The sequence below is a fragment of the Triticum urartu genome, chromosome 3, assembly GCF_003073215.2.
Source record: "Triticum urartu cultivar G1812 chromosome 3, Tu2.1, whole genome shotgun sequence".
Lineage (NCBI taxonomy): Eukaryota > Viridiplantae > Streptophyta > Magnoliopsida > Poales > Poaceae > Triticum > Triticum urartu.
This window is the reverse complement of record NC_053024.1, coordinates 416,803,047-416,875,135: the sequence shown is the minus strand read 5'-3', so window position 1 is coordinate 416,875,135 and position 72,089 is coordinate 416,803,047.

Sequence of the window (72,089 nt, the reverse complement as noted above, 5' to 3'; positions counted from 1 at the left end):
ACTCTTCCCCTCTCACTGAAGAATATCCCTACAGGGCTCCCTGCAGTCCGATTAGCGGGCTGTCGGACATAGAGAAGACATGTCGTGGGAGTGAAGATCCGCCGCGCCTGGCCGTACCTAGTTTTACCGTAGCCCGGTAAAGTTTATTGAAAAAATGTGTGAAATATAAATGTTTTCATCTGATTTGAATTAAAATCATCTTGTTTGCATGTAATTCGTCCATTTTATTGAAAGCCGGTTTGAAATGTATGCGGATAGCATTGGATGACCGGCTCCTGCATCCATGTCCGAGGACGGGTGTGGTGTCCGGTTTGTGGGTCAACGTTGGAGATGCCCTCACGCCACATCTTAGTTGTTAGTTAATTCCCACTTTTTCGGGCTTTTAGGGCCTGACCTTCATATTGTACATGGTATCATCCGCAGGATCGGTGGGGACCATGTTGGGGAACGTAGTAATTTCAAAATTTTCCTACGCACACGCAAGATCATGGTGATGCATAGCAACGAGAGGGGAGAGTGTTGTCCACGTACCCTCGTAGACCAAAAGCGGAAGCGTTAGCACAACGCGGTTGATGTAGTCGTACGTCTTCACGATCCGACCGATCCAAGTACCGAACGCACGACACCTCTGAGTTCAGCACACGTTCAGCTCGATGACGTCCCGCGAACTCCAATCCAGTAGAGCTTCACGGGAGAGTTCCGTCAGCACGACGGCATGGCGACGATGATGATGTTCTACCGTCGTAGGGCTTTGCCTAAGCACCGCTACGATATGATCGAGGTGGATTATGGTGGAAGGGGGAACCGCACACGGCTAAGAGATCAAGAGATCAATTGTTGTGTCTTTGGGGTGCCCCCTGCCCCCGTATATAAAGGAGTGGAGGAGGGGGAGGGCCGGCCCTATCTATGGCGCGCCCTAGGGGAGTTCTACTCCCACCGGGAGTAGGATTCCCCCTTTCCTAGTAGAACTAGGAGCCCTTCCAAGTAGTAGGAGTAGGATGGAAGGAAAGGGAAGGGAAAAGGAGAAGGAAGGAAGGGGGCGCCCCCCTCCCTAGTCCAATTCGGACCAGCCTATGGGGAGGGGTGCAACCACCCTTTGAGGCCTTTCTCTCCTTTCCCGTATGGCCCATTAAGGCCCAATACGAATTCCTGTAACTCCCGGGTACTCCCGAAAATACCCGAATCACTCGGAACCTTTCCGATGTCCGAATATAGTCGTCCAATATATCGATCTTTACGTCTCGACCATTTTGAGACTCCTCGTCATGTCCCGATCTCATCCGGGACTCCGAACTACCTTCGGTACATCAAAACACATAAACTCATAATATAACCGTCATCGAACTTTAAGCGTACGGACCCTACGGGTTCGAGAACTATGTAAACATGAACGAGACACATCTCCGGTCAATAACCAATAGCGGAACCTGGATGCTCATATTGGCTCCTACATATTCTACGAAGATGTTTATCGGTCAAACTGCACAACAACATACGTTGTTCCCTTTGTCATCGGTACGTTACTTGCCCGAGATTCGATCGTCGGTATCTCAATACCTAGTTCAATCTCGTTACCGGCAAGTCTCTTTACTCGTTCCGTAATACATCATCCCGCAACTAACTCATTAGTTGCCATGCTTGCAAGGCTTATAGTGATGTGCATTACTGAGTGGGCCCAGAGATACCTCTCCGACAATCGGAGAGACAAATCCTAATCTCGAAATACGCCAACCCAGCAAGTACCTTCGGAGACACCTGTAGAGCACCTTTATAATCACCCAGTTACGTTGTGACGTTTGGTGGCACACAAAGTGTTCCTCCGGTAAACGGGAGTTGCATAATCTCATAGTCATAGGAACATGTATAAGTCATGAAGAAAGCAATAGCAACAAACTAAACGATCAAGTGCTAAGCCTACGGAATGGGTCAAGTCAATCACATCATTCTCCTAATGATGTGATCCCGTTAATCAAATGACAACTCATGTCTATGGTTAGGAAACATAACCATCTTTGATCAACGAGCTAGTCAAGTAGAGGCATACTAGTGACACTTTGTTTGTCTATGTATTCACACATGTATTATGTTTCCGGTTAATACAATTCTAGCATGAATAATAAACATTTATCATGATATAAGGAAATAAATAATAACTTTATTATTACCTCTAGGGCATATTTCCTTCAGTCTCCCACTTGCACTAGAGTCAATAATCTAGTTCACATCGCCATGTGATTTAATACCAATAGTTCACATCACCATGTGATTAACACCCATAGTTCACATCGACATTTGACCAACACCCAATGGGTTTACTAGAGTCAATAATCTAGTTCACATCCCTATGTGATTAACACCCACAGAGTACTAAGGTGTGATCATGTTTTGCTTGTGAGAGAAGTTTAGTCAAAGGATCTGCCACATTCAGATCCGTAAGTATTTTGCAAATTTCTATGTCAACAATGCTCTACACGGAGCTACTCTAGCTAATTGCTCCCACTTTCAATATGTATCCAGATTGAGATTTAGAGTCATCTGGATCAGTGTCAAAATTTGCACCGACGTAACCCTTTATGACGAAACTTTTTGTCACCTCCATAATCGAGAAACATATCCTTATTCCACTAAGGATAATTTTTACCACTGTCCAGTGATCTACTCCTAGATCACTATTGTACTCCCTTGCCAAACTCAGGGCATGGTATACAATAGGTCTGGTACACAGCATGGTATACTTTATAGAACCTATGGTGAGGCATAGGGAATGACTTTCATTCTCTCTCTATCTTCTGCCGTGATCGGGTTTTGAGTCTTACTCAACTTCACACCTTGTAACACAGGCAAGAACTCCTTCTTTGACTGTTCCATTTTGAACTACTTCAAAATCTTGTCCAGGTATGTATTCATTGAAAAACTTATCAAGCGTCTTGATCTATCTCTATAGATCTTGATGCTCAATATGTAAGTAGCTTCACCGAGGTCTTTCTTTGAAAAAAAACTCCTTTCAAACATTCCTTTATGCTTTGCAGAATAATTCTACATTATCTCTGATCAACAGTATGTCATTCACATATACTTATCAGAAATGCTGTAGTGCTCCCACTCACTTTTCTTGTAAATACAGGCTTCACCGCAAGTCTGTATAAAACTATATGCTTTGATCAACTTATCAAAGCGTATATTCCAACTTCGAGATGCTTGCACTAGTCCATAGATGGATCGCTGGAGCTTGCATATTTTGTTAGCACTTTTAGGATTGACAAAACCTTCTGGTTGCATCATATACAAATGTTCTTTAATAAATCCATTAAGGAATGCAGTTTTGTTTATCCATTTACCAGATTTCATAAAATGCGGCAATTGCTAACATGATTCAGACAGACTTAAGCATAGATACGAGTGAGAAACTCTCATCGTAGTCAACACCTTGAACTTGTCAAAAACCTTTTTATGACAATTCTAGCTTTGTAGATAGTAACACTACTATCAGCGTCCGTCTTCCTCTTGAAGATCCATTTAATCTCGATGGCTCGCTGATCATTGGACAAGTCAATCAAAGTCCATACTTTGTTCTCATACATGGATCTCATCTCAGATTTCATGGCCCCTCATAGTTCATAGGTTCATCATGGTCAAGTAACATGACCTCCAGAATAGGATTACCGTACCACTCTTGTGCGGATCTCACTCTGGTTTACCTACGAGGTTCGGCAGTAACTTGATCTGAAGTTACATGATCATCATCATTAGCTTCCTCACTAATTGGTGTATTAGTCACACGAACAGATTTCTGTGATGAACTATTTTCCAATAAGGGAGCAGGTACAGTTACCTCATCAAGTTCTACTTTCCTCCCACTCACTTCTTTCAAGAGAAACTCCTTCTCTAGAAAGGATCCATTCTCAGCAATGAATATCTTGCCTTCGGATCTGTGATAGAAGGTGTACCCAACATTTTCTTTTTGGGTATCGTATGAAGACGCACTTCTCCTATTTGGGTTTGAGCTTATCAGGTTGAAACTTTTTCACATAAGCATTGCAACCTCAAACTTTAAGAAATGACAGCTTAGGTTTCTTGCCAAACCATAGTTCATACGGTGTCGTCTCAACGGATTTAGATGGTGCCCTATTTAACGTGAATGTAGCTGTCTCTAATGCATAACCCCAAAACGATAGTGGTAAATTGGTAAGAGACGCCATAGATCGCACCATATCTAATAAAGTACGGTTACGACATTCAGACACACCATTACACTGTGGTGTTCCAGGTGGCGTGAGTAGTGAAACTATTTCACATTGTTTTAACTGAAGGCCAAACTCGTAACTCAAATATTTTACTTCTGCGATCATATCGTAGAAACTTTTATTTTTTGTTACGATGATTCTCCACTTCACTCTGAAATTCTTTGAACTTTTCAAATGTTTCAGACTTGTGTTTTATCAAGTAGATATACTCATATCTGCTCAAATCATCTGTGAAGATCAGAAAATAATGATACCTGCCGCGAGCCTCAATATTCATCGGACCACATACATCAGTATGTATGATTTCCAACAAATCTTTTGCTCGCTCCATTGTTCTTGAGAACGGACTCTTAGTCATCTTGCCCATGAGGCATGGTTCGCAAGAATCAACTGATTCGTAATCAAGTGATTCCAAAAGCCGATCAGCATGGATTTTCTTCATGCGCTTTACACCAATATGACCTAAACGACATTGCCACAAATAAGTTGCACTATCATTATTAACTTTGCATCTTTTGGCTTCAATATTATGAAAATGTGTATCACCACGATCGAGATCCAACAAACCATTTTCATTGGGTGTATGACCATAGAAGGTTTTATTCATGTAAATAGAACAACAATTATTCTCTAACTTACATGAATAACCGTATTGTAATAAACATGATCCAATCATATTCATGCGCAACGCAAACACTAAATAACATTTATTTTAGGTTTAACACTAATCCCGAAAGTATAGAGAGTGTGCGATGATGATCATATCAATCTTGGAACCATTTCCAATACACATCGTCACTTCACCCTTAACTAGTCTCTGTTCATTCTGCAACCCCCGTTTCGAGTTACTATTCTTAGCAACTGAACTAGTATGAAATACTGAGGGGTTGCTATAAACACTAGTAAAGTACTCCCTCCGTTCTGAATTACTTGTCTTGGATTTGTCTAGATACGGATGTATCTAGACTCATTTTAGTGCTAGATACCTCCGTATCTAGACAAATCTAAGACAAGTAATTCGGAACGGAGGGAGTACACATCAATAACATGTATATCAAATATACCTATGTTCACTTTGCCATCCTTCTTATCCGCCAATTACTTGGGGTAATTCCGCTTCCAGTGACCAGTCCCTTTGCAGTAGAAGCACTCAGTTTCAGGCTTAGGTCCAGACTTGGGTTTTTCACTTGAGCAGCAACTTGCTTGCCGTTCTTCTTGAAGTTCCCCTTTCTTCCCTTTGTCCCTTTACTTGAAACTAGTGGTTTTTGTTTACCATCAACACTTGATGCTTTTCTTGATTTCTACCTTCGTCATTTTCAGCATCACGAAGAGCTTGGGAATCGTTTCCGTTATCCCTTGCATATTATAGTTCATCACGAAGTTCTACTAACTTGGTGATGGTGACTAGAGAATTCTGTCAATCACTATTTTATCTGGAAGATTAACTCCCACTTGATTCAAGCGATTGTAGTATCCAGAAAATCTGAGCACATGCTCACTGCTTGAGCTATTCGTCTCCATCTTTTAGCTATAGAACTTGTTGGAGACTTCATATCTCTCAACTCAGGTATTTGCTTGAAATATTATCTTCAACTCCTAGAACATCTCATATGTTCCATGACGTTCAAATCGTCTTTGAAGTCCCGATTCTAAGCCGTTAAGCATGGTGCACTAAACTATCAAGTAGTCATCATATTGAGCTAGCCAAACGTTCAGAACGTCTGCATCTGCTCCTGCAATAGGTCTGTCACCTAGCGGTGCATCAAGGACATAATCCTTCTGTGCAGCAATGAGGATAATCCTCAGATCACGGATCCAATCCGCATCATTGCTACTAACATTTTTCAACTTAGTTTTCTCTAGGAACATATAAAAATTAAATGGGGAGCAACATCACGAGCTATTGATCTACAACATAGATATGCTAATACTACCAGGACTAAGTTCATGATAAATTAAAGTTCAATTAGTCATATTACTTAAGAACTCCCACTTAGATAGACATCCCTCTAATCATCTAAGTGATCACGTGATCCAAATCAACTAAACTATAACCGATCATCACGTGAAATGGAGTAGCTTTCAATGGTGAACATCATTATGTTGATCATATCTACTATATGATTGACGCTCGACCTTTCCGTCTCAGTGTTCCGAGGCCATATCTGCATATGCTAGGCTCGTCAAGTTTAACCTGAGTATTCTGCGTGTGCAAAAACTGGCTTGCACCCGTTGTAGATGGACGTAGAGCTTATCACACCCGATCATCATGTGGTGTCTGGGCACGACGAACTTTGGCAACGGTGCATACTCAGGGAGAACACTTTTATCTCGAAATTTAGTGAGAGATCATCTTATAATGCCACCTTCAATCAAAGCAAGATAAGATGCATAAAAGATAAACATCACATGCAATCAATATAAGTGATATGATATGGCCATCATCATCTTGTGCTTGTGATCTCCATCTCCGAAGCACCTTCATGATCACCATCGTCACCGGCGCGACACCTTGATCTCCATCGTAGCATCGTTGTCGTCTCGCCAATCTTATGCTTCCACGACTATCACTACCGCTTAGTGATAAAGTAAAGCATACAATAAAGCGACAACCATATGGCTCCTGCCAGTTGCCGATAACTCGGTTACAAAACATGATCATCTCATACAATAAAATTTAGCATCATGTCTTGACCATATCACATCACAACATGCCCTGCAAAAACAAGTTAGACGTCCTCTACTTTGTTGTTGCAAGTTTTACGTGGCTGCTATGGGCTTAGCAAGAACCGTTCTTACCTACGCATCAAAACCACAATGATAGTTTGTCAAGTTGATGATGTTTTAACCTTCGCAAGGACCGGGCGTAGCCACACTTGGTTCAACTAAAGTTGGAGAAACTGACACCCGCTAGCCACCTGTGTGCAAAGCACGTTGGTAGAACCAGTCTCGCGTAAGCATATGCGTAATGTCGGTCTGGGCCGCTTCATCCAACAATACCGCCAAACCAAAGTATGACATGCTGGTAAGCAGTATGACTTATATCTCCCACAACTCACTTGTGTTCTACTCGTGCATATAACATCAACGCATAAAACCTGGCTCGGATGCCACTGTTGGGGAACGTAGTAATTTCAAAATTTTCCTACGCACACGCAAGATCATGGTGATGCATAGCAACGAGAGGGGAGAGTGTTGTCTACGTACCCTCGTAGACCGAAAGCGGAAGCGTTAGCACAACGCGGTTGATGTAGTCGTACGTCTTCACGATCCGACCGATCCAAGTACCGAACGCACGGCACCTCCGAGTTCAGCACACGTTCAGCTCGATGACGTCCCGTGGACTCCAATCCAGTAGAGCTTCACGGGAGAGTTCCGTCAGCACGATGGCGTGGTGACGATGATGATGTTCTACCATTGCAGGGCTTCGCCTAAGCACCGCTACGATATGATCGAGGTGGATTATGGTGGAAGGGGGCACCGCACATGGCTAAGAGATCAAGAGATCAATTGTTGTGTCTTTGGGGTGCCCCCTACCCCCGTATATAAAGGAGTGGAGGAGGGGGAGGGCCGACCCTTTCTATGGCGCGCCCTAGGGGAGTCCTACTCCCACCGGGAGTAGGATTCCCCCTTTCCTAGTAGAACTAGGAGCCCTTCCAAGTAGTAGGATTAGGAGGGAAGGAAAGGGAAGGGAAAAGGAGAAGGAAGGAAGGGGGCGCCCCCCTCCCTAGTCCAATTCGGACCAGACCATGGGGAGGGGTGCGGCCATCCTTTGAGGCCTTTCTCTCCTTTCCCGTATGGCCCATTAAGGCCCAATACGAATTCCCGTAACTCCTCGGTACTCCCGAAAATACCCGAATCACTCGGAACCTTTCCGATGTCCGAATATAGTCGTCCAATATATCGATATTTACGTCTCGACCATTTCGAGACTCCTCATCATGTCCCTGATCTCATCCGGGACTCCGAACTACCTTAGGTACATCAAAACACATAAACTCATAATATAACTGTCATCGAACTTCAAGCATGCAGACCCTACGGGTTTGAGAACTATGTAGACATGACCGAGACACGTCTCTGGTCAATAACCAATAGCAGAAGCTGGATGCTCATACTGGCTCCTACATATTCTATGAAGATCTTTATCGGTCAAACCACATAACAACATATGTTGTTCTCTTTGTCATCAGTATGTTACTTGCCCGAGATTCGATCGTCGGTATCTCAATACCTAGTTCAATATCGTTACTGGCAAGTCTCTTTACTCGTTTCGTAATACATCATCCCGCAACTAACTCATTAGTTGCAATGCTTGCAAGGCTTATAGTGATGTGCATTACTGAGTGGGCCCAGAGATACCTCTCCGACAATCGGAGTGACAAATCCTAATCTCGAAATACGCCAACCCAACAAGTACCTTCGGAGACACCTGTAGAGCACCTTTATAATCACCCAGTTATGTTGTGATGTTTGGTGGCACACAAAGTGTTCCTCCGGTAAATGGTAGTTGCATAATCTCATAGTCATAGGAACATGTATAAGTCATGAAGAAAGCAATAGCAACAAACTAAACGATCAAGTGCTAAGCTAACGGAATGGGTCAAGTCAATCACATCATTCTCCTAATGATGTGATCCCGTTAATCAAATGACAACTCATGTCTATGGTTAGGAAACATAACCATCTTTGATCAACGAGCTAGTCAAGTAGAGGCATACTAGTGACACTCTGTTTGTCTATGTATTCACACATGTATTATGTTTCCGGTTAATACAATTCTGGCATGAATAATAAACATTTATCATGATATAAGGAAATAAATAATAAATTTATTATTGCCTCTAGGGCATATTTCCTTCAGGCCAGTCCTCGGACAGTGATGCGGGAGTCATCCCTCCAACCATGCCCACATACATTTAGAACTGGATTTCAACAAACCGGATGAATTACATCAAATACGACGGAATTCAGAAAAGATTGGATATAATTTACATTAAAAGGAATTCAAATTCAATGAGGTAGCCGAATGTTCAACAAGTTCTTTGATTTCACTAATTTCAAATTCGACCATACTAGAATAATCAGAGCCGAAGCATGTCGTCCCACAAAGGTTGCCCCTTGAGATTCATCCAACAATGTATGTGCATGAATGGCCTGCCCTCGGTCCTATAGTACAGCACAACAGAGTGTGCAAGCTATACAATGCGTAGAGTAATATTAAGAAAATGAAGTAATTAACCAACACATAGAGCAACAAGAAGTAAAACGTATTATCTCCATGGTTGACGAGTCTGATGGCGACATTCTCTCTTCATGCAACTGCACCACGAAACATCATGGCAGAGTTGCAAATCGTGTACCATCGATGCGATATCAACTTCACGTTGCATTCACGAATGCCGGTCCATGTCGTCAGGCGCAAAGTTCTTTCGCGCATGAAATGAAGCAAGCACACGCTGCCGAAATATCGAGTCCCTAGAGTTACTGCCTACAAAGTCCGCAGATACGACCAACCACGCATCACACAATAACTCATTCTCGACCCCTGAGTCTCCACCATCGTGCTTGCTCTATAAAACAACAAGAAGTTCAACAAAAAGGCTCAATGGCATTTGATCGAACACCTATTGGGCGTGATGCCCACCATGGACGTCATCGGCAGGGGGTGGAGGTACCGAGTTGCATAGGGATCCTAGGTTTATGGCGGCGTAATCCACGGAGGGCAGGTGTGTTAGTGGTTGCTGTGGACGTCCTACCACTATTAGAAAATAGGGCTTTGGTCCAGGCCTGAAAAGCCCATTAATCTCGGTTCACTCATGAACCGGGACCAATGGGTGCATCGGTCCCGGCTCGTGAGTGGGCCATTGGTCCCGTTTCGTCTAACCCCTTTGGTCCTGATGACCCACAAGTATAGGGGATCTATCGTAGTCCTTTCGATAAGTAAGAGTGTCGAACCCAACGAGGAGCAAAAGGAAATGATAAGCAGTGTTCAGTAAGGTATTCTCTACAAGCACTTACATTATCGGTAACAGATTATTTTGTGATAAGGTAATTTGTAATGGGTAACAAGTAATGAAAGTAAATAAGGTGCAGCAAGATGGCCCAATCCTTTTTGTAGCAAAGGACAAGCTTGGAAAAACTCTTATACAAAGGAAAGCGCTCCCGAGGACACATGGCAATTATCGTCAAGCTAGTTTTCATCACGTTCATATGATTCACGTTTGGTACTTTGATAATTTGATATGTGGGTGGACCGGTGCTTGGGTACTGCCCTTCCTTGGACAAGCATCCCACTTATGATTATCCCCTCTTGCAAGCATCTGCAACTACAATAGAAGTATTAAGGTAAACCTAACCATAGCATGAAACATATGGATCCAAATCAACCCCTTACAAAGCAACTCATAAACTAGGGTTTAAGCTTCTGTCACTCTAGCAACCCATCATCTACTTATTACTTCCCAGTGCCTTCCTCTAGGCCCAAACAATGGTGAAGTGTCATGTAGTCGACGTTCACATGACACCACTAGAGGAAAGCATACATCTCATCAAAATATCGAACGAATACCAAATTGACATGACTACTTATAGCAAGACTTCTCCCATGTCCTCAGGAACAAACGTAACTACTCACAAATCATATTCATGTTCATAACCAGAGGGGTATTAATGTGCATAAAGGATCTAAACATATGATCTTCCACCGAGTAAACCAACTAGCATCAACTACAAAGAGTAATCAACACTACTAGCAACCCACAGGTACCAATCTGAAGTTTTGGGACAAAGATTGGATACAAGAGATGAACTAGGGTTTGAGATGAGATGGTGCTGGTGAAGATGTTGATGGAGATTGACCCCCTCCCGATGAGAGGATCGATGATGATGACGGTGGTGATGATTTCCCCCTCTCGGAGGGAAGTTTCCCCGGCAGAACAGCCCCACCTGAGCCCTAGATTGGTTCCGCCAAGGTTCCACCTCGTGCCGGCGGAGTTTCATCCCGTGATCTTGCTTATGGTTTTTTTCAGGGCAAAATACATCATATAGCAGAAGATGGGCACCGGAGGCCTGCCAGGGGGCCCACGAGGCAGGGGGGCGCTCCCCCACCCTCGTGGATGGTGGGTGGCCCCCCTCTGGTACTTCCTTCGCCCAATATGTTTTATATATTCTGAAACATGCTCCCGAAAGCTTGCTTATGATTTTTTCTCGACGAAAGACTCCATATAGCCAAAGATGGGCATCAGAGGGCCACCAGGGGGCTCACGAGGCAGGGGGCGCGCCCAGGGGGTAGGGCGCGCCCCCCACCCTTGTGGATGGTGGGTGGCCCCCCTCTGGTAATTTCTTCGCTTAGTATTTTTTTATATATTCTGAAAATAAATCCCATGGAGTTTCAGGACTTTTGGAGATGTGCAGAGTAGGTCTCTAATATTTGCTCCTTTTCCAGCCTAGAATTCCAGCTGCCGGCATTCCCCCTCTTCATGTAAACCTTGTAAAATAAGAGAGAATAGGCATAAGTATTGTGACATAATGTGTAATAACAGCCCATAATGCAATAAATGTCTATATAAAAGCATGATGCAAAATTGACGTATCAACTCCCCAAGCTTAGACCTCGCTTGTCCTCAAGCGGAAGCCGATATCGAAAAATATGACCACATGTTTAGAGATAGAGGTGTCGATAAAAATAAAATACGGACATGAGAGCATCATGATCATTCTTAGAATAGCAACATATATATATATATATATATATTGCCATATGATCTGTTATGCTAAAGTAACAATTCATTCACAGTTTCAAGGATGAATCATAAACTTCATTGAAAACTAACAAACTATAATCTCAGTCATTGAAGCAATTGCAATTTATCATAACATCGGAAAGAGTCAATATAAGAGCTTTTCAGCAAGTCCACATACTCAACTATCATTTAGTCTTTTACAATTGCCAACACTCACGCAATACTTATGGGTATGAAGTTTTAATTGGACACAGAGAAAGGTAGGGGATTATAGTTTTGCCTCCCAACCTTTTACCACAAGGGTAATCTCAACAATAATAGTTTATGAAAACTCACATCCAATTAGCTATATATATCAGGATCTTTCCAACACATTGTGCTTGCCAAATGATAAAATGTAAAAAAGGAAAGGTGAAGATCACCATGACTTTTGTATGAAGTATAAGACAAGAATAAAAGATAGGCCCTTCGCAGAGGGAAGCAGAGGTTGTCATGTGCTTTTATGGTTGGATGCACGAAATCTTAATGCAAAAGAATGTCACTTTATATTGCCACTTGTGATATGGACCTTTATTATGCAGTCCGTCGCTTTTATTTGTTCCACATCACAAGATCGTATAAATCTTATTTTGCCCACACTAATAAATCATACATATTTAGAGAGCAATTTTTATTGCTTCCAACAATGACAACTTACTTGAAGGATCTTACTCAATCAATAGGTAGATATGGTGGACTCTCATGGCAAAACTGGGTTTAAGGATATTTGGAAGCACAAGTAGTATCTCTACTTGGTAGAAAGAATTTGGCTAGCATGAGAGGGAAAGGCAAGCTCAACATGTTGGATGATACATGAAAATATAATTTGTTTCGGATGTAAGAAAACATAACCCATTATGTTGTCTTCCTTGTCCAACATCACCTCTTTAGCATGTCATATTTTAATGAGTGCTCACAATCATAAAAGATGTCCAGGATAGTATATTCATATGTGAAGACCTCTCTTTATTTATTACTTCCTATTAATTGCAACGATGACCAAAACTATGTTTGTCAACTCCCAACAACTTTTATTCATCATACTTTTTATATGTGAAGTCATTACTCTCCATAAGATCCATATGACCTCTTTAATTCTTTTTATTCTTTCTCTTCTCTTTTATTTTTATTCCCTCAAGATCATAGCAAGATGGCAAAGCCCTTGACTCAACACTAATCTTTATTATATAACTCACAGACTTGATTACATAGAAGGATCATAAAGCAAAACTCAAAACTAGATCATACTAAAACTTTATTCTACTAGATCAAGATATTACCAAAAGGATCGAACTAAGAAAAATGGTAAAGATAAAAGTGTGATGATGATACGATACCGGGGCACCTCCCCCAAACTTGGCAGTTGCCAAGGGGAGTGCCCATACCCATGTGTTTATGCCTCCTTCCTCGAAGGTGGTGATGGTAGAGTTGTTGATGATGTGGGCTTGTCGTCCATCTTCCAAGGCATAAGCTCACCATCATAGAAGGATGATCGAGTCTCTGGGATCCTCAAATCTGTAGCCAAACTCATCCTCTTGAATCTATATCCATACTCACAGTTTTGGTTTTGCAGGTCATAGATCCGGGCTTGGAGATGCTCGATTTTCTCGTGAAGCTTGAAGATGGTCTCCCCGATGTTCCTCGCATCTTGCTTGGTGTTGTTGGTGAACTCCGTGATCATTATGTGGTTGGCGTCGAGTCCACACTCCACCATCTCGTGGCACTTGAAAACTTGTTGCTCCGTTGCCTCGAGTCTTGCCTCCACGCTTCCGGTCCTCCTTGGTTCCTCAACATCACAGATGTGCCGCAACCCCTCACGCATCTCAATGGTTTGAGGGTGTTGCAACACCTCCGCGAGGTAGGGGTTGATGACCTTCTTGAAGAACTTGTCCTTGGGGGCACATGGAGACATCATGGCGATCTTGATCTGTCAGAAAAACAGCTCGAAACAAAGACAGAAGATATTTGCGTGATACGGTGGTCGAAACCTTCGGGAGATTATATAATGAATTTTTATTGACCAAAAGAAGTATCGTGCAAGAAAACGGAGTCCAGAGAGCACACGAGGTGCCCTCGAGGCAGGGGGCGCACCCAGGGGGGTAGGGCGCGCCCTCCATCCTCGTGGAAGCCTCGTGTCCTTCCCGTACTGCTTCTTATTCTCCTATTTTCTTAAATATTCCAAAATGGATAAAAATTGCTGTTAGAACTGTTTTGGAGTTGGTTTACTTACCGTACCTCATACCTCTTCCTTTTTGGGGTCTGGAACATTCTGGAAAGTGTCCCTTATGTATTCCTCCGGGGTTACAGTTTCAATAACATTAGTTTCAACATTTATGGGATTACCTGAGATATAATGTTTGATTCTTTGACCGTTCACCACCCTCGGATTTGTGCCTTTGAAGTTGTTGATTTTTATGGCACTGGAATGATAGACCTCCTCGTTGACATAAGGACCTTCCCATTTAGAGAGGAGTTTTCCTGCAAAAAATCATAAACACGAGTTGTATAGCGAAACATAATCACCTACATTAAACTCACGCTTTTGTATCCTTTTGTCATGCCATCTTTTAACCTTTTCTTTAAACAATTTGTCATTCTCATAAGCCTAGGTTCTCCATTCATCAAGTGAGCTAATGTCAAAAAGCCTCTTCTCACTGGCAAGTTTGAAATCATAATTGAGCTCTTTAATGGCCCAATATGCCATATGTTCTAGTTCGAGAGGTAACTGACAAGCTTTTCCATAAACCATTTTATACAGAGACATACCCATAGGATTTTTATATGCAGTTCTATAAGCCCATAATGCATCATCAAGTTTCTTTGACCAATTCTTTCTAGATCTATTAACAGTCTTTTGCAAAATTAATTTAAGCTCTCTATTACTTAATTCTACTTGACCACTAGACTGTGGATGATATGGGGATGCAATTCTATGATTAACATCATACTTAGCAAGCATTTTACGAAAAGCACCATGAATAAAATGTGAACCACCATCAGTCATTAAGTATCTAGGGACTCCAAACCTCAGAAAAATAACTTCTTTAGGCATCTTAATAGAGGTGTTATGATCAGCACTACTAGTTGGAACAGCTTCCACCCACTTAGTAACGTAATCAACAGCAACTAAAATATGTGTATACCCATTAGAGGAAGGAAACAGTCCCATATAATTAAAGCCCCAAACATCAAATGGTTCAATAACAAGTGAATAATTCATAGGCATTTCTGGACTTCTACTAATATTACCTATTCTTTGACATTCATCACAAGACAAGACAAACTTACGGGCATCCTTGAAGAGAGTAGGCCAATAAAAACCTGATTGCAATACCTTATGTGCAGTTCTATCTCCAGCATGGTGTCCTCCATATGCCCTGGAATGACACTTGCGTAGGATCTGTTCCTGTTCATGCTCAGGTACACAACGTCTAATAACACCATCTAATCCTTCTTTATAAAGGTGTGGGTCATCCCAGAAGTAATGCCTTAAATCATAGAAAAACGTTTTCTTTTGCTGGTATGTGAAACTAGGTGGTATAAATTTAGCAACAATGTAATTAGCATAATCAGCATACCATGGAGTAGTACGCGAAGCATTTATGACAGCTAATTGTTCATTAGGAAAACTATCATCAATAGGTAGTGGGTCATCAAGAACATTCTCTAACCTAGACAAGTTGTCTGCAACGGGGTTCTCATCTCCCTTTCTATCGATAATATGCAAGTCAAATTCTTGTAGCAAGAGAACCCATCTAATAAGTCTAGGTTTAGCATCTTTCTTTTCCATAAGATATTTAATAGCAACATGATCAGTGTGAACAGTTGTCGGCGTTCTGGGAACGGGGGTCCCCAGAGTTGCCTGCCTGCGGCCTGTGGCGTGTCTCAAAGGGGGGCCCAGCATGGCCCATCTTCACCAACACAAACTCAAGACCCTCGCGAGGAGCCAAGCCTCGCGGGGCGGACGACACGGAGCTTCCTCAGGCACGGCCTCGTCAGGCTGGCTCATGAGGAGGCGGAGAGATCAAGGCAGGGCACCTCGCGAGGTGCCCGTGACGCAAGCCATGACGACTCAGGGCGCCAGGCGGGTGCCAGCCCGCGCAGCGTCCTCCTTTCCTCTTTGGTGCAAAGGGGGCAGGCGCAGCCACGGAGTACCGAGGCATCAGGCAAAGGTTTCCGTTTCGGTGCAACGAGACCAAGACCAGGAGGACTACGAGATGGAGGTCATCGTGGAGCCCAAGACGGCGTCATCACCAGAGCTTTGCGCAGGCGATGACTACTTTTATCAGGATAGTTGATACTTGCTGTCCCCCTTCAAATTAGCCCGCCATTATTGGCTCCCTTCCCGCTCAATATTTGGGGAGAGGACCAGGGCCACTATAAATAGGACCGGCCACCCGCGTAGCAAGGGGTTCGGCTCAGTCTCCTCCAAGGGCTCGACAAGTAGAGAGGTGGTAAGCAGGGAGAGAGAGAGATAGAGAAAGGTGGCTGAACTCCCCCCAACAGTTCATCGCCCCAGCCAAGAACAGACCCTCGCGAGGCTGTTCTTCCTTGTACTGTTCATCATCATCAGCCCAAGAGGCAATCCACCACACCACACACTGGAGTAGGGTATTACACCACAACGGTGGCCCGAACCAGTATAAACCCTGTGTCCCTTGTGTTGTTCTTTTCATAGCTTTGATCCTAGCGTGGCGGAGGGGTGCAGGAAGGTAGGAGGCGAGATCTCCGCGTGCACCCCAGTGTTCGAACCTCAAGGGTCTGCCGGAACCCGAAATCCGACATTTGGCGCGCCAGGTAGGGGTGCACCAGAATTCGTCTTCCACCGCTCCGTGCCCCGTCACATCGTCATCACCATGCCCGACGACCAGGAGGGCAACCCAGACCCATGGGCTGCGTGGCTCGCGCGCGCAGAACCGCTCGCCTCAGGAGACCCCGTGCCCCAGGAAGCTCGCGGTCCGCAGGGCGCCGCGGGCCGCGGGCGACTCGGACAGGCTTCGACAACTCTTACACCGCGGTAGGCGCGGTCGGCAGCAAGGGCCTCCAATCACGCCACGACCACGACACCGTACATCCGCCGGGAGCAGGCGAACTCGAGAGCCGCACTCACGGTGGCCCGAGAGCTACTGTAGTGCAGACTGCTGGAGGGCGGCCACGACGTGCTGCTAGAGCGAGTGGCAGAGCTCCTGGGCTTCGCCGCCTCGGGGGCTCACCCCTTCTCCACCCAGCTCCCATCTCAAGCCCAGGGCGACCCACGCGGGGGCCCCGCGCGCGCCCGCAGGCTCCAGGGCTACTCCGACGCCAGCAAGGCTGTCAGCGCCGGACCGGCGGCGGCGCTGCCCCCGCCCCCGGTCCGCGAAGAAGAAGGACTCAACGCGACCCGTGGCCCCAGCGGGCGGCCGCGCTGCCACCCCACGGTGGGCGCGTCAGGCAAGACCGCGTGGCATGCGGGGCATTACGGCGTGGCATTCGGGATGACGGCGCCGGAGGAATACGTGCCCCTCATGATGGACCAAGGACACCCTCACAAGAACGGACAAGGCTCGCTCCTCAGCCCAAGCTGGGGGGACGAGGCACTAGAAGCTGAGCCTTTCCAGGAGCCCCGGTACGGTCCCACTGGCCACACTGGAGGCAACAATTATCGGGTACCGCTAATTCTTCAGGAGCAGGTATACGCTAACCATGGATTGCAAGAGGTGCAGGTCGCCGCAGCGAGCAGTTGCCCCGCTCCCACAGTCTCCTACCCCTCGGGAGGAGGGCGCAGGGGGCTGCAGGAGAGAGGCAGGGATCCGACATCGCCACCGCGGCGTTCGGAGCAAGGCGTTCTCAGGAGGTAGGCCCTCTGCTGGGGAGGTGCCCCAGGGCCTGCCCCCGGCGGAGGACCCGTGGTCATCGGGGGAACCGCTGGCGACCGCTCTACCCCATCGGGCGGCGTCCTGGTTTCCGGTCGTTGCTAATGGCACTAGAGTGTGGCGCAAGGCGGGGCCCTCATCTGGCGATATGAAGCAAGGCCAGTACCTATGAAGAAGGCCCAGTGCCTGTGAAGCTCGCCGCCCCATGACACTCTCACGTAATAATGAGTGGGGCTGTACACGCCCCGGAGTCTCAGGGGTGCCGGCCTCAGGCCCTGGGGCTCCCTCCCACGCCCAGTGGCAGCACTTAGCTCCGCGCTGGTGAGAAGACGTCCAAGACTAGACTAGGTGCCGGACACGGCCTTTTGTTTGCTTTTGTTGCTCTTCCCTTTGGTTGCCGCTTTCCCCCGCTGGATTCAAGTTGGATTCGAATTTGAGATTTGCGTGTGTTCGGGGAAGGGGTGCTTAGTCTCGTTCGAGCAATTTCTCACATTTCGGTTACCGCTTCGCCTCAGCTGCCTCCCCTCGTGAGCCCCTCGCGAGCCGGGTCAGGCCTAGCTCGCGTGCAGCCCAGACTGCCGCCACCGCGTCCTCTCAGGAGGGCGTCTTACTGCAGGCTCGACGGATTCAACCAGGAAACATTCCGGGCTCCACAGCCTCCTGCGGGCTGCCCCAGGGCCAGCACAGGACAAAGGTAAATTAGCCGACCAGCGCGTCGCTTAAGCCAACCACTTGGCGTGGGCGCATGGGCAATGTAGCTCCTACTGATACGATAAACACAAGTTTTACATGAGGGGCTCCCCCTCCAAAATGCTCTCACAGCTATCAGGCCAAAACCTGAGTCCTATTCGTACAGGGTAAGCAGGAACGATGCGCAATCAGTCGGATGAATCTCCCAATGCGTCCTCAGGAGCGCCATCGGGGCCGTTGCTGGCGTCGCTGAACTCACCCCCGCTGCCCGCGTTGCCACCAGCGGCGTCAGGGCTGCCCGTCATGCCACCCTCATCGGCCGCCACGATCACGTCATCGTCGTTCGAGGCGATGGCCCTGATAAGAGCCTCCACATGGTCTTCCACCCAGTGCGCCAGCTCACCTCGGACGGCCTGGCGGACTGGGGTGATGGCGGCGTCGAAATCGAAGTGGGGACCCATGCTCCGGAGATGGCTGAAGACATGAGAAAAGGCGCGCCTGAGCAGGGCGTGGCTCCTCTCCTCCACCAACCTGTCAGCCCTGATCGACCGTGCCTCCAGCTGCGTCACCACGTCAGTAAAGAATTGAAGATTGCCCACGTAGTTAACCACGTGCGGCTCGCCGACGGTCTCCTCGCAGATGTTGCCCAAGGCCGCGTTGGCCCTCTCCCGGAGCGTGGTCAGCATGGGGCCGTGCTCATGCTCCAGGAGCCGCCGCTGACGTATCTCGTCCGCGTTCTGGCGCGCGACGGCCTCAGCCTCCTCCACCCGCTGGCGAAGAAGGAGCACCTCAGCCTGGGAGGTGGTTAGCCCACCTTGCGCCACCTCAAGGGCGGCCCGGGAAGCATCGGCCCACCGCGTCACCTCCTCCAGCTTGGCCCTCAGTGCAGCAGTCCTGCCTTCGGCTTCGGCCCGGATCAACCCCAGCTTCTCCTTGAACTCGTGCTCGAGGTTCAAATGCGCCATCGCCACCCGACGTCCGACCTCCTCCAGGACACGGGCTTCCTGTGCAGCGACATCGTCCTCCGCCTGCGTCACCATGCGCTCCCTCGTCTCCAGACACTCGTACTCGCGGGTACGTTCGGCGGCTTCCAGCGTCAGCACCTCCTCACGCTTCTGGAGCTCCGTCGAGTCACCGGAGGCCACCCTCATCGACGCGAGGGCTGCCTCGCGCAGCTCCACCTGCTCCTCCAACGAGTGGCACCAGGCCAGGAGCTCCCGAGTCCGCTCCTCTGCAGCCGTTCGCTGCCGGTCAGCCTCCCGAGCTTCCTCAGCAACCCGAGAGGCCACCAACAACGCCTTGGCCTCTGCTTCATCAAGGTCGCGCTGACGGCGCGCAAGGGCGATGGCGCCCTCCAGCTTGCGCCTCTCTGCAGCCAGGCGCAGGCCCTCGGCCTCAAGGCGCGTGTCTTCATCAGCAAGCTCCTCACCAAGCAGGCTCACTGCGTCAGTCACCCTTCGAAGGAATCCTTGGTGGAGAGCGCGACGCTCCCGAGCGCGCTCAAGCACGTCTTCCACACCATCATCTACCCCAAGCAAGCGCCGAGGGCTGCAGGTCAGCGCTCCCCCTCCGGGCTGGGGGCTGGGGGCTGGCGCCCTCGTGACGGCCGGGCACGCTGCGTCAGAAGCCCGGCCTGGGGCCAGCCTGACCTCAGGAGAAGAGCGCAGGAAGTGCCTCAGCCAATCGCAGTCCACGACCAGGCGAGAAGCCCATGGCAGGTTGGTATGCCACGAGAAGGCTCGCGAAGGAGGATCGCGAGGTGCGCGGGGCCACGATACGCCTCGGGATGGTCCTCCTCCTCGATCGCCCTCACCACAAGGGCTCCGCTACTCGGGGCACTCGAGGACGGTGGAGGGGGCAAAGCCAAAGGGGACGGCTCCTCAGCCGTCTCAGCAAGCTCGGCTGGAAGGGGCCTGCGGGGCAAGGGTCAGTAAGAGCAACGGAAGGATCAGGAGCAGGGAAAGGAGAAGGCTTACTCATTAGTGGTGAAGTACTTTCTGCGCTTCAGCAGGCGACAAGGGTAACCGTCGCCCAGGGCCTCCCTTCTCTTCCTGAGAGCCCCAAAGTCCACGCGGAAGCGGCCTAAGAGTCGGGCGCAGGGACCGACCTGCGACGAAGATGGAGCGTCAAGACGATCAGCGTCAGGGGCGCCTGCCTGATGTGCACGGCCAATCGCCTCCCCGAGAGAAGCAGCTGGAGCCTCAAGGGCCTGAGTCGTAGGCGCAGAGGGCAGCTGTTTGTCACCCTTAGCCTCAGCAGTACGGGCCCCGATAACTGCTTCCTCATGAGCCTCGCCCGATGCCATCCCCACGCCGGGAGCCCCCTCGACCTCTGGCGCCTCGTACCTCCCTGCTCCGCCACTCGAGGACGAGTCGCCTTGGCCGACTGGAAGGGCAGTCACCACCACCGGATTCTCGCGAGACCCCTGAAGGCCGGCGGGGCGCAGCCCCCACTCATCAAAGGCAGACATCTGCTTCACAAAGTCGACCCTGCTCTGGCAGAGGTACAGCAAGGCCCCTCCCTGCCGGACGCTGCCGGGGTTGGGGTCCCCAGCTAGGGTCAAGAGCGCCGTCTTCAGCACCTCAGGAGCCAGGTCCTCTTCCTGGAGCCTCATACTACCCTCGCGCCCACGGAAGGCCCACATCCGGCGAGAGTGGCGTTGAAGAGGAGCAACGCGGCATAGCAGGAACTCCTTCACCACCTTGGGCGCTGTCACGCCAAGCGACCTTAAGAGCGCGAAGCGGCGCCAGACGAAGATGAGCCGGGGGCTCTCAAGCGCCACCTGGCCCCAGCCCGAATTGGGGATAGCAGGCGAGGTCGGCACCGTTAGCAGGGGGCTGGGCACCCCTGCGTCCACATACAGCCACCGCTCGCGGAACCCAACCGCGGGCAGGGGGAGCTTGAAGTCAATCCCAGAGGCGGTAGTCTCTGGCGTGGCAACGAAGCTTACACACACCCAGCATTGGGTAGGGTCGACAAGATGCAGTGAGAAGAAGTGACGCAGCAAGGCAACCGAAGGAGGGATGCCCACCATGGCTTCGCAGACGAAGGCGAAGACCGAAAGGAGGGTGATGGATTCAGGACTCAGATGCAGCATGTGGATCTGATAGTGGGAGAGCACGGCATTGAAGAAATCAAAAAAAGGGGGAACCAGACCTGCCCACAGGGCGTCGGCGAAATATGGTACCTCGGTAACTATCCTGCCGATGGAGAAGTGGGACGCGGGCCAGGCCGTTGTTCTCCCGCATTCATTGAAGATGGTGGCCAGAGCCAAGCTGACCTTACCCAAACCCTCGACGGGGGCCGCCAATGGCGGCGGGCGAGGCAGAGACGCGGGATTCTTCCCTCTTCCCTTCTTCGTCGGGGCCATGGCGATAGGAAAGGGGGGGGATGATTCGAGATTGAATTGAAAACAGAAACCAGGGTTCGAGCGGAGGAAGGACAGGAAGCGCTCGGGCGATAAAAGGGGAACGGCTGTGTACGACTATGGGTCTGCCTAGCAAGGCGCAAGATAAGGAGGGCGTGGGGGAACAGTGCCGCCCACGTCCAATCAACCGCCACGCGGCGCCCAAGGCCGCAGGCTGTTAGGGCCCGCGGCGCTTCGCTCTTGCCCTTTCGCCTCCCTACGCGGCCAAGTCTGGGCGCGCCTTGGGCCCGGGGGCTACTGTCGGCGTTTTGGGAACGGGGGTCCCCAGACTTGCCTGCCTGCGGCGTGTCTCAAAGGGGGGCCCAGCACGACCCATCTTCACCAACACAAACTCAAGACCCTCGCGAGGAGCCAAGCCTCGTGGGGTGGACGACACAGAGCTTCCTCAGGCACGGCCTCGTCAGGCTGGCTCACAAGGAGGCGGAGAGATCAAGGCGGGGTACCTCGCGAGGTGCCCGTGATGCAAGCCATGACGACTCGGGGCGCCAGGCGGGTGCCAGCCCGCGCAGCGTCCTCCTTTCCTCTTTGGTGCAAAGGGGGCAAGCGCAGCCGCGGAGTACCGAGGCATCAGGCAAAGGTTTCCGTTTCGGTGCAACGAGACCAAGACCAGGAGGACTACGAGATGGAGGTCATCATGGAGCCCAAGACGGCGTCATCACCAGAGCTTTGTGCAGGCGAAGACTACTTTTGTCAGGACAGTTGATACTTGCTGTCCCCCTTCAAATTAGCCCGCCATTGTTGGCTCCCTTCCCGCTCAATATTTAGGGAGAGGACCAGGGCCACTATAAATAGGACCAGCCACCCGCGTAGCAAGGGGTTCGGCTCAGTCTCCTCCAAGGGCTCGACAAGTAGAGAGGTGGTAAGCAGGGAGAGAGAGAGAGATAGAGAAAGGTGGCTGAACACCCCCAGCAGTTCATCGCCCCAGCCAAGAACAGACCCTCGCGAGGCTGTTCTTCCTTGTACTGTTCATCATCATCAGCCCAAGAGGCAATCCACCACACCACACACTGGAGTAGGGTATTACACCACAACGGTGGCCCGAACCAGTATAAACCCTGTGTCCCTTGTGTTATTCTTTTCATAGCTTTGATCCTAGCGTGGCGGAGGGGTGCAGGAAGGTAGGAGGCGAAATCTCCGTGCGCACCCCAGTGTTCGAACCTCAAGGGTCTGCCGGAACTCGAAATCCGACAACAGTTACTTTAGAATCAACAATATAAGGTCTGAACTTATCACAAGCCAACTCAACTGCTAAAAATTCTTTTTTAGTAGTAGGATAATTTCTCTGGGCACTGTCCAGAGTCTTACTAGCATATTGGATAACATTTAATTTCTTATCAACTCTTTGTCCTAGAACAGCCCCTACAGCATAATCACTAGCATCACACATAATTTCAAAGGGTAAATTCCAATCAGGTGGCTGAACAATAGGTGCAGAAATCAGGGCTTTCTTAATTATTTCAAATGCTTTTACACAATTATCATCAAAGACAAAAGGAACATCTTTTTGTAAGAGATTAGCCAGAGGCCTAGAAATTTTAGAGAAGTCCTTAATGAACCTCCTATAAAACCGCCATGACCAAGGAAACTTCTTATACCTTTAATGTCCTTAGGACACAACATCTTTTCAATAGCATAAAATTTAGCTTTATCAACTTCAATACCTCTTTCAAATTTTATGCCCCAAGACAATACCTTCATTAACCATAAAATGGCACTTCTCCCAATTCAAGACAAGCTTAGTTTCTTCACATCTCCGCAAAACTCGATCAAGGTTGCTTAAGCAATCATCAAAAGAAGTTCCATAAATGGAGGAATCATGCATGAAAACCTCAACAATCTTTTCACAAAAGTCAGAGAATATAGCAGTCATACATCTTTGAAAGGTAGCAGATGCGTTGCATAAACCAAAAGGCATACGTCTATAAGCAAAGGTACCGAAAGGGCAAGTAAAGGTTGTCTTTTCTTGATCGTCTTTTGACACAGGTATTTGAGAGAAACCAGAATAACTATATAGAAAGCAAAAATGTGTATGTTTGGATAATCTTTCTAGCATTTGATCAATAAAAGGTAATGGGTAATGATCCTTTTTAGTAGCTTTATTTAATTTGCGGAAATCAATTACCATTCTATAACCTGTAACAATTCTTTGTGGGAACAATTCATCTTTATCATTAGGAACAACAGTAACTCCTCCCTTCTTAGGGACACAATGGACAGGACTTACCCACTGACTATCAGCAACGGGATAAATTATACCTGCCTCCAGAAGCTTTAGTATTTGTTTTCTTACCACTTCTTTCATCTTAGGATTTAACCATCGTTGGTGATCAACAACCGGTTTCGCGTCTTTATCCAATTTTATTTTGTGCTGGCATAGAGTGGGGCTAATGCCCTTAAGATCATGAAGAGTATACCCAATAGCAGCACGGTGCTTCTTTAGAGTTTTCAGTAATTTATTTTCTTCATGCTTTGAAAGGTTAGCACTAATAATAACAGGATATATCTATTTCTCATCAAGATAAGCATATTTAAGAGTATCAGGTAAAGGTTTAAGCTCAAACACGGGATAACCCTTGGGTGGAGGAGGATCCCCTAGGATTTCAACAGGCAAGTTGTGTTTCAAAATAGGTCCCTGTTTAAAGAATACTTCATATATTTCCCTTCTTTCATTCATAAACATATCATTTTCATGGTCTAGCTAATATTGTTCTAAAGGATCACTAGGAGGCACGACAATAGAAGCAAGACCAATAATTTCATCTTTACTAGGCAATTCTTTATCATGGGTTTGTCTACAAAATTTAGCAAAATTAAACTCATGAGACATATCCCCCAAACCAATAGTAATAACATCCTTTTTGCAATCTATCGAAGAATTAACAGTATTCAAGAAGGGTCTACCAAATATAATGGGACAAAAGTTATCTTGTGGGGAACCAAGAACAAGAAAATCAGCAGGATATTTGACTTTCCCACACAAGACTTCAACATCTCTAACAATCCCAACTGGTGAAATAGTGTCTCTATTAGCAAGCTTAATTGTGACATCAATTTCCTCTATCTCAGTAGGTGGAATATCATTCATAATTTCTTTATATAAGGAATGAGGTATTGCACTTGCACTAGCACCCATATCACATAAGCCATGATAGCAATGATCTCCTATTTTAACTGAAATAGCATGCATGCCTACAACAGGTCAATGTTTATTTTTAGTATCGGGCCTAGCAATCCTAGCAGCTTCATCACAGAAGTAAATAACATGCCCATCAATATTATCGGCCTAGAGATCTTTAACCATAGCAACACTAGGTTCAACTTTAATTTGCTCACAGGGTGTAGGTGTTCTAGTATTACACTTACGAACCACAGTTGAATCTTTAGCATGATCCTTTATTCTAACAGGAAAAGGTGGTTTCTCAATATAAGCAGTAGGAACAACAGAATTTTTATAAGTGATAGTCTTTTCTTCAACTTTAATAGGTGCAACTACTTTTACTTCAATGGGAGGATTATATTTAAACCACTTCTCCTTAGGGAGATCAATATGAGTAGCAAAGGATTCACAGAAAGAAGCTACTGTCTCAGAGTCAAGTCCATATTTAGTGCTGAATTCACGGAAAGCATCGATATCCATAAAAGGTTTAACACAATCAAACTTAGGTGTTATACCTGACTCCTTACATTTGTCGAGATCCCAATCTTCAGATTTGCGTTTAATTATTTCCAATAAATCCCATTTGAATTCAATAGTCTTCATCATAAAAGAGCCAGTACAAGAAGTATCGAGCATGGAGCGATTATCGAGAGAAAGCCGAGCATAAATTTTTTGAATAATAATTTTTCTTGAGAGCTCATGATTGGGGCATGAATATAACATTGACTTAAGACTCCCCCAAGATTGAGAAATGCTTTCTCCTTCGCGAGGCCAAAAATTATATAATAATTACGATCACGATGAACAAGATGCATAGGATAAAACTTCTGATGAAATTCCAATTTCAATCGATAGGATAAAACTTCTGATGAAATTCCAATTTCAATCGTTGTTGTTCCATGATCCCATATCATCACATAGCCTAAACCATGTCAATGCCTTTCCCTTCAAAGATAAAGGGAAGACCTTCTTCTTGATAACATCCTCGGGCATACTTGCAAGCTTAAATAATCCACAGACTTCATCCACATAGATTAGGTGCAAATCGGGATGTAATGTTCCATCTCCTGTAAAAGGATTAGCCAGCAGTTTCTCTATCATACCCGAAGGAATTTCAAAGGAAAAAATTTCAGTAGGTTTAGTAGGTTGAGGAGCAACTCTTTTCTCAACTGGTTGGGGTGAAGATACCCCGAACAAGCCCCTCAAAGGATTATGTTCCATAGTAACAAGTGACAGTAAATTTCAGCACACTATATAATTTTTTCCTTACCAAATTCCACCTACCAAAGGCGCTTCACTCCCGGCAACGGCGCCAGAAAAGAGTCTTGATGACCCACAAGTATAGGGGATCTATCATAGTCCTTTCGATAAGTAAGAGTGTCGAACCCAACGAGGAGCAGAAGGAAATGATAAGCAGTTTTCAGTAAGGTATTCTCTACAAGCACTGAAATTATCGGTAACAGATAGTTTTGTGATAAGGTAATTTGTAACGGGTAACAAGTAATGAAAGTAAATTAGATGCAGCAAGATGGACCAATCCTTTTTGTAGCAAAGGACAAGTCTAGACAAACTCTTATATAAAGGAAAGCGCTCCCGAGGACACATGGGAATTATCGTCAAGCTATTTTTTCATCACGTTCATATGATTTGCGTTCAGTACTTTGATAATTTGATTTGTGGGTGGACCGGTGCTTGGGTACTGCCCTTCCTTGGAAAAGCATCCCACTTATGATTAACCCCTCTTGCAAGCATCCGCAACTACAAAAGAAGTATTAAGGTAAACCTAACCATAGCATGAAACATATGGATCCAAATCAGCCCCTTACGAAGCAACTCATAAACTAGGGTTTAAGCTTCTATCACTCTAGCAACCCATCATCTACTTATTACTTCCCAATGCCTTCCTCTAGGCCCAAACAATGGTGAAGTGTCATGTAGTCGATGTTCACATGACACCACTAGAGGAAAGACAACATACATCTCACCACAATATCGAACGAATACCAAATTCACATGACTACTTATAGCAGGACTTCTCCCATGTCCTCAGGAACAAACGTAACTACTCACAAATCATATTCATCTTCATAATCAGAGGCGTATTAATGTGCATAAAGTATCTGAACATATGATCTTCTAGAGAATAAACCAACTAGCATCAACTACAAAGAGTAATCAACACTACTAGCAACCCACATGTACCAATCTGAGGTTTTGGGACAAAGATTGGATACAAGAGATGAACTAGGGTTTGAGATGAGATGGTGATGGTGAAGATGTTGATGGAGATTGACCCCCTCCCGATGAGTGGATCGATGATGATGACGGTGGTGATGATTTCCCCCTCCTAGAGGGAAGTTTCCCCGGCAGAATAGCCCCGCCGGAGCTCTAGATTGGTTCCGCCAAGGTTCCGCCTCATGGCAGTGGAGTTTTGTCCCGTGAGCTAGCTTATTATTTTTTCAGGGCAAAATACCTCATATAGCAGAAGATGGGCACCGGAGGCCTGCCAGGGGGCCCACGAGGTAGGGGGGCGCGCCTAGGGGGTAGGGGCGTGCCCCCCACCATCGTGGATGGTGGGTGGCCCCCCTCTGGTACTTGCTTCGCCCAATATTTTTATATATTCTGAAACATGCTCCCATGAAGTTTCAGGACTTTTGGAGTTGTGCAGAATAGGTCTTTAATATTTGCTCCTTTTCCAGCCCAGAATTCCAGCTATCGGCATTCCCCCTCTTCATGTAAACCTTGTAAAATAAGAGAGAATAGACATTAGTATTGTGACATAATGTGTAATAACAGACCATAACGCAATAAATGTCGATATAAACGCAGGATGCAAAATGGACGTATCAGGTCCCAGTTCCACACAGGAACCGGGACCAATGGGCCTCGCTCCTGGCCCACAACCATTGGTTCCGGTTGGTGGATGGAACCGGGACCAAATGTGGTCCTTTAGTCCTGGTTCTAGCCACCAACTAGGACTAAAGAGTGGCATATATATACCCCCCACCCCTGCCCGCGAGCAGAGCCATGTCTCTCTTTTTGCCTGGCCATGGGAGAGCTTTGTGGTGCTCTAGCTCACCTCCTATGCACATGAGGTGTTCGATGAAATTTCCGAGCCACGCTTAAGCTTTCTCCTCTCGAAGCTCCTTTTCCAAGCTCTATTTTCCTCAAGATTTGTCTAGGTTTGGCGGTCCATCCTATCCCATCCCCGTCCTCACCGCCGTCGATCGACCGCGCCGAACTCGTCGCCGGCACCACCGTGGTGAGCCTCTTGTTATTATATTCTTTGTAAAAGAAAAAAGTTCTTACTAGTATGATTTAGATAGATACTTGTATAATTTTCCTACTTCTATTATTGTTTGTTATTATATAGTGCGATGGTTTTGGTATCCGCCTCCGTCAGCCCTCGTCCTATCTATGATTCGGATGTGGTATATATTGTCTATTATAACTATTTGTTTCATTTAGTGTTTATGACAATTATGCCGACCAACGTGACATAGATTTTTTATCTAGGAGGTATGTGAACCGGAAATTCCAACCGACCCTATTGTCGAGAGGTTAAATTTAGTTGAAGAAGAAAACAATTACTTGAAGAAAAAATTGAAAAAAACTGAGCAGGAGAAGATGATATTGGAGTTGCATGTTGTGGATGTCGTCAATGATCACAAGATCGAGATGGATGCAATGCGCTTGAAGATTAGAAAGATTTGAAAATATGCCATTCACACTGAGGCTTGGTATCATTATGTCATTGGATCAATTGTTACCTTAGTTGCGATTATGATCACATTTGTTGTTGCATTGAAATGTTTTACATAGTTTCAATGTATGGTTTAATTAGATGCTCTGGAGAGCTATATGTTTTTCAATGAGAACAATGTATGTACTTTGGTTTTAATGTGATGATGAACTTCTATAAATTTTCTCACTTGTATATTCATGATGTTTTGTAATGGTTTTTGACACACTTAATTATATATAATGCACGCAGATGAACCGGCAATGGATGTACGGCAACAGACGCACCTCCAAGTAAATTAAGGGCATGCATAATTTTCTCGAAGTGGCTGAGGCAAACAAGCAGAATGGTTTTATGTGTTGTCCATGCCCTATATGTGGGAATATGAAGTCTTACTATGACCAGAAAATCCTTCACACCCACCTGCTTCATAAAGGTTTCATGCCACACTATAATGTTTGGACCAAGCACGGAGAAAGAGGGGTTATGAAGGAAGACAACGAAGAAGAAGAGGATGATGACAACTATGTGCCCCCCTGAATACGGTGATGCTGCAACGTTGGAAGCTGAAGATCAAGAGGAACCAGACGATGTGACCGATGATGATCTTCGTTGGGTCATTGTTGATGCAAAGAGACAATGCGAAAGTGAAAAGGAGAAGTTGAAGTTCGATCACATGTTAGAGGATCACAAAAAAGGGTTGTACCCCAATTATTAAGATGGCAACACAAAGCTCGGTACCACACTGGAATTGCTGCAGTGGAAGGCTGACAATGGTGTATCTGACAAAGGATTTGAGAAGCTATTGAAAATATTGAAGAAGAAGCTTCCAAAGGATAATGAATTGGCCGACAGTACGTACGGAGCAAAGAAGGTTGTATGCCCTCTAGGGTTGGAGGTGTAGAAGATACATGCATGCCCTAATGACTACATCCTCTACCGCGGTGTGTACGAGGATTTGAACGCATGCCCGGTATGTGGTGCATTGCGGTATAAGATCAGACGAGATGACCCTGGTGATGTTGATGGAGAGCGCCCCAGGAAGAGGGTTCCTGCCAAGGCGATGTGGTATGCTCCTATAATACCACAGTTGAAACGTCTTTTCAGAAACAAAGAGCATGCCAAGTTGATGCGATGGCACAAAGAGGACCGTAAGAAAGATGGGAAGTTGAGATCACCCGCTGACAAAATCGAGAGAAAGTGGGGAGACTTTGCAGGTGACACAAGGAATGTATGGTTTGGTTTAAGCGCGAATGACATTAAACCTTTTGGGGAGTAGAGCAGCAATCATAGCACCTGGCTCGTGACTGTATGTATCTATAACCTTCCTCCTTGGTTGTGCATGAAGCGGAAGTTCATTATGATGCTAGTTCTCATCCAAGGCCCTAAGAAACCCGACAACGACATTGATGTGTACCTAAGGCCATTAGTTGAAGAAAATTTGTAGCTATGGAATGGAAACAGTGTACGTGTGTGTGATGAGCACAAACAGCAGGAATTTGACCTACATGCGTTGCTGTTTGTAACCATCAATGATTGGCCTGCTCTTAGTAAACTTTTAGGACAGACAAAAAAGGGATACCACGCATGCACACACTGTTTACATGACACCTAAAGTAAATATTTGGAAAAATGCAGGAAGAATATGTACCCGGGGCATCGTCGATTTCTTCTGACCAACCATTAATGTCGAAAGAAAGGCAAGCATTTCAAAGGCGAGGCAGATCACCGGAAGAAGCCTGCCGTCCGTACTGGTGATCACATACTTGCTATGGTCAATGATTTACATGTAATATTTGGAAAGGGTCCCGACGGACTATCTATTCCGAATGGCGCTGAGGGACGCACACCCATGTGGAAGAAGAAATCTATATTTTGGGACCTACCCTATTGGAAAGACCTAGAGGTCCGCTCTGCAATCAACGTGATGCACGTGAAGAAGAATCTTTGCGTGAACCTACTAGGCTTCTTGGGTGTGTATGGGAAGACAAAAGATACACCGGAGGCACGTGAGGACCATCAACGTGTGCACGAAAAAGACGGCATGCCTCCAAAGCAGTATGAAGGTCCTACTAGCTACACTCTTACCAAAGAAGAGAAGGAAATCTTCTTTGAATGCCTGCTCAGTATGAAGGTCCCGTCTGGCTTCTCATCTAATATAAAGCGAATAATAAATATGGCAGAGAAAAAGTTCCAGAACCTAAAGTCTCATGACTGCCACGTGATTATGACGCAACTACTTCCGGTTGCATTGAGGGGGCTTCTACCGAAAAATGTTCGACTAGCCATTGTGAAGCTATGTGCATTCCTCAATGCAATCTCTCAGAAGGTGATCGATCCAGAAATCCTACCAAGGTTAAGGAGTGATTTGGCGCAATGTCTTGTCAGTTTCGAGCTTGTGTTCCCACCATCCTTCTTCAATATCATGACACACGTCCTAGTTCATCTAGTCAACGAGATTGCCATTCCGGGCCCTGTATTTCTACACAATATGTTCCCCTTTGAGAGGTTCATGGGATTCTTAAAGAAATATGTTCGTAACCGTGCTAGGCCAGAAGGGTTTTGTGATGACTTCATTCCTGACCTTAAGAAGATTGGTCTCCCTCAATCGCGGTATGAGGGGAGACTGACTGGAAAAGGCATGCTAGGAGCGGACTCAATAATATGTAGGGACGGGCATTCTTGGTCTCAAGCACACTACACAGTTCTATAGAATTCTACCTTGGTGACCCCGTATGTCAATGAACACAAGAATATTCTGCGCTCCAAACACCCGGAGCAGTGTGACGACTGGATTACATGTGAACACATCAGGATTTTCGGCAGTTGGTTGCAAACATGTCTCATGGGTGACAACACTGTTTCTAATGAGCTATACTCGTTGGCCAAGGGACCATCTTCGACTGTATTGACTTACAAAGGGTACAAGATAAATCGGAATAAATTTTACACGATCACCTAAGATCAAAAGAGCACCAATGAAAGCAGTGGCGTCTGCTTTGATGCAGCAACCAAGAGGGGAAAGGACACATATTATGGTTAGATAGTGGACATATGGGAACTTGACTATGGACATGATTTTAAGGTCCCTTTGTTTCAGTGCATATGGGTCAATCTGTCAGGAGGCGGGGTACAGGTAGACCCACAGTATGGAATGACAACAACGGATTTGAACAATCTTGGGTACACAGATGAACCATTCGTCCTAGCCAATTATGTGGCGCAGGTTTCCTATGTGAAGGACATGTCTACCAAACCGAGATATAAGATAAGGAAGCGAATACATCGTACGATGAGCCAAAGCACCACATAGTTCTTTCAGGAAAAAGAGACATCATGGGAGTGGAGGACAAGACAAACATGTCTGAAGATTATGAAAAGTTTCATGAAATTCCTCCCTTCAAAGTCTAGGCTGACCCAAGCACCCTGTTAAACGATGAAGATTATCCTTGGTTACGGCGCAATAAGCAAAGGACACAAGCGAAGAAAAAGTCAAGACTTTCTCTCCACAACTATTATGATGATGCCTTTGATCTATAATATCACTAGAGTTACATGTGAAGAAATGAAATGCCTTTTGTAACAGATGAGTTTTCGTATGAAACCCTGATACTTCGAAAGAGATTGTCCGTTTTGTACACGAAGTGCATCCAGTTTTTGCCGGAACCCTCTCAAGTTTTTAGCACATGCTATGTGGGTGAAATGATGATACATTGCCAACTTTCAACCTTTTTAGAGTTCATTTGAAGTGCTTTTCAATTTTAGGGTCATTTAGCTCAAAGAAATCAGTAAATGCATGAAAAATACCAAATGAAGTTAGAAGGGGTTGAAAATTGATGACATGGCTTTGAATGGTGCGTTTTGAACACACGAAAAGTCTAGAGTTCAAATAAGTTCAAAAAATAAAACCCCTTTGTAACAGATGAGTTTTCGTCCGCAACGCTGATACTTCAAAAGAGATTGTCCATTTTGTACATAAAGTGCATCCAGTTTTTGCCGTAACCCTCTCAACTTTTTAGCACATCCTATGTGGGTGAAATGATGATACCATGCCAACTTTTAACCTTTTCAGAGTTTATTTGAAGTGCTTTTCAATTTCAGAGTCATTTAGCTAAAAAGAATCAATAAATGCATGAAAAATACCAAATGAAGTGAGAAAGGGTTGAAAATTGATGATGTGGCTTTGAATGGTGCATTTTGAATACACAAAAAGTCTGGAGTTCAAATAAGTTCAAAAAAATGAAATCCCTTTGTAACAGATGAGTTTTCGTCCGAAACCCTGATACTTCGAAAGAGATTGTCCATTTTGTACACGAAGTGCATCCAGTTTTTACCGTAACCCTCTCAAATTTTAGCACATGCTATGTGGGTGAAATGATGATACCATGCCAACTTTCAAACTTTTCATAGTTCATTTGAAGTGCTTTTCAATTTCAGGGTCATTAAGCTCAAGGAATGAACTAATAGCAAAAAGAATGAACTAGAAAACTTTTATGAAACTCTAATAGCAAAAGAAATCAACTAAAAAAATCAATTAAAATATTCTGTTATGATAAACTAAAACAAAACTATAATATTCTTCAATAGCAAAAAGAATTAACTAAAAAGATTTTATAAAACTCTAATAGCAAAAGGAATCAACTAAAAAGATTTTATAAACTTCTACTCCCTCCGTCCCATAATGTAAGACGTATTTTGACACTAGTGTAGTGTCAAAAAGCATCTTATATTATGGGACGGATGGAGTAGTATTTTTGAAAGTAAAATTATATAAACAAATTATGCAACTAAAATTATCAAAGTATTTTTTGTTCAAAACATTAATAGCAAAAAGAATTATCATAAAGAATTTTTTGTTAGAAACTTGTATAGCAAACTAAAATAACAAAATATGTTTTTGAATATAATGATAAAACATAGTAATATTAAATAGTAGGAAAAAGAATCACTCAAAAATCTATTTTTATAGTAAAGTTATTCACAAACTAGTGATTCACACAAATTTCGAACAATTCAAATTTAAACTATTCAAATTTGAAAACTAATGGCACTAATAGAAAGTTTATAATTTTTGTGACCTACCAGCAAAAAGAATTAAAAAATAAGGCGAAAAAAGAAAATAAATAATGCAAAAAAAACTGAAAAATGCCGCCTACTGGGCCACCACGGCCTGAATACGACTAGAAACCCAGCTCGTTGGGCCATGATTCAGGCCCATAGCAGGCCCAGTAGGCCCACTAACAGAGTATTGCGAGATTAGGCCCGTAAGCCTGCATTTGAGAGGAGCTTGAGAGGGTTGGCGCAACAGCGCTTATAAACCACTCTCGAGCCCTCAACTAGCGAGGTGGGACTAAACATCCCACCGCACTGTGCCAGTTACAGCACAAGGCCATTAGTCCTAGTTGGTGGCACGAACTGGGGCCAATGCACCCCTTTGGTCCCGGTTCATGGCACCAACCGGGACCAATGCCACCACTACAAAAAAGAAGACACATCCGTGAAATTTGGGCTGAACGAATATTTTTCGATCATACTTATGACACTTCTATGACGATAATTGTGACAAAACCTGGTATCATCATAGATGTGGTGGGGTCCTACTTCTATGATAAAAAATCATGACAGAAAATGGGCTTTTCTCCCTGTGCGGGCCGGAGACGCAGCTGCATGACATTCTTTGCGCCATCCATGTTGGAAAAAACCGTGGTAGAAGCAAGGGTGAGGAAAATATTGGGGAGTTCCCGGTTACGGTGGGTGGTCGGGGGCCGAGTGATGTGCATTTCTCTCGTACGTACGCGTGTGTGTGCGTGGCGTTGGGCTCTAACTGAACCCGAGCGATTGCACTGCAGGCTACGCGTTACTGAACCCGAGCAATCGATCGATCCCTTGCTATTAACTGAACCCAAGTGATTCCTTCACTACTACTGCTAACTGAAGCCGATCGATGCTGCCTCGGGATGAACAGCGAGCGTTGTTTGGGGTTTTGGATGAACAGTTCCCGGTGGGGGTTGGATGAATAGGACCCCGTGGTAGTAGAGGCCATTGCCGCTGGATGAACAGTACCCTGATCGATCGAGCCGGTGGATGAACATGACACCGTGGAGGGCTGGATGAACAGTAGCCGGTGGTGGGCTGGATGAACAGTAGCCGTGGAGGGGTGGTTGAACAGGACCCCATGGAGAGGGTTGGCTGAACAGGAGCCGGTGGAGGAGCGGTGGAGGCTGGATGAACAGGAGCCCGTGGATGAACAGTCGCAGGTGGAGGCTGGAGGAGGTCGACGGTGGATGAACAGGAACCCGTGGAGGCGGTCGACGGTGGATGAACAATAGCCAATGGAGGCAGTCGACGCTGGAGATGAACAGTATCCCGTGGAGTTCCGTTTTGCGGTACGCCACACCCCTCCCGATGAACAGGACCCCCGTTTCGACCGTAGCACTCCAACACAAGTCCGTTTCCTCCGTTTTGCTGTACGCCACACCCCTCCCAACAGGACCTCATTTCGACCGTAGGAGGTCCGTCTCCTCCGTTTTGCGGTACGCTAGACCCCTCCCGATGAACATGATCCCGTTTCGACCGTGTCCGGTCGAACACAAGGCCGTTTCCTCCGTTCTGCGGTACGCCACGCCTCTTTTCCATCGGTTGTTCTGTCCAAGCCGGTTGGCTCCCGATGAACACGACGACGCATTCCGTTTCGACCCAGCCGGTTGCCTCCCCATGATCACGAAAACGGTGCAGCTTCTCCATTCCGACCCAGCCATGTACACGAGCCCTGGCCGTACATATGCATGAGTAGGCATTCGAGACCCCGGCCATATGTACGTACATGGCCGTATTTTCTTTCTTGCACCCTGTCCGCTGTACGTACGTGTACATGCTACGTGCACGCCTCTACTACTACACGTGCACGCCTCTACTACGACACATGCACGCCTCTACATCGACCAGTATGTACGTACACGTCCGCGACCAGAATGACAATGCTACGTACGATTCAACCAGGTGGGTCCCGACCGTCAGGCACTTCCTTGCATGCGAAGATGTAGCTGGTGGGTCCCAGCAGTCAGGGGGTGAATCATTTTTTTGCCCGTAATATGTACGCACTTCCTTGCATGCGAAGATGTAGCTGGTGGGTCCCAGCAGTCAGGGAGAAATGTTTTTTTTGCAAAATACGGTGGCCCGTCCGGTGGGTCCCTGTTGTCAGGTGGAGGAATCATTATTTTCCGCGTAATAAGGAGGCACTTCCTTGCTGCGGCCGTGGACCCAGTTGTCAGCCTCTCCATGTACAGTACTCTCCCGATGGATGTCGTTCCTTGACCATGTTGACCACGCCACGCCGAGAGCACCAGGGCGGTGGACGACAGCGGGGCCTAGGAAGGGGATGACACAGAGCCGGGGAAGACGGGGCAGTGGTTTCCCACGCGGAGAGGAGTACGAGGGTTCACTGGTTCGGCTGTGGTGTGAAGCTGCCGTCGCCGCAAAATAACAGGGGGTGTAGGTGAGTAGAGGGATGGCCAGGCCCGCGGTGAGAGTAGTAGGGGGCGGTGAGGCCTCCGCAGCACCATGATACGTCCATTTTGCATCATGCTTTTATATCGATATTTATTGCATTATGGACAATTATTTCACTTTATGTCACAATACTTATGGCTATTCTCTCTTATTTTACAAGGTTTACATAAGGAGGGAGAATGCCGGCAGCTGGAATTCTGGGCTGGAAAAGGAGCAAATATTAGAGACCTATTTTGCACAACTCCAAAAGTCCTGAAACTCCACGGAACATCTTAAAATAAATAAAGAAAAATCCTCGCCAAAGATGAAGGCCAGGGGGCCCACACCCTGCTCACGAGGGTGGGGGGCGCCCCCCCTCCTAGGGCGTGCCCCCCTACCTCGTGGGCCCCCTGGTGGGTCTCCGACGTCCATCTTCTGCTATATGAAGTCTTTCGATGAGAAAAAATCAGAAGGAACTTTTCGGGACGAGACTCCGCCGCCACGAGGCGGAACCTTGGCGGAACCAATCTAGAGCTCCGGCAAAGCTGTTCTGCCGGGGATATGTAACATCCCAAATTTTCAATTTGGAATGTTATACATTAGATCATCTATGCATATCATATTTTATTTTGCATTTTGGTTTATCCTAGAAATTCTACGCAACTCAAGGACCCACAGAGAGAGTTGGGGATTTCGCTATTTTCATATTTGAGTTTTCTCAAATTTTGAGAATAGGATCATTTGATTTTATTTATTTTATCATCAATTATTTCGACTACAAAAATATGAGAGAGGGAATAAAATGACTTTCCCAAAATAGAGAAATATTGAAGATTTAATAATAAAATCAAATATGATTTTATTTCGGAGTTTTTCGGTGTTTTATTTGAATTTAGGAAAATGTGCGTTTTTCAAAATTGCATTTAGGTCCCAAATAAATGTTCACCTTGTGCGGCTTGATTTTAGAAGCCCGCGAAATATTATTTCGGAATTTTTGGAGTCCGTTTAGTATTTCTTTTTATTTTTCTTCTGAGCGAAATAATTTAAAAAAAACGAACCAACCTACGGGCCGTGTCCGACAAGGACTCCGGCCCGAGGGGGCCTTTATAAGCCGAGGCCCAGCCCCGGGGAACCCTAGCCGCCCCAGCTCCCAACCCTAGCCGCCGCCCGGTGCCGTCGCCGCCGCGCCGCCGCCGCCGCCCGCCACCGCGCCGCCCCGCGCCGCCGTCGCCGGACGCCGCCACCGCCGCCGCCGAGGTTCGCCGCCGCCTCAACTTCCGTGCCATCGGTTTTTTTTTTAAAAAATAGATCGGTTTTCGTCGTTTTTTTAGTTTTGGTTTTTTTAATTAGATCGGTTTTTCCGGTTTATTTAAATAGTGAGCGTTCGTCCGTTCGCTCGATCTAGCGAGCGTTCGTTGTTTTTCTTTTTCTCGGATTAAATCCGCGATTTTTCTGATCGCGATTCCTGATCCGATTTTCGTTTTAGTATAACTTTTCGCTCGTTTATCGGAATCAGACGATTCAAGCGCCTAGAGTTTCGTCTCGAAACCCTCAATCCGTTTAAGCAACTTAAACAAGATTTTGCTACTGTAAAATTTTCCCTAGATCCAGATTACTAAAACGAAGTTGTTTTCTTTCGCCGTTTGACTTTCGTTGCTTCATTCGATTTGATTCTTTTTGCCAACCGAAGTTCTTAAGTTGAACTTTCTGGTTAGATCTATTATTTAAGTTTTACTTGTGCATTAGATGAGTACTTATTGTATGCTTGTTTGTTTGTCTGAGATAGAGTACCCGGAGTGCGCCGCTTGTTACTTCGAATCGTTAGGTTTCACGGATCATCAGCAAGGCAAGTAACACTTTGATCATACCTTTTCTACTACAAAGTTTTAATGCATTAGATCAATCCTCACACATTGCATGATTAGGATCTAATTAAATTGTGGGATGGGAAGTAGATGAGGTAGTACCTATCACCTGTTATTATCAAACCTTTGGGAGTTACTTCTACGTTTGCTTATTATGCCATGCTATGCTAGTAGACGTGGATTGGGTGAGTGATATCCACGACAAATGTGAGGTTGTTAATTAATGGTTTATCTAAGGTGGCAACTTAAACACACATCTGGGTGGATTGAGGCACCTGGGTATTTCAGGACTTGCGTGTTTTCTTTTGGACCGCCACCCAGGCTCAAAGGGATCATGAGACTATTCATACTAGAAACTTCCGTGTGCAGCCACAAGCTATTATGGACTCTAGCATAGTTGACTAAGTTGTGCGAACTCTTACAGTGGTAGACTAGCAGATGTAGGGGATGTAGGTGGTACGGTCTACCCGATCGTAAGGTGCTAGCGCTTCTGAAAGACTATGTCTCGGTCATCCGTCTTCTCAAACACCATGTAGTGGCGAGAAACCAAACGGAGGCATCGAGTCTTGTGGGGAAAAGTGCGCAAACCTCTGCAGAGTGTAATAAACTAATCATGGTTAGCCGTGTCCCCGGTTATGGACATCTTGAGTATCTAGTACCTGGATTATTCATGTGAATCTCAACATGTTACTCTAAATTAATTTTGTTGGGTTATGTTTAATGATGATGCTTAATTGGGATTGAGAATGCTGTCAACCATTCTCAATGTTTAACAACTACCATGATAGTAAATAAATTATTCCTTTGAAGTAGGGAAAAATTGGCTTTACGCAAAACTGTAACCATAGAGCTTTCCACCAGCCAAATATGCATATAGTATAGCTGTTCATTCCATTACTCTCTATGTGTTACATTGCCAGCATATTCCATGTGCTGACCCGTTTCGGGCTGCAACGTTAATGTTGCAGACTTTTCAGACGACGATTAAGGAGTTTTTAGGTCGTGGTTCTATACTCAGTGATGCCGTTGGAGTTGATGGACTCACTTATCTTTCAGCCTTCCGCTGTTATCGTTATTAGATGGCCTTAAGCCATATTTATTGTAATAAGTTCTCTTTTGAGACACTCGATGTAATAAGTGTGTGATTGCTACTCTGCTATAAATCCTCCGAGTACTGTGTGGTGTCAGCATTACTGATCCAGGGATGACACCGGAGCACAGAGATCAGACTGTTTGAGGTCTGGTCGCTACAGAAGATGGTATCAGAGCACACGCTGACTGTAGCACTACTAGGAAAAGGGCTATAGATAGGATTGACACTAATGGCCCACTAGGGAAGTAGTGCGCCACTACTATATACTAAGGGCGCACCAGTTGGTGATGCGTCATTAGTGTGGAAGACACTAATGGCGCACCAGAAAACAGGTGCGCCACTAGTGATAATTTTTTTTATTATTTTTTTACATACATACTAATGGCGCATCCTATGTGTGGTGCGCCATTACTAGTTCTAACTAGTAATGGCGCACCAGATAAGGAGTGCGCTAGTACTGAATTTTTTTATTCTTTTTTTGCAAAACTACTAATGGCGCACCGCTTCACCGTGCGCCATTAGTAGTTTAAACTACTAATGGCGCACCGCTTCACCGTGCGCCATTAGTAGTTTAAACTACTAATGGCGCATCCTGTAAAAGTGCACCATTAGTATATATTTTGATATCATGAATATTTTTAAATATCATCGCACTTTTGATATCATGAATATTTTTAAATTTTATGGGCACTTTTTGAATTCATGAATATTTTTTCAAATTTGATGATATTTTTTCATATTCAATATGATAAAATATTGAATATTCATGAGGACACTCGATCTCGATCCCCCTCCATCTCCATCTCGATCTCGATCCCACCCGCGCCTCCTCTCCCCTCTTCATTTAAAAAATAATAATAATAATAAAGTGTAGACTACAATTGTTGTTAGACAACAATTATTACTGTTTTTATAAAAAAATATTACCGTTTCATATTCATATTCATTTTCTAAAAAATTATTACATGCAACAAAAAAGTACTTATGGCGCACCTCTGGCTGGTGCGCCATTAGTAAGATTTCCCCTAGCTAATTCCCTCCCTCTCACCAGATCCCCTTCATCCCTCTCCCTCGCCCCTAGCTAATTCCCCCCGCTGCCCTGACCCACGCCGCCGCCACCGACCCCCCGCACCCTCCCCCGCTCCACCGCCACCGCCGACCCCCCCACCCCCCCCCCCTCCACCGCCGCCGCCGACCCCCTGCACCCTCCCCCGGCCCGCTCCACCGCGACCGCCGACACCCCGCACCCTCCCCCGCTTTTTGATAATATTTTCAAATAACAAATTTGATGATATTTTCAAATAACAAATTTGATGATATTTTCAATTAAAAATAAAAAACAAATTTGATGATATTAAAAAAAAATTTGATGATATTTGATGATATATTTTGTTCTATCCTCATGAAAATAACAAATTTGATAAAAAAACAAATTATTAGATGCAACAAGAAATAATGAAAAAAAGAAGTTACTAATGGCGCACCAGAGGAGGGTGCGCCATTGCTATCAGAAAAAAAAGTTACTAATGGCGCACCAAAGAATGGTGCGCCATTGCTATGAGTGTTTTTATGGCGCACCCCTCGATGGTGCGCCATTACTAACATTCCCCCTCTATAGCTGGATACCCGGCCCTTCGCCCGATACCTCCTTCCCTCTCCCTTGCCAGATCCCCTTCCATCCCTCGCCACACCCGCTCCGGCTCCCCCCCGCCGCCGCGCCCGACCCACGAAGCACGTGGCCGCCGGCCTCCCCACGACCAACCGAGGCGCCCAGGAGGACCCGTCGTCTTCCTCTTCGACTACGAGGACCCGGACGAGCTCGGACGCCCTCGAGCCACCCCTTCGACCGCCGCCGACCCCGACCCCTCCGGCGACTGGCCACGCCCGCCCAGGTACCTCTCCTCCTTCCTCCCTCTCCACCCTTCCTCCCCATTCCCTCCCTCCCTAGTTCTTCTTGCTATATGGATCAGAACATATGGAGCATTACTATTGCTATATGGAGCATTACTATTGTTCTTCTCTGAACCATTACCATTCCCTCCCTCCCTAGTTCTTCCTCCCCATTAATTTGCAGGATCAGAACAAGTTTGTAACAGGATGCTCTACAATGTTGATTAGGTGCATTACTATTGCTATATGGAGCAGCAATTTACTATTGCTATATGCTCTAGTTTGTATCAATGTGATTGTAGTTTTTCTTGTCATCAAGTTTAGTTGATGTTTATTTAAATATAGCTTATATGATCAGCCACTCTATGTATGATTGTGGCTTGAAGGTTCTGGAAGAACGTTTTTCCTTCAAATTCTATCTGGTGGCATTGTCCTAGACTCCCTAGTTGTGTTGTTAATTGTGCTTCTATTAAAAGAATTGGGAGTTACTCACTGTACTAGAACTCTGTAGGTTGAATTTTGGTTAACTAATACTGACGTTATGAGAATGTAAGCACCTATTATTGCTACTGATATCATTGGCTCATTGCTGCCTTTGTGCAATGCAGAACTGTTAAGAGTGATTTGGAGGATTCAAGATTCTGTGAAGCTCTTTTGACATTTAAAACTCAGAACTGAAGGTACTTAATAAACTCAAAAGCATTGATGATAACTCTTGTTGCCTAGAACAAGTAGTTTACATATTGCATTGCTGGTGTTTGTTTATGTTCAGAGTTTAAGCATGTGTAGTAGTAGTGTAGTGAGCTTGTTCTAGTGTAGTGAGGTCTGAACCATTGCACGATGTAGTGTAGTGTAGTGAGCTCTGAACCATGTTTAGTGTTGAGTACTTCAAGTTTACTGAACCTATTCATTTTTGTGGACTTAGTGAACATGATAAGACAAGCCAGATGCTCTATTTTTAATTAACAGTAATCCATGATCAGCAACAGTTTCTTTCACTAATTTTCAGTTAACAGCAATCCATGATTTTTTTTTCCAGCTAAAACTATTCATGATTTTTTGTTGGGTGACCTATTAGATCTGGAATGGAAGCTCACATAAGTTGAGCTGATTTTTGTCCATATGAAAGCAGAGGACCATATGGTCTGTGGCCTTTTCATCCATATGAAAGTAGAGGCACATTGTGGTGCTAGTTTGCTGGGTTTTGTCTCCGACCATCGTGTCGTGATGATTTTGCAGGTACCCCGAGAGGCCCTTGAGTTTGCCGGAATGTCGATTAACTTCCGTTCCGGAAAATTCGGGTACTCCATATGTCTTATTTTCAGCAAAGGTCATGCTGAAATTTTCCGTGAATTTTAGCATGACTTTGCTAAAAATCGGACATATGGGGTACTTGCTACTAATGCATGGGCCGGGGTATCTTAGTACTTAATTAAGTAGGATCAACTGCCCCGCCATTCTTGCTGCATTAAACCATAGGTGGCAATAGAGCCAAGTGATTAGGCCCAACTTAGAATTCTCCTTAGCATCGATAAACCCTAGATGATAAACCCAACATAGGTGGCAATAGAGCCAAGTGATTAGTGCCAAGTGATTAGGCCCAACCTAGGGTGCCTCGGTGTCGATGAGAACCTAAATGATGTACGCTTAGGCTTTTAGGGTGCCTCGGCATCGACAAAACCTAAATGATGAAAGCTTAGGCTTTTAGGGTGCCTCGGTGTCGACAAACCCTAGATGATGTAGTTTTGAATTATGAACGTAGGATATGTCGTCATCATCATCGGACGATGAAAGTCTCCCGACGAAGTGCGACTGGTGCCACGACGATCCAGGTCTGTGCGACATGCCTCACCTGGACGATGATCGGCGCTTCAGCATTAAGCTGCGAGACACCTTCGAAGTTGAACGTACACAACGATGACAAGTGTTATTTTCATAATTAAGCATGACTTCAACTATTTCAACGTGTAATTTTCATCTTTTACAATTCGAGTATAGCTTATCCCATGCCATGCAAGACGCTATGTCTTGGAGAGGATGGATTTTGAAGACCATGAAATTTCTGAAACAAAGAAAATTCACCTAAGACTCATCACGATGTGGACTTTGAAGTAATCTATATAATCTGAGAGCGTAACCCATTTGGTTTGCAAAAATTGGGAAGCATTTTGCAAGATGTATGTTTGGTGAGGGTAGTATGCTTATCCACATGATCTTGGTTAATCCTGACATCAACCAAGACAATATGGGACATTTGGGTCCTTGTTGAAAACGCCTCCAGTTCTACCGCTATGTGAGTTTCTCAAACATATTTATAGCTAATTTATATTGTTATTCAAAATAGTTGACAGCTTATCCATTGATAGCTTATTTTATTGTCAAGAATGCGGGAGATGGTACAAAACCCACTACACCGATGGCTCCGAATATAACAACTTACAAGGAGAAAAAATCCTTTGGTGATTTGTACTGACATTGAGAATTACAATATCTACAATAAACTCCTCAAACATTATGGTAAATACGTGCCACTAGTGTATGTGTTCAACTACGGTTAACTACCATGGAGATACCCTGGTAAGATTTTTACTATTACGACATCCATGCATCTTTTGCATGCTTCTAAAACTAGTACATCATTTCTAACTATGAAGTTATTACTATGTTTTTCAACAGATAATCGCAGAGAATTGTGTGCCTCATATGATGTATCTGAAAGGTAGTGTTAATGTTTTGAACATACAGCCAAGTCGTCCTACAAATCTCAACTGTCCATACGAGATTTCTAAAAGAAGTGGAGACATGAAAATCAAAGGATGGAAAAATGTATGGACAGTCATAAGGAGCTTCTTGCAAGCAAAAGGAAGCGAAGTGCAAGAATTGGAGACAGGATGTTCTCCATTCTCCATATGGAGAGTCAGGGTCTATATTGTTTTATGCTATTTTAGATTAAATAGGGTATTTAGGTCCTGCCTAATACTGATGATCATGTGCTAAGAACAATTAAGTAGGGTTGGTTCGATGACTATCAAGATGATGATCGTATGACTTGTTATGAATAACGAGTAGAAGTTGTATGATGATGATTAGTAGGACTTGTTAGGGTTAGTATTACTTCCGACAAACTAGATACTCGCTGGTCTTGAGACTTTGTAGTTTTATCTTTGTTCGGTCTTTTGAATTCGGAGACTAATATGATGAATTGTATTCGGAGACTAATCTTCTATTGTATTCGATGAATCTGATGTTGCTGTGTGCTGCTGTCTATATTCTGTCCAATAATATATTTTGTAACCTGTGCAAAAATCAGAAAAGCAAAAAAAAATAAAACCTAATATTCATACTAATGGCGCACCACACAAGACACTAATGGCGCACTGTGATCATCACACTAATGGCGCATTAACTGCTGGTGCGCCATTAGAATGCCAAAGCACATGGGTACATATGGCCCCTTGGGAGGCATTCTAATGGTGCACTGCAGGCTATACTAATGGCGCACTACGTGGTGCGAATTCTAATGGCGTGATGCCAGTGGCGCACCGGTAGTGCGCCATTAGAAGGCAAATTCGGTGCGCCACTAGCATGCCTTTTCCTTGTAGTGTAGGACACGACCACTAAGCTAAAAAGACCTAGATCACTATTCACTCTCTTCTCTTCTGACTTCTCATCTTTTCTACTCTTTAGGATGGCGGATGCAAGGAACAAGTTCACACAACCGGATGAAGATACACCCTTTGGACGACACTTGAAGGAAGTCACTAGATACCTGAACATAGGAGTACCAAGCTTCACGGGAACCTACAACGCTACTTTACCTGAAGAAGAGCGCTGGATGATTCAAGTTCAAGTACCAGGAAGGACGTTCATGCCAGTCACCGTGCCCATAGAGTTTTCTTTTGATGCACCAGCTTCGAGTCTAGGAAAGAGCATGGCAGCTCACATCACTATGGGACACATTGGAGAAGTCTACCGCAAGGATCTCAAGGATACTATCTACCAGATTTGTGGGCGCCGAGATGAGCACTGGGAGATGATCAGCACCAGGAAGGATAGATCAATTGCAGCTTTTATCCAGGAGCTAAACCAGCACATTCGACGACAGGAGAACCAGATGTGCGCCAACATGATAGATCTGAAGAAGGCTAAAACCAGAATCAAGGAACTAGAGGAAGAACTCAAGGCTACACGTGAAGATTATGAAGAGGAAATTGAAGTATTGGTGGAGAAGAATGACGACCTGATCATGAAGATTGGAATATTTATGGGAGGCCCTACGCCAGTAGAGGAAGACGAAGAACCCAAGGAGATTAGCCCGGAAGACTACATCATCATCGACGGCACCGACTCGGAACCAGATAGTAGCGATGATGACTATGTTGATGAAGCTGGATCAGACATCATGGAGTCTGCAACCGAAGAATATTTCTATTAGACCACCTCATCAGTAGTAGTAGTCCACCATGTAAATATAGTAGTCCGAGCACTTTTGCGATAGTTAGATCGATTGTATGCCCTTGTTTGATTGATTGAAGTGAATTGTTTGATTTTGCTCATGTGCATATGTGTAGTGTTTTCTCTTTAGACCCCCTCTATTCTTATATCTCATCTTTTCTAAAACCCTCAGATGCCTCCGAGACGTGACCCCAGATTTGCCTTTCCACCGGAGCTCACCCAGTTGATCCAGCAGCAGAACACATTGATGCAGTTGCTAGTCCAGAATCAGGATCAGGGGAACAACAACAACCCACCACCACCACCACCTGTTGACCACTTAGCCCGTTTTCTTAGGCTGAATCCGCCGATGTTTTCCAGCAGCACCGAGCCGATAGTAGCAGATGATTGGCTCCGCAAGACAGCTAGGGAGTTGACCACAGCAGGATGCACAGATGCAGATAAGGTGAAGTTTGCCGCACATCAGCTAGAAGGACCCGCAGCATCATGGTGGGAGAATTTCACAGCCACTTTCCCAGTCGACACTATCACATGGGACCAGTTTCAACAGGCTTTTCGTACTGCCCATGTTTCAGCAGGAGCTATGGCCATGAAGAAGTGTGAGTTTCGCAACTTGCGCCAAGGAGGAAGGACAGTTGGCCAGTATGTGGAGGAATTTAGTAAGCTAGCACGTTATGCCCCAGATGACGTCGCTACGGATGCAGCTAAGCAGGAGAAGTTTCTAGAAGGACTGAATGATGAGTTGAGCATGCAGTTGATGGTAGCCACCTTCAACAACTACCAGGAGTTGGTAGATCGTGCTCTTATGATTGAAGGCAAGCAGCAGCAAATTGAGAATCGCAAGAGGAAGTATGGACAAGGAAAGTACACTTCAGGAGCTCAGCAGAAGCCACGTTTTACCCCTACACCGGGAGGACATTTTCAGCATACCCATGGAGGAGGTAGCTTGCACAATCACAATGGCACCAAGAATGGTAATGGCAATGGAGGAAGCAACGGCCAGAACCGCACCAACCCACCAACCCCAGCCAAGAAGGACCTGAGCCAAGTCACTTGTTTTAAGTATCAGAAGACCGGACATTATGCCAATGAATGTCCTGAAGGCCAAAATGGCAATGGAAGTTCTGGGAAGAAGCCGGACCCTTTCAACAGGGGACAGGTGAACCACGTTAGCGTGGAGGAGGTTGAAGCTCAGCCCGATGCAGTAATAGGTAAGTTTTTGGTTAAGTCATTTACTGCACTCGTTCTTTTTGATACTGGTGCATCGCATTCATACATCTCAAGGGGATTTGTGGATAAGTATAACCTACCAACCCAAGCCCTTAGGTCACCCATGTTAGTAACCTCGCCTGGAGCAGAGTATGTGGCGCTAGTCTATCGTGTGATCGGTTACCATTAGGGATTGGTAACTATGTTTTTCCCTTAGACCTAATAGTATTGGAATCTCAAGGATTGGATGTGATATTAGGCATGGATTGGCTATCAAAGTATGAAGGGAATATTGAATGTTCTAGTAAATCAATTTTGCTTACCACCCCAAAAGGGAGGAGGATCAAGTATGTATCCCGGCATGTGCCAAAGAGGACTCAAGTAAATTGCCTAACAGGAGTTGTGCAGGAGGAAGTACCAGTGGTAAGGGATTTTCCCGATGTATTTCCAGAGGAGTTGCCAGGCATGCCACCGGATAGAGATATTGAGTTTTTGATTGAGCTATTGCTAGGCACAGGGCCAATATCAAAGAGACCATATCGGATGCCAGCAAAGGATTTGGTGGAAATTAAGAAGCAGATTAAGGAGTTACTGGATAAGGGATATATTCGCCCAAGTTCTTTGCCTTGGGGATCGCCAGTACTTCTAGTGGAGAAGAAGGATGGATCGTTAAGGATGGTTGTTGATTATCGAGGATTGAGTGAAGTAACCATCAAGAACAAGTACCCACTACCAATGATTAATGATTTGTTTGATCGGTTGCAAGGAGCTAAGGTATTTTCCAAGATCGATCTGCGATCAGGATACCATCAGTTGAAGATTCGAGAACAGGATTTCCGAAGACAGCTTTTACCACCAGGTATGGGCTGTATGAGTATACCGTTATGTCATTTGGTCTGACTAACGCACCTGCCTATTTTATGAACATGATGAACAAAGTGTTTATGGAGTTTTTGGATAAGTTCGTCGTAGTGTTCATTGATGATATCCTGGTTTATTCGAAGAATGAAGAGGAGCATAAGGAGCATTTGCGTTTGGTACATGGAAAGCTCAGAGAACATCAATTATATGCCAAGTTCAGCAAATGTGAGTTTTGGTTGTAGGAAGTAGGATTCCTCGGACACGTATATCCGGAGAAGGTATAACAGTTGATCCCACTAAAGTGGAAACCGTGACCAAGTGGGAAGCCCCAACAACAGTTGGAGAGATCCGGAGTTTTCTTGGACTCGCAGGATACTACCGGAGATTTATTGAGAATTTCTCAAAGATTGCGAAGCCTATGACTGAGTTGTTGAAGAAAGATACCAAGTTCATATGGACGGAGGAATGTGAGGCTAGTTTCCAGGAGTTGAAGAAACGTTTGGTTACCTCACCAGTATTGATTTTGCCAGACCAGACCAAAGATTACGAGGTGTATTGCGACGCTTCACGTCGAGGACTTGGAGCAGTGCTTATGCAGGAAGGGAGAGTTGTTTCATATGCCTCAAGACAACTGAAGCCTCATGAGTTGAATTATGCCACGCATGATTTGGAGTTAGCAGCCGTAGTGCATGCATTGAAAACATGGAGACATTTCCTCATTGGAAATCATTGTGAGGTGTACACGGATCATAAGAGTTTGAAGTACATTTTCACACAGAAGGAGTTGAATCTTAGACAAAGGAGATGGTTGGAGCTTATCAAGGATTATGATATGAAATTGCATTATCACCCCGGAAAGGCTAATGTAGTAGCTGACGCATTAAGCCGTAAGAGCCATGTCAATACGTTAATGACGGGAGAAATACCAAGGGAGTTTGCCGAAAATCTTCGTGAACTGTGTTTGGAAATAGTTCCGAGAGGCTATGTAGCAGCATTGGAGATTCAGTCAACCTTGATGGATAAAATCAGGGAAGCTCAAAAAGCTGACAAAGAGATTGCCGCTATAAAGGAGAAACTGAGCAAAGGAAAAGCTAAAGGATTTCGTGAGGATGAGCACGACACCCTATGGTTTGAAGACCGCGTTTACGTGCCCAATGACTCTGAGATCAGGAAGTTGATTTTGCAAGAGGCACACGATTCACCGTATTCAATTCACCCAGGTAATACCAAGATGTATTTGGATTTGAAGGATATTTTCTGGTGGACCGGAATGAAGAAGGATATTGCGGAGTATGTAGCAGTTTGTGATGTATGTCAGAGAGTAAAGGCAGAGCATCAGAAGCCAGCGGGATTGTTACAACCATTGCCGATAGCCGAATGGAAGTGGGATAATCTAGGCATGGATTTTATCACGGGATTACCCAGGACTCGTTCAGGCTATGACTCGATTTGGGTTGTAGTTGATCGATTGACGAAAGTAGCTCATTTCATCCCAGTAAAGACCACTTACACCAGTGCTAAGTTGGCAAAGATATACATGACCAAGATCGTATGTCTGCATGGAGTTCCGAGGAGTATCGTATCAGATAGAGGAACCCAGTTTACCTCAAAGTTCTGGAAGCAGTTGCACGAAACTTTGGGTACCAGGCTAGAATTCAGTACAACTTTTCATCCACAGACAGATGGACAGACCGAGAGAGTCAATCAGATTTTGGAGGATATGCTGAGAGCTTGTGCGCTAGATTATGGATCTAGTTGGGACGATAATTTGCCATATGCAGAGTTCTCTTACAACAACAGTTACCAAACCAGTTTAAAGATGGCCCCTTTCGAAGATTTGTACGGAAGGAGGTGCAGGACACCGTTGTTGTGGGACGAAGTTGGAGACCGCCAGTTGTTTGGACCTGACTTGATTAAAGAGTCTGAACAGAAGGTGAGGCTAATTCGCGATAGGCTCAAGGTAGCTCAGTCCAGACAAAAGAGTTATGCAGATTCTAAACGGAAGGAGACAGTTTACGAAGTCGGAGATAGAGTTTATCTTCGAGTATCGCCACTTCGGGGAACAAAGCGTTTTGGAGTTAAAGGGAAGTTAGCGCCATGATTTGTAGGACCATATCGAGTTTTGGAACGTACGGGAGAAGTGGCCTACAAGTTGGAATTGCCCGAAGGATTGGCAGGAGTTCATGATGTGTTCCACGTTTCCCAGTTGAAGAAGTGTCATGCGGAGATGGCTGACATACCGTTGAGAGACACAGTGCCATTGGAAACTATTCAGTTGGATAATGATTTGACGTACGAGGAGAAACCAATTAAGATTCTCGAGTTTGCCAGTCGAGTCACCCGTAGCAAGGTTATCAAGTTTTGCAAAGTTCAGTGGAGCCACCACACAGAGGATGAAGCCACCTGGGAACGAGAGGAAGACTTGCTCAAAGACCACCCTCACCTATTTTGTAGCCAACCCGCATCTCGAGGGCGAGACTCATCTTAAGGGGGGTAGGTTTGTAACATCCCAAATTTTCAATTTGGAATGTTATACATTAGATCATCTATGCATATCATATTTTATTTTGCATTTTGGTTGATCCTAGAAATTCTACGCAACTCAAGGACCCACGGAGAGAGTTGGGGATTTTGCTATTTTCATATTTGAGTTTTCTCAAATTTTGAGAATAGGATCATTTGATTTTATTTATTTTATCATCAATTATTTCTACTACAAAAATATGAGAGAGGGAATAAAATGACTTTCCAAAAATAGAGAAATATTGAAGATTCAATAATAAAATCAAATATGATTTTATTTCAGAGTTTTTCGGTGTTTTATTTGAATTTAGGAAAAATGTGCCTTTTTCAAAATTGCATTTAGGTCCCAAATAAATGTTCACCTTGTGCGGCTTGATTTTATAAGCCCGTGAAAATTTATTTCGGAATTTTTGGAGTCCGTTTAGTATTTCTTTTTATTTTTCTTCCGAGCGGAATATTTTTTTTTATAAAAAACGAACTGACCTACGGGCCGTGTCCGACTAGGACTCCGGCCCGAGGGGGCCTTTATAAGCCGAGGCCCAGCCCCGGGGAACCCTAGCCGCCCCAGCTCCCAACCCTAGCCGCCGCCCGGTCCCGCCGCCGGCGCCGAGGTTCGCCGCCGCCTCGACTTCCGTGCCATCAGTTTTTTTTAAATAGATCGGTTTTCGTCGGTTTTTTTAGTTTCGTTTTTTTAAATAGATCGGTTTTTCCGGTTTATTTAAATAGTGAGTGTTCGTCCGTTCGTTCGTTGAGCGTTCGTCGTTTTTCTTTTTCTCGGATTAAATCCGTAATTTTTCTGATCCAAATTCCTGATCCGATTTTCGTTTTAGTATAACTTTTCTCTCGTTTATCGGCATCAGGCGATTCAAGCGCCTAGAGTTTCGTCTCGAAACCCTCTATCCGTTTAACCAACTTAAACAAGATTTTTGTACTGTAAAATTTGCCCTAGATCCAGATTACTAGAACGAAGTTGTTTTCTTTCGCCGCTTGACTTTCGTTGCTTCGTTCGATTTGATTCTTTTTGCCAACCGGAGTTCTTAAGTTAAACTTTCTGGTTAGATCTCTTATTTGAGTTTTACCTGTGCATTAGATGAGTACTTATTGTATGCTTGTTTGTTTGTCTACGATAGAGTACCCGGAGTGCGCCGCTTGTTACTTCGAATCGTTAGGTTTCGCGGATCATCAGCAAGGCGAGTAACACTTTGATCATACCTTTTCTACTACCCAGTTTTATTGCATTACATCAATCCTCACACATTGCATGATTAGGATCTAATTAAATTGTGGGATGGGAAGTATATGAGGTAGTACCTATCACCTGTTATTATCAAACCTTTGGGAGTTACTTCTGCGTTTGCTTATTATGCCATGCTATGCTAGTAGACGTGGATTGGGTGAGTGATATCCATGACAGATGTGAGGTTGTTAATTAATGGTTTATCTAAGGTGGCAACTTAAACACACATCTGGGTGGATTGAGGCACCTGGGTATTCCAGGACTTGTCTGTTTTCTTTTGGACCGCCACCCAGGCTCAAAGGGATCATGACACTATTCATACTAGAAACTTCCGTGTGCAGCCACAAGCTATTATGGGCTCTAGCATCTCTTACAGTGGTAGACTAGCAGATGTAGGGGATGTAGGTGGTACGGTCTACCCGATCGTAAGGTGCTAGCGCTTCTGAAAGACTATGTCTCGGTCATCCGTCTTCTCAAACACCATGTAGTGTGAGAAACCAAACGGAGGCGATCGAGTCTTGTGGGGAAAAGTGCGCAAACCTCTGCAGAGTGTAATAAACTAATCATGGTTAGCCGTGTCCCCGGTTATGGACATCTTGAGTATCTAGTACCTGGATTTTCATGTGAATCTCAACATGTTACTCTAAATTAATTTTGTTGGGTTATGTTTAATGATGCTGCTTAATTGGGATTGAGAATGCTGTCAACCATTCTTAATGTTTAACAACTACCATCATAGTTAAATAAATTTATTCCTTTCAAGTAGGGAAAAATTGGCTTTATGCAAAACTGTAACCATAGAGCTTTCCACCAGCCAAATATGCATATAGTATAGCTATTTCATTCCATTACTCTCTATGTGTTACATTGCCAGCATATTCCATGTGCTGACCCGTTTCGGGCTGCAACGTTAATGTTGCAGACTTTTCAGACGACGATTAAGGAGTTTTTAGGTCGTGGTTCTATACTCAGTGATGCCGTTGGAGTTGATGGACTCACTTATCTTCCAAGCCTTCCGCTGTTATTGTTATTAGATGGCCTTAAGCCATATTTATTGTAATAAGTTCTCTTTTGAGACACTCGATGTAATAAGTGTGTGATTGCTACTCTGCTATAAAGTCTCCGAGTACTGTGTGGTGTCAGTATTACTGATCCAGGGATGACACCGGAGCACAAAGATCAGATTGTATGAGGTCTGGTCGCTACAGGATACTTCCCTCTGGGAGGGGGAAATCATCACCATTGTCATCGCCAACGCTCCTCTCATCAGGAGAGGGCAATCTCCATCAACATCTTCACCAGCACCATCTCATCTCCAAACCCTAGTTCATCTCTTGTATCCAATTCTTGTCTCAAAGTCCGGGATTGGTGGTAGTAGGTTGCTAGTAGTGTTGATCACTCCTTGTAGTTGATGCAGTTGGTTTATTTGGTGGAAGATCATATGTTCAGATCCTATATGCATATTATTACCCCTCTGGTTATGAACATGAATATGCTTTGTGAGTAATTACGTTTGTTCCTGAGGACAAGGGAGAAGTCTTGCTATTAGTAGTCATGTGAATTTGGTATTCGTTTGATATTTTGATAAGATGTATGTTGTCTAGCCTCTAGTGGTGTTATGTGAATGTCGACTACATAACACTTCACCATTATTTGGGCCTAGAGTAAGGCATTGGGAAGTAATAAATAGATGATGGGTTGCTAGAGTGACAGAAGCTTAAACCCTAGTTTATGCGTTGCTTCGTAAGGGGCTGATTTGGATCCATATGTTTCATGCTATGGTTAGGTTTACCTTAATACTTTTGTTGTAGTTGTGGATGCTTGCAATGCAGGTTAATCATAAGTGGGATGCTTGTTCAAGTAAGAACATCACCCAAGCACCGGTCTACCCACATATCAAATTATCAAAGTATCAAACGCGAATCATATGAACGTGATGAAAACTAGCTTGACGATATTCCCATGTGTCCTCGGGAGCGCTTTTCCTTATATAAGAGTTTGTTCCGGCTTGTCCTTTGCTACAAAAAGGATTGGGCCACCTTGTTGCACTTTATTTACTTTTGTTACTTATTGCTCGTTACAATTTACCTTATCACAAAACTATCTATTACCATTTATTTCAGTACTTGCAGAGAATACCTTGCTGAAAACCACTTATCATTTCCTTCTGCTCCTCGTTGGGTTCGACACTCTTACTTATCGAAAGGACTACGATAGATCCCCTATACTTGTGGGTCATCAAGACTCTTTTCTAGCATCGTTGCTGGGGAGTGTAGTGCCTTTGGTAGGTGGAATTTGGTAAGGAAAAATTTATATAGTGTGCTGAAATTTACTGTCACTTGCTACTATGGAAAGTAATTCTCTGAGGGGCTTGTTTGAGGTATCTTCACCCCGTCCAGTAGAGCAAAGACTTGCTCCTCAACCTACTGAACCTGTTGAAAATGAAACTCCTTTTGAATTTCCTTCGGGTATGATGGAAAAACTGCTAGCTAACCCTTTTACAGGAGATGGAACAAAGCATCCTGATGATCACTTAATATATTTGGATGAAGTTTGTGGATTATTTAAGCTTGCAGGTCTACCCGATGATGTTGCTAAGAAGAATGTCTTCCCTTTATCTTTGAAGGGAGACGCATTGATATGGTATAGGCTATATGATGATATGAGATCATGGAACTATAAAAGATTGAAATTGGAATTTCATCAAAAGAATTACCCTATGCATCTTGTTCATCGTGATCGTAATTATATATATAATTTCTGGCCTCGCGAAGGAGAAAGCATCGCTCAAGCTTGGGGGAGGCTTAAATCAATGTTATATTCATGCCCCAATCATGATCTCTCGAGAGAAATAATTATGCAAAGTTTTTATGCTCGGCTTTCTCGTAATAATCAAACCATGCTCGATACTTCTTATGCTGTCTCTTTATGATGAAGACTATTGAATTCAGATGGAATTTATTGGATAGAATTAAATGCAACTCTGAAGATTGGGACCTTGACAAAGGTAAGGAGTCAGGTATGACACCTAAGTTTGATTGTGTTAAATGTTTTATGGATACCGATATTTTCCGTAAGTTTAGCACTAAATATGGACTTGACTCTGAGATAGTAGCTTCTTTCTGTGAATCTTTTGCTACTTATGTTGATCTCCCTAAGGAGAAGTGGTTTAAATATCATCCTCCCATAGAAGTAAAAGTAGCTGCACCTATTAAAGTTGAAGAAAAGACTATCACTTATAATGATCCTATTGTTCCTACTTCTTATGTTGAGAAACCACCTTTCCCTGTTAGAATAAAGGATCATGCATGTTAGAACTTATACACCTCCTGAGCAAGTTAAAGTAGAACCTAATATTGCTATTGTTAAAGATCTCTTGTCTGATAATATTGATGGGCATGTTATTCAGTTCGAAGGTGAAACTGCTAGAATTGCTAAACTTTGTGCTAAAGATAAACATAGACCTGTGGTAGGCGTGCCTGTTATTTCTGTTAAAATAGGTGATCATTGTTATCATGGCTTATGTGATATGGGTGCTAGTGCTAGTGTTATACCTTATGACTTGTATAAAGAAATCAAGCATGAAATTGCACCTGCTGAATTAGAAGATATTGATGTCACAATTAAACTTGCCAATAGAGATACTATTTCAGCAATGGGAATTGTTAGAGATGTTGAAGTCTTGTGTGGGAAAACTAAATATCCTGCTGATTTTCTTGTTCTTACTTCTCCGCAAGATAGCTTTTGTCCCATTATATTAGGTAGACCCTTCTTGAACACTGTTAATTCTAGAATAGATTACGAAAAGAATGTTGTTACTATTGGCTTGGATGATATGGTTCATGAGTTTAATTTGTCTAAATTTAGTAAACAACATTGTGAGGAAGAATTACCTAGTAAGGATGAGATTATTGGTCTTGCTTCTATTGCCGTACCTCCTAGTGATCCTTTAGAACACTATTTGCTAGACCATGAAAATGATATGTTCATGAATGAAAGAAGGGAAAGAGATGAAGTATTCTTTAAATAGGAACCTATTCTGCAACACAACTTGCCTGTTGAAATTTTAGGGGATCCTCCTCCACCCAAGGGTGATCCCGTGTTTGAGCTTAAACATTTGCCCGATAATCTTAAATATGCTTATCTTGATGAAAAGAAGATATATCCTGTTATTATTAGTGCTAACCTTTCAGAGCATGAAGAAGAAAGATTATTGAAAACTCTGAAGAAGCATCGTGCTGCTATTGGATATACCCTTGATGATCTTAAGGGCATTAGTCCCACTCTATGTCAACATAAAATAAATTTGGAAGAAGATGCCAAACCAGTCCGTGATCCTCAACGACGTCTGAATCCTAAAATGAAAGAAGTGGTAAGAAAAGAAATACTCAAGCTTCTGGAGGCAGGTATAATTTATCCCGTTGCTGATAGTCAGTGGGTAAGTCCTATCCATTGTGTCCCTAAGAAGGGAGGTATTACTGTTGTTCCTAATGATAAAGATGAATTGATTACACAAAGAATTATCACAGGTTATAGGATGGTAATTGATTTCCGCAAATTAAATAAAGCTACTAAGAAAGATCATTACCCCTTAGCTTTTATTGATCAAATGCTAGAAAGATTATGCAAACATACACACTATTTCTTTCTAGATGGTTATTCTGGTTTCTCTCAAATACCTGTGTCGGCTAGAGATCAATCAAAGACTACTTTTACATGCCCTTTTGGTACTTTTGCTTAGATACATATGCCTTTTGGTTTATGTAATGCACCTGCTACCTTTCAAAGATGCATGATGGCTATATTCTTTGACTTTTGTGAAAAGATTTGTGAGGTTTTCATGGACGATTTTCCGTCTATGGTTCCTCTTTTGATAATTGCTTGAGCAATCTTGGTCGAGTTTTGCAGAGATGTGAAGAAACTAATCTTGTCTTGAATTGGGAAAAGTGCCATTTTATGGTTAATGAAGGTATTGTCTTGGGGCATAAAGTTTCTGAAAGAGGTATTGAAGTTGATAAAGCCAAGGTCGATGCTATTGAAAAGATGCCATGTCCCAAGGACATCAAAGGTATAAGAAGTTTCCTTGGTCACGCCGGATTTTACAGGAGGTTCATTAAGGACTTCTCAAAAATTTCTCGGCCTCTGACTAATTTATTGCAAAAAGATATACCATTTGTCTTTGATGATGATTGTGTAGAAGCATTTGAAATACTTAAGAAAGCATTAGTCTCTGCACCTGTTGTTCAGCCACCTGATTGGAATTTACCCTTTGAAATTATGTGTGATGCTAGTTATTATGCTGTAGGTGCTATTCTACGGCAAAGAGTTGATAAGAAATTAAATGTTATTCATTATGCTAGTAAGACTCTAGACAATGCTCAAAGAAATTATGCTACTACTGAAAAAGAGCTTTTAGCAGTTGTAATTGCTTGTGATAAGTTCAGACCTTATATTGTTGATTCTAAAGTAACTATTCACACTGATCATGCTGCTATTAAATACCTTATGGAAAAGAAAGATGCTAAACCTAGACTTATTAGATGGGTTCCCTTGCTACAAGAATTTGATTTGCATATTGTTGATAGAAAGGGAGCTGAGAACCCCGTTGCAGACAACTTGTCTAGGTTAGAGAATGTTCTTGATGACCCACTACCTATTAATGATAGCTTTCCTGATGAACAATTAAATGTTATAAGTACTTCTTGTAGTACTCCATGGTATGCTGATTATGCTAATTATATTGTTGCTAAGTTTATACCACCTAGCTTCTCATACCAGCAAAAGAAAAAGTTTTTCTATGACTTGAGACATTACTTTTGGGATGACCCACATCTTTATAAAGAAGGAGTAGATGGTGTTATTAGACGTTGTGTACCTGAGCATGAACAGGAACAGATCCTATGCAAGTGTTATTCCGAGGCTTATGGAGGACACCACGCTGGAGATAGAACTGCACATAAGGTATTGCAATCTGGTTTTTATTGGCCTACTCTCTTCAAGGATGCCCGTAAGTTTGTCTTGTCTTGTGATGAATGTCAAAGAATTGGTAATATTAGTAGACGTCAAGAAATGCCTATGAATTATTCTCTTGTTATTGAACCATTTGATGTTTGGGGCTTTGATTATATGGGACCTTTCCCTGCCTCTAATGGATACACACATATTTTAGTGGCTGTTGATTACGTTACTAAGTGGGTAGAAGCTATTCCAACTAGTAGTGCTGATCATAACACTTCTATTAAAATGCTTAAAGAAGTTATTTTTCCGAGGTTTGGAGTCCCTAGATATTTAATGACTGATGGTGGTTCACACTTTATTCATGGTGCTTTCTGTAAAATGCTTGCTAAGTATGATGTTAATCATAGAATTGCATCTCCTTATCACCCACAGTCTAGTGGTAAAGTAGAGTTGAGAAATAGAGAGCTCAAATTAATTTTGCAAAAGACCGTTAATAGGTCTAGAAAGAATTGGTCCAAGAAACTTGACGATGCATTATGGGCTTATAGAACTGCATACAAAAATCCTATGGGTATGTCTCCGTATAAAATGGTTTATGGAAAAGCATGTTACTTACCTCTCGAACTAAAACATAAGGCATATTGGGCTATTAAATAGCTCAACTATGATTTTAAACTTGCCGGTGAGAAGAGGTTATTTGATATTAGCTCACTTGATGAATGGAGAACCCAAGCATATGAAAATGCCAAGTTGTTTAAAGAAAAAGTTAAAAGATGGCATGAAAAAAGGATACAAAAGCGTGAGTTTAATGTAGGTGATTATGTATTGCTATACAACTCTCGTTTAAGATTTTTTGCAGGAAAACTTCTCTCTAAATGGGAAGGCCCCTATGTTATCGAAGAGGTCTATCATTCCGGTGCCATAAAGATCAACAACTTCGAAGGCACAAATCCGAAGGTGGTAAACAGTCAAAGAATCAAACATCATATCTCAGGTAATCCCATAAATATTGAATCCAATATTATTGAAACTGTAACCCCGGAGGAATACATAAGGGACACCTTCCAGACCGTTTCAGACTCCGAAAAGGAATAGGTATGTGGTACGGTAAGTAAACCGACTCCAAAACAATTTTTAAGGCAATATTTCTCCGTCTTGGAATATTTAGAAAAATAAGTAGCAGTCCGGGAAGGACACGAGGGCCCCACGAGGGTGTTGGGCGCACCCTACCCCTCTGGGCGCGCCCCTACCTCGTGTGCCTTCCGGACTCCATTTTCTTGCATGATACATATTTTGGTCGGTAAAAATTCATTATATAACCTCCCAAAGGTTTTGACTCCCTTATCACGCAAATATCCTCTGTTTTTGTTTCGAGCTGTCCCTTTGCAGATTAAATCAACATGTCTTCCCAGGATTCGGAAGGAGAAAGCTATGTGGATGATTACTTAGCAAATCCAAAGGTCTATGGAGATGTGGAACATGATGGATGGACCACGGAGGAAGAAGAGGACTTTGAACCCAAGGGGAAGGAGGAGACGAGCTCAGATGAAGATGAAGCACCATTACCTCAACCTAGGGACATGCACGCGGAGTTCGAAAAGTCAAGTCTCCCTGATAGGGTAAAGAAACCCAAGTTCGAGTTTATCCCTTTTCGTCTCTTGCAGGAAAATAAACAGGACCTATGCAAACGTATATTAACCCTGGAGTGGGAGATTGATGATATGAGGGATCAAAATGCCGTCCTCAAGTGCAAATTAAGGGAGAAGCCTAAGCCATCAACTAAGCCAACATCACCACCACCTTCTTCACTGACAAAGGAGACATAATCACATCGGTATGGCTACTCCCCTTGGCAACTACCAAGCTTGGGGGAGGTGCCCCGGTATCGTATCACAATCACAACTCCTATCTTTACCGTTTTTTCTTAGTTCGATCCTATTAGTAGTATCTTGATCTAGTAGAATAAAGTTTATGGCATGATCTAGTTTTGAGTTTGGTTTATGATCTCTCTTTGTAATCGAGTCCGTGAGCTATATATAATAAAGATTAGTGTTGAGTCAAGGGCTTGATTATTTTGCCATGATCTTGGGTGAATAAAAGAAAAGAGAAAAAGAATAAAAAGAAACAAAAAGTTCATATTGATCTTACTTAGAGTAATGACTTCACTTAGAAAGAGTATGATGATTAAAAGTTGTTGGGAGTTGGCAGACATAGCTTTGGTCATTGTTGCAATTAATAGGAAGTAATATGGAAAGAGAGGTTTTCACATATATATATATATTATCATTGACATCTTTTATGATTGGGAGCACTCATTAAAATATGACATGCTAAAGGGTTGATGTTGGACAAGGAAGACAACGTAATGAGTTATGTCTTTCTTATATCTGAGATAAAGTATGTTGTCATGGATCCTCTAACTTGTTGAGCTTGCCTTTCCCCCTCATGCTAGCCAAATTCTCAGCACCAAGTATAAATACTACTTGTGCTTCCAAATACCCTTAAACCAGTTTTGCCATGAGAGTCCATCATATCTACCTATGGATTGAGTAAGACCCTTCAAGTAAGTTGGCATCAGTGCAAAGCAATAAAAATTGCTCTAAATATGTATGATTGATTGGTGTGGGAGAAATAGGCTTTATACGATCTTGTGATGTGGAAGTAATAAAAGCGACAGACTGCATAATAAAGGTTCATATCACAAGGGGCAATATAAAGTGACGTTCTTTCGCATTGAGATTTTGTGCATCCAACCATAAAAGCGCATGGCAACCTCTGCTTCCCTCTGCGAACGGCCTATCTTTTATTATTATCTTCAACCTTATGCAAGAGTCATGGTGATATTCACCTTTCCTTTTTCATTTTATCCTTTGGCAAGCTCAGCATGTTGGAAAGAACATGATATATATATCTAATTGGATATAGGGGAGCATGAATTATTATTGTTGACATTACCCTTGAGGTAAAAGGTTGTGGGGCAAAACTATAAGCCCCTATCTTTCTCTGTGTCCGATTAAAACTTCATAACCACTAGTATTGCGTGAGTGTTAGCAATTATGAAGGACTAAATGATAGTTGAGTATGTGGACTTGCTTTTTAGCTCTGACATAGACTCTTTCCGATGTTATGATAAATTGCAATTGCTTCAATGACTGAGATTATAGTTTGTCGGAGTCCAATAAGGTTTATGATTTATACTTTTGCATTGTGAATAGATCATCACTTGAACATAAGTAATCATATGACAAAATCTATATATGTTGCTGTTATGAGAATAATCATGATGCATTCATGTCCGTATTTTATTTTTATCGACGCCTCTACCTCTAAACATGAGGACATATTTATTGTTATCGGCTTTTCGCTTGAGGACAAGCGAGGTCTAAGCTTGAGGGAGTTGATACATCCATTTTGCATCATGCTTTTATATCGAAATTTATTGCATTATGGACTGTTATTTCACTTTATGTCACAATACTTATGGCTATTCTCTCTTATTTTACAAGGTTTACATAAGGAGGGAGAATGCCGGCAGCTGGAATTCTGGGCTGGAAAAGGAGCAAATATTAGAGACCTATTCTGCGCAACTCCAAAAGTCCTGAAACTCCACGAAACATCTTAAAATAAATAAAGAAAAATCCTCGCCAAAGATGAAGGCCAGGGGGCCCACACCCTGCTCACGAGGGTGGGGGGCGCGCCCCCTCCTAGGGCGCGCCCCCCTACCTCGTGGGCCCCCTGGTGGGTCTCCGACGTCCATCTTCTTCTATATGAAGTCTTTCGATGAGAAAAAAATCAGAAGGAACTTTTCGGGATGAGACTCCGCCGCGACGAGGCGGAACCTTGGCGGAACCAATCTAGAGCTCCGGCAGAGCTGTTCTGCCGGGAATACTTCCCTCTAGGAGGGGGAAATCATCACCATCGTCATCACCAACGCTCCCCTCATCAGGAGAGGGCAATCTCCATCAACATCTTCACCAGCACCATCTCATCTCCAAACCCTAGTTCATCTCTTGTATCCAATTCTTGTCTCAAAGTCCGGGATTGGTGCTAGTAAGTTGCTAGTAATGCTGATTACTCCTTGTAGTTGATGCTAGTTGGTTTATTTGGTGGAAGATCGTATGTTCAGATCCTATATGCATATTATTACCCCTCTGATTATGAACATGAATATGCTTTGTGAGTAATTACATTTGTTCCTGAGGACAAGGGAGAAGTCTTGCTATTAGTAGTCATGTGAATTTGGTATTCGTTTGATATTTTGATAAGATGTATGTTGTCTAGCCTCTAGTGGTGTTATGTGAACGTCAACTACATAACACTTCACCATTATTTGGGCCTAGAGGAAGGCATTGGGAAGTAATAAATAGATGATGGGTTGCTAGAGTGACAGAAGCTTAAACCCTAGTTTATGCGTTGCTTCGTAAGGGGCTGATTTGGATCCATATGTTTCATGCTATGGTTAGGTTTACCTTAATACTTTTGTTGTAGTTGCGGATGCTTGCAATAGAGGTTAATCATAAGTGGGATGCTTGTTCAAGTAATAACAACACCCAAGCACCGGTCCACCCACATATCAAATTATCAAAGTATCGAACGCGAATCATATGTACGTGATGAAAACTAGCTTGACGATATTCCCATGTGTCCTCGGGAGCGCTTTTCCTTATATAAGAGTTTGTTCCGGCTTGTCCTTTGCTACAAAAAGGATTGGGACACCTTGCTGAACTTTATTTACTTTTGTTACTTGTTGCTCGTTACAATTTACCTTATCACAAAACTATCTGTTACCATTTATTTCAGTACTTTCAGAGAATACCTTGCTGAAAACCGCTTATCATTTCCTTCTGCTCCTCGTTGGGTTCGACACTCTTACTTATCGAAAGGACTATGATAGATCCCCTATACTTGTGGGTCATCACATCACAGCCGGCCACGGGAGGTAGGAGCATGTGGCACGACCGGTGTTGCTTTGGGCAGCTATAGCAAGAAGACCAGAGGTTGAAGAAGCACTACGGCCGTTGGATGGACATCGTACGGTCACTGGAGCTAGAATCATTCATATTGACTAAGTTGACAAAGCCCTGCGTCCTCGTCAACTTAGTAGGCCCACAAGTCAGCCTCCCATTATGCTGGGTCCCAGCTAGCATGGGGAGTATTCATTTTTTGTGCATAATAAGGAGGCACTTCCTTGCGTGCGAAGATATAGCTGGTGGGTCCGAGTTATCAGCGGCGGTAATGTTTTTTTTCGTGAAATACAGAGGCCCTTTCGGTGGGTCCATGATGTCAGGTGGACGAATCATTATTTTGCGCGTAATAAGGAGGCATTTCCTTGCATGCGGCCGTGGACCCAGCTGTCGGCCTCTCCACGTACAGTCCACTTAAGATGCATGTCCGTCGTTGACCATGTTGACCAGGCCACGCCGAGAGCACCAGGTCTGTGGACGACAGTGAGGCCTAGGAAGGGAACGACACAGAGGCATGGAAGACTCGGCAGTTATTTCCCACGCGGAGGGGAGTACAAGGGTTTACAGGTTCGTCTGCCGTCGTTGAAAATTAACAGTAGGTGTGGGTGAGTAGAGGGATGGCTAGGCCAGCGATGGGAGTACGGTGGGGCGGTGAGGCCTGCGCGGCAGCACAGCCGGCCGCGGGAGGAGGGAGCAGGCAGTCCCGCCGGCTCTTGTTTGAGCGGCTGGAGCAGGAAGATCAGAGATTGAAGATGCATGACGGCCGTTGGATGGACATCCAACAGTCACTGATTGTGCATTAACCTTTTTTTATTAAAGCCACAAATCTGTGGAAAACAACATACAACCCATTTGCCATTATTTGTAATAATTTACAGCCCATTTGCTAGTTTTTAAGGGGTTTTTTGGAGCCCATATTCTTTTTGTTAGCATTACATCCCATACTGTGGCCATGGTTAAAAAATTATACAAAATTTTGCATATTTCAGTGCGGTCCGAATTGTTTTTAATCCTGAAATTTTGAGTCACATTCAAACTGATTTTAGAAATAAATGTATATCAATATAAAATCCAACAAATTGTCCATGCATAAAAATCAATGCAATTTAAAATCTTGAAATGAAAAAAAAGAAATTTGAAACTAATTGCCGGTTTGATGTGTTTTGAAAATGTACAACACATTTCTCATTGCTGATAGGCCATTTTCTCGGCCAGCCGAATGAAGCTCTCCTTGTCTTGAAAGATTTGCAGCCCAACAGGTCTGACAAAGCGACTTACTTGACAAATCACAAAAAAACTGGGCTAGCCATTTTTAGAAAGAAAGAAAAAAACTACTGGGCTGGTCTGTGGTAAACATAAAAGAAAAGGCTGTCTAGACATGCCAGAGTGCACCGCACAACCTAGTTGACACCCTCCTTCCGTCTCAAAAACAAATTAGATAAATACCACTCCAATTATGGCGATTCATAAAAATTCCACTTCAATTTCCAAACTTTGAAAAATGCCACTGCAATTTTTGCAAACATTGAAAAACGCCACTGCAATTTTTGCAAACTTTGAAAAACCCCACTCCAAACTTCGAAAAATGCCACTGGAAATGGAATTTTTCAAAGTTTGGAAATTGCCGTGGCATTTCTCGCAATCACCAGATTTGGAGTGGCATTTATCAAATTAACCAAAACAAAAATAACTGGGTGAGCTGCTGGGTCCCTGGTGTCAGCCGCTCGTTGTGCAATTCTCTCGTTTATTGACTACGTTGACAATGGCATGGGACCCAGATGTCAGAAATCCATCAGGAGGAGCCATTTTTTATTGGCTTGAAATAAGGAGGAACTTGCTTGCGTACTTCCATGACCTTGGTGGGTCCCTGCTGCCATCCTCTCCACGTAGTATCATCTCCTGATTGTGTACGCGTCAACCTGGTAGGCCCACAAGTCAGCCTCTAAACCCGTGGCAGACAAATACAACCCATTTAAAAAATAACAGCCCATTCCATACGTTCAAACGGAAAGTTCAACATTCAGAGCAAAGTAACAGGTCTGATCCAGATATAGAGTACTGAACTTCCATGTGGTCCCGTTCCAACATGTTAGTGAGACGACGGGGAGTCCTTTTGTACAATTTCTGAACGGACGTCTATGTAGGCTGGGGCGCCTCTTCGTGTACTATGGCAACCGTCCACCGACTCTTTGCCTTTCCCTCTTGATTTGGAACTGTTGTCGCACGCTCTTCCTCCCTCGTCCATTTGCCTTCACCCTTCCTTCTGCCATTGTTCGATCGTCTTCTCCATGAAGGGAAGAGGCCAGAAATGACCACGTTATTATTGCCTTGATCTGAATGATGACGCAGTGGAGGAACTCATTAATCGGTGCGATGTCATCACCTCGGCTAGCATGGTAGGTTCATTCAAGACCATTCTCGACTCAACTAATAACATCATTACAAGGAACCCAAGGGTCCATGAGCGGTTTGATCTCCCGTATCTTCTTCACCATGACCCTGCTCACTGGCGCGGGGATGACGGAAGCCTCGCCTTGTGCAAGTTGATGCTGCTTGATAATGATACATCTGATGTTAAGATGCCATCGCTTGAGGGCAAGGCTTGAGCAGGTGCAAATGAAGATTGGGTTGTTTATATTGGGTACAACTGCGAGTGGGAACTTGTGAATGTGTACACTCGTCACCCGGTTTCACTTCCAAAAATCTCAGACTTCCCAGAGATTGAGCACACAGATGATCTACGTGAGTTCAAATACGATCATGGTAACTGTTGTCTACGGAAGAGAGGAATTTGTCAAGTTCCCAACCTCTCTTGGGATTACACGAACTATGAAGTTGTTGCTATCTTCGACAAGCTTGTTGCCTTCCTTACTTCCATGCCTCGATGGATATTGCTGAAAAATCAATTTATGTACATGGATGAGTACTATGATGCAATTCAATACGAGGGTCTTGTGATTGCTGCCACCACTCGTGGCACTGTTTTTGCATGGAATCATCATGCTTTCGATACATTTGTCTTCCACCATAATTATAATTGTTTCATCCGCATGCATGCGGGTTAGCTAGTTTCCCTTTTCTAATTAATCAACCTTCTTTTGTTTCCAAGGTCCTGTGAACATTCCACCACCTATACTTGAAAATGTTTATAACCAAGGGGGAGATGACGATGCTGATGATCACGAGCATGAGGACGAGCCGGACCCATAGTAGGATCGAAAGTATGTCTAGAGGGGGGGGGGGTGATTAGACTACTTGACCACATAAAACTTATCATATTCCCCATTTTAGTTCTTGGCAGATTTTAGCAACTTTGGACAAGTCAAGCAATCTTAACACAATTAAATCAAGCATGCAAAGAGTATATGAGCAGCGGAAAGTAAAGCATGCAACTTGCAAGAATGTAAAGGGAAGGGTTTGGAGGATTCAAACGCAATAGGAGAGACGGATGTTTTTGTCGTGGTTCCGATAGGTGGTGCTATCGTACATCCACGTTGATGGAGACTTCAACCCACGAAGGGAAACGGCCGCGCGAGTCCACGGAGGGCTCCACCCACGAAGGGTCCACGAAGAAGCAACCTTGTCTATCCCACCATGGCCGTCGCCCACGAAGGACTTGCCTCACTAGGGTAGATCTTCATGAAGTAGGCGATCTCCTTGCCCTTACAAACTCCTTGGTTCAACTCCACAATCTTGTCGGAGGCTCCCAAGTGACACCTAGCCAATCTAGGAGACACCACTCTCCAAGAAGTAACAAATGGTGTGTTGATGATGAACTCCTTGCTCTTGTGCTTCAAATGATAGTCTCCCCAACACTCAACTCTCTCTCACAGGATATGGATTTGGTGGAAAGAAGATTTGAGTGGAAAGCAACTTGGGGAAGGCTAGAGATCAAGATTCATATGGTAGGAATGGAATATCTTGGCCTCAACGCAAGTGTAGGTGGTTCTCTCTCAAAAAAGGTAAGTTGGAAGTGTAGGTTCGTTCTGATGGCTCTCTCCACGAATGAAGAGGAGGTGGAGGGGTATATATAGCTTCCACATAAAATCTAACCGTTACACACAACTTGCCAATCTCGGTGGGACCGAATTGATAAACTCCGTCGGACCGATTCGGCAAATCTAGTGATCGTTAGGATTTTCGGTGGGACCGACATGCAACTCAGTAGGACCGATATGATTAGGGTTAGGGCATAACGTAATCTCGTTGAGACCGATTACACAAACTTGGTGAGACCGATTTTGGTAATAAGCTAACCAGAGAGTTGGTCAGGTAAACTCGATGGGACCGATTCGCTCATTTCGGTGAGACCGAAATGTTACGAAAGGGAAACAGAGAGTTCACATTGCAATCTCGATGGGACCCATCGCTCATATCGGTGATACCAAAACGTTACGAAGCGAAACAGAGAGATTACAATCCCATCTTAGTGAGACCGAGATCCCTATCGGTGAAACCGATTTGCCTAGGGTTTGTGGCAGTGGCTATGACATCTGAACTCGGTGGCGCTGGATAGAAAGAATCGGTGGGGCCGATTTTGACTTTTGGTTTAGGTCATATATGGATGTGTGTAAGTAGTTGAGGGATTTGGAGCATATCACTAAGCATTTTGAGCAAGGGCCTCATTAAGCAACACCTCATCCCTCCTTGATAGTATTGGCTTTTCCTATAGACTCAATGTGATCTTGGATCACTAAATTAGAAAATGTAAAGTCTTGAGCTTTGATTTTGAGCCAATCCTTTTGTCCTTAGCATTTTGAGGGGTCCACTTTTCTCATCCATGCCATGCCAATCATTGAGCTTTCCTGAAATATTAATCTTGAAATAGTATTAGCTCAATGAGCTATATGCTGTTAGGAATTACCAAAACCACCTAGGCGTAGTTGCACTTTCAATCTCCCCATTTTTGGTAATTGATGACAACATATAGATCAAAGCTTCGACAAATGATAATAAGAATGAAAAACATTGTCGCTTTGAGAAGTATGTGAAAAGAGAGAGCTCCCCCCTAAATTTGTGCATAACTTAAGATTTGCTTTGGACTGCAAAAGCACAATGAGTTAGGATCATGCGTTACTCTTCCATGTCACACACATATTGGTGGAGCGCTCAAAATGATAATAATTAAATACACGCACTCATCACCAAGCAAAGTGAATGATCATATGGGGATATAAAAGGATAATGTCATCCAACAAGCATTAAGGTAGCATATGATGAAACACATGATCATCCAAGTATCACACAAAAGCATAAAATATCTCAAACAAGCAAATAACAAAGTTCAACCACCAAAAAACAAGAGAGAACAAAGAGCGACACTCTCTCTCGAAGCCTGTGATCTATACATTTTCTCCCCCTTTGGCAACAAGTTACCAAAAAGTTCATAAAAATGCATAGTGCTAGATCGACTCTCAGGCTTGGTCTTCAGGTGGTGGTGTAGATAAAACTCCAAGGACGAAGGCATCAATTGATGTAGATGGAGCTGGTGGAGTGGGTGCTGGAGCTGGTTGCAGTGAAGCTGTAGCTGGTGTAGATGAAGTTGCCCTGGTGTTTGTAACTGGCACTGCAGCAGATCTCTGTCCTCTGGGCACTCTAGCAAAAGCATCAGTGGTAGACTTGCCCTTCTTCTCCTGCACTTCATCCTGAAGTTGCTCACCAACTGACTGTATCTCAGTGACCTTCACATCTAAATCACATAACTGCTGCTCCATGGTCCTCTCCAAGCTCTCTTGGTTTCAAGTCAGGGTGGCCAATCCCTTCTCAATCCTTAGAGTGGAGGCAATCAAGTAGCCAAGCTGATCTTGCTTGCTCTTCAGAAGATACTGAGATGCCTCATCAATGGTTGGCATCTTTGCAGCCTTTTCAGTCCTTGCCTTCTCCCTCTTTGCTTGTGCTTGCACAGAAGATGGTTCATTCTCATCCATTACCACAGTGTTGTCCTCAAAGTCTGGGTAGATGGGCATATGATCCTTGTCCAAGAGATATGTGCCAGTGCCCATCTTGGAGTTGATTAGCTCCTGGATCTATGGGGCATACCCACAACTTCTCTTCTGATCTGCAGCTGTTCTCTTTATAGTCTCCACAATTAGGATCATGACTTTGAACTTTTAAGGCACATCAAATATGTGAAGCAGGTTAATTGCATGGCTTCTGATCATCTTGTGATCACTTGACTTTGGCAATAGAGTGTGCCTGAGGATCCAGTTGATTGTTGACAAACCTGACAGAAGGTAATGCACTGATCCAAATTTGTGTGTCTCAAGAGCAGCATCTGGGATCTCTTTGTACATATGTGCCATGGTGTTGTGATCCTTCTTCTTCTTGGCATAGACATCCAAGTCATCTTCATTCTCCTTAGGAGCATTGATCAATTTTGCCCATTCTTCAACTATTGACTGGTACCTAGTACCTTCAGACATCCAGACAATCCTTCCATCTGGGTAGAAATGAGCTGTGGAGTAGAACTGCATAATAAGCTCATCATTCCACTTTGTGAGCTTCTGCCCAACAAAGTCCTCTACTCCACAAGACATGAAACTATCATAGACTCCAGGATAGTGGTCTTCATTTTCCCTGATGTACTCCCAGTCCACCCATCTCATATCACAAACTATAGGATTCTTGTGAAGCAACACTATCTCATAGAAGTCCTGTTGTTCCTTTGTATGGAACCTCTAGTCCATAGCAGTTCTTCTCCTGACTGCATAGGGATCAGTCAATCTCCACTGTCTGAGTCCTGCATCCTTCCTGAGCTTCATGTCCTCAGCTATTGTATGAGCATCATTGTGATCTGGAATTTTGGGCTTCAACTTCCTCAAGACATGTGACTCATCATCATCTTCTTCTATAGCAGCTTCAGGCACCGGGGCCTTGTTCTTCTCTGCAGCTGGAATATTCCTTGTACTCCTCTTGGGTGCAGTTTTGGGTTTTGGAGCAGCTGCCTTGGGAGCTTCTTTGGGCTTAGATGGAGAAACCCCTGATCTTATAGCATGTCCCATAAGATTTTGAGCTTTAGGTGCTGGTGCAGCATCCTCTTCCTCTTCATCGTCATCTCTCATAATTGATGATCTGCCAAGCACTCTGGCAGTGGTCTTCTTGACCCTTTCCTTCCTTTTCTTCTCTGCCACAACTTGTTCTTTGGGTGCAGATCCCAAAGTTTCTTGAGTGGATGTTCTGGCCTTTGACATAGGAACTCTCTTGGGAGGAACCTTTGGCTTCATTCCTGGCTTAGTGGTAGCAGATGTGCCATATTCCTTTTTCAAAAGTTTCTTCTTTGAGGTGGCCTCTTCCTCAACAGCCACATAGTCCTCATCCTCATAATATGAGGTTCTCTTCTTTCTGGCTCTGGTGGCTGCCTTAGGCAAGTTGCTGGGTGTACTCCTGCTGCCATCATCAGATGAACTGGAGGGACTATTCCCCTCACTCAGTTGAACTTGCTCCTCAGACTTGTTCTGACTGTCACTCTGATCTGACATGATGCAAACACTGACAGCAAACCCTGTGAATAGATTATAGATGAGATAGATTGGATGAGCATCACAAAGTACAGAGGTTTTTGCAAAAGAATGAGTTAAAAACTTAGTTTTAGTTTTCCATAGAAAGCATTTCAGATCTACCGATTTGAAAACTCGGTGATACCGAAGCAGCTTTTGGACCCTAAACTAGTGAACTCGGTCAGACCGAGTCACAGTTCGGTGGCACCAAGACTGCTAGGGTTTCAGAAAGAATTAAACTCGGTCACACCGATTTGCAATTCTTGGTCAGACCAAGAATCACATGTGCAATGGCCTTAGCCAAATCGGTGGAACCGATTTCAACAACTCGGTTGGTCCGAGATGATTTCGGCGGAAACCTAACCCTAAATTTTCAATCCACAACTAAACTACAGAGTGATTTCGCTGGATAGAGTGATCTCAATCGTGGCAAGATACATGGCAAAACAATGTGCTAGGAATCGTAGTGAGATTAGCACAAGGATCAAGTCCATACCCTAAGTGCGGCAATGGACCTGCTACGGCGGCAACGGCGGAGACGATTTCCGTTGACGGTGACGAAGACCAGTGGCGGGAGGCAGCTGGCGATGAGGAGGACGATATAGAGACCCAGGGAGGCAGAGCAGGCTTAGCGCGGGCGAAGGGGTTTGGAGAATTTTCCAAATTTTGGCCCGGGGATATATATAGCCTGACCCTGTCGGTGTGGCCAAGTGGAACAACTCGGTGGCACCGAGATGCATTACTACAAGCAGTTACTACAACTCGGTGTGACCGAGAAGTTCAAATCGGTTGCACCGAGATTGAAAACCTAGATTGACTTAGTGATCTCGGTATGAACGAAATGGATGAATCGGTCAGACCGAAACGCACAAAGAAGTTTTGGAAGTTTAAGTCTATGACGAATCGGGGACTCTGAGTGCTCCTCACACAGAGTGGTTCGAATCTGACTTGATCAAACTTTGTGATGTAGCATGAATAGAGTTTGAGACAAGAAAAGCATAGATAGCCAGAGAAGGTTCTTAGGCATTCTTGTCCATCCAGTTGGCAAAAGAAAAAGGAACCAAACAATCAAAACAACAAGTGGATGTCCTCGAATGAGTAAATTATACAACCAGCATGCTCACACAATAAAATGGCAAATGAAATATGTGGCAAAGCATGCACAACCAATTCTAGCATCTAGCAAGCAATTGGCGATGACTAGGTCATCTATATATGAGTATATTGACTTAGGAGTCAAATGAGAACATTTGATCATAGGTCATACTCATCGTTTAAGCACAAGTGGGGTTACCACTTTTACATAAAGCGTTGTTGTGTTCACACCATTAGAGTTGCTTTAGCTCAGTTCTTAGAGTAAAGCTCCCCCTAGATGTGAGATCCCCCCTAAGAGGGATGAACTAACCTTGGTTTTTGTCGATGATGACTTCATGTAGGTGTTGAGGATGTGGATGCTCAATGTTGATGTAGATCATTTGGAGCAATCCTTTGGAGTGAGTTGCACTTTCAATACCTACACGGGTTAGTCCCACAAGGAACAAACAAGGATACCCATAGACATAGAGTGATGCACACACAATATGATGTCTATGAAAGCATTAGGTTACCTTGTCCCTTGTATTACCAACAAGAGGGTCTGTGACTCCTTGAACTAGTGCAAGATGTGGAAGTTGATTGCACTTGTTCTTGCCAAAATGATAAGAGTGAAGTATGTTGGCGGAGTCACCCTCAGGAATTCTCCTAGTTCTTCTTATTTTGGATCCACATCATCTTGATGGGAACCCTTGGAGTTGTAGTCGTACTTGGTGAAGTAGAACTTGATGTAGTCTTGGGAACCCACTTGACTAGGGCCTTGGGTGCTTCTTCAAATGCATCAATTTCCTCTTGAAGCTTATCCTTGCCTTTTTGCTCGTGGTCTTGTGGTTGAAGATCATCTTGAGTTTGTGTCCCTTCGAAGGAAGTAGGATCATACTTCTTTTATGGAGGAGCAAACTTCATCTTGGGGTATTGATCTTCTTCCCACTCAACTCCATTAGCATTGAACTTCCGTTCAAAACCAACACCTTGGTTGTTCCGGGGCCTTCCTTGCTTGCGTACAATTTCCTCGAATTGCTTACTCCCAGCAAGGCTCTTGTAAACACCTTTCTCTATAAT